Source organism: Buteo buteo, unplaced genomic scaffold (assembly GCF_964188355.1).
Source record: "Buteo buteo unplaced genomic scaffold, bButBut1.hap1.1 HAP1_SCAFFOLD_59, whole genome shotgun sequence".
Classification (NCBI taxonomy): Eukaryota; Metazoa; Chordata; class Aves; order Accipitriformes; family Accipitridae; genus Buteo; species Buteo buteo.
Window position 1 is genome coordinate 324,551 of NW_027439225.1, and position 68,867 is coordinate 393,417.

Genomic DNA, 68,867 nt, shown 5'->3' on the forward strand with positions numbered 1-68,867 from the left:
AATGAACTGGGGCGACAGCTGGGGTCGACAGGTGGCGACTATTCCTGCAACTCCATCCCGACTGCTTGCTTGATTTCTGCCTTTGGCTTCCCGAGGGCAGGCAGATGTTCGGCCACTGCCAGGGAAGCAGAGCTTCCTCACGCGTAATGGTGACCTGGGAAGAGAAGCACCACAACCCTCAATGCCCACCCTTCATCCTTGTCTCCCTGAGCGACGGACCTCCCCTCCCACGGCATTCCTGCGAGCAGTCCTGTCCCATTCCCTGCCCGCTGCAGACCACCCACCTGCAATTAGCAAGGGCGGGCACCAAATGAACTCCTCCTGGAGCCTTGCACAAGTGCTTCCACTTCAAGAAGCACAAGAAGAAGCGGGAGGGCAAGACGGGTTCCCGCCGAGCCCCCCTCGTCCAAATGCCTGCCGCTGGAGAACGCCCAGCTCAGCCGCTTGCCCTGCGCCTGGCACACTCAGCTCCCAGGACTGCCGGAGCCCTCGGCACTGCAGGTGCCTAGAGGAAACTCCTGGCCCCAGGAGAAGGCCCCACCTTCTTCTCCCATGGGTCAGCACAGCTGGGGAGGGCTGCCAGTCTCCTCCCTTCAGGCGGTGCTGCCTCGGAGGATCGCTCCCCTCGGCTGCCACTGTGCCCTGCTTTGGGGCCCGCCCTTCCCTGAGGCGATGTTTCCTCCGATTGGCTGCATGAGATCGCTCCTCCCATCCAGTGATGGGTCAGGCGGCTCATCAGTCATCTCTGCTTTGCTCTTGCCAGCTGTGATTGGTGGAGCGGGCATGCCCCGCCTCCAACCAACACCCCCCCCCCCACACACACCCGGCAGGGAGCCCGGCTTTTTCCCCTCTTGCCACCTCTCCTGCAGGCCTCGAAGCTTGACTGGTGGGTTACCTATCGATCACATGCCTTGCCCCCGCCTCCTCAAATGCGATTGGCTGTCCTGGGCCCACTGACTCCCCAGGGACTGCTGGGTGGAGGTTGCCAGGCAACGAACTCCACCTTTAGGGCTGAGAGCCTCAGCATGGAGCTGTGGGCCCTGAGGAAAGGCTGGGGGTCATCAAAGGCGGGTTTGGACCCGAAAACCGAGGATTTCGGCCCGAAACAGGAGGCTCTGGGCACTACAAAGGATAGGCGCGATGCTACAGCTGACGCTGGGGACCCTGCGAAGGAGGGGAACCTCTTGGTTCCTCTGCCCTTTGCCCCAGGGTGCCGTGTATGGGGCAGGACTCTGGACTCGGGGAGAGGGAAACTTCCCCTGGGTCACGGGCAAGGCTGTGCCAGCCCAGAGCACGCAGGAGGTTGCCACCTCTGAAGACCGGGACGAAGGAAGACTGGCCAGCTTGGCCCTTGCCGGTGCCCCCGCCACAGCAGGAGCCCCCCTCAGCCTGCTGTTCAACCCAGAAAGGGGCTCCGTTCCCGCTTACATCCTCACCTTTACCAAGGAACACCTTTAGGAAGGACTGGGCAAGGCGGAAGCACGTGCTTCCTTTGAGCGAACTTTGCAGAGCGTTCCGTTTGGGTCACGCGCGTGTGGTGGGACCCGCGGGACAGGGGGCTGAGGCTCACGTGGGCTCGCAGCCGGGCCAGCGTGCACAGCAGCCCAAGGGACAAAACCACGTCTCTGCTGGTGGCCTCCCTGTGTGGAGCTGCCCCTGCCCCCTGCAGATGTGCGGAGGCTCGCTGGGGGTGAGGAACAGCACCAGTGGGGCCTGGGTTAACGGGCAGGGGTCCGATGGGCCAGCCAGATGCTACTCTCCGTCCCTCTGCTCGGCCCCTGTGCCGCTGCTGACCCTTTAAGGTCCCCCCGCCATTCCCCACTCGTCCCCCAGTGCCCCCCTTCCGCCCCCTGCCCACACACCTGTAACCTCCTGTGACCCCCTCGGTTCCCCCCAGTGCCCCCTACTCCCCCCAGTGTGTCACTGGGCAGTGCTGTGGGGGGTCCCAGCGTGATGGGACACCGGGAGGGCGAAGCCTGCTGTGGCGATACGGTCGGGGCTCTCACCCTTCCGATTCTCCCCCACCATCCCCCTGGGGGGCAGGGAGCGAGCGGCTGTGTGGTGCTCAGCCACCGGCCAGGCTTAAACCACAACCTGTGAGCAAAAGAGTTACCTACCCACGGACGGACGGACGGGGAGAGTGCTCATCCTTCCTCCTCCCTCAGGGTGCAGGCATCCCCTGTATCACACCAGGGCGCACAAAAGCCTCAGCAGTCCGGCTGCTGTTGGAGCCCCTTCCAAAGCTTTTTGGGGCGAGCTGACGCATTCCTACCGCCCAGCACGGCGGTTGGGTTTATACCGTTGCCATGAGCGAGGGGATTCTGCAGAAACTGCCCGGCACTCGCTGTGCAAGGGTGATGGCCGCAGGGAGCAGCAAGCTGCAGGTGACGGTGGCTGCATACGGACCTTCAGCCCTTCCTGGCCACCGTGTCTGCCTACATCTTGCCCTCGCTCGGAGCTCATGGGGCTGCTCCTCCGAGGTAGCCCAAACGCACCAGGACGTGGTCCTGGGCAACCTGCTCTAAGGGAGCCTGCTTGAGCAGAGGGCTTGGACGACCTCCACAGCTCCCTTCCAACCTCCACCCTCCTGTGCAACTCTGTGCCTTGCTTTCACTCCTAAAGCACCTGAACCCAGCCCTCATGCGCGCCGGCAAGGATGCTGGGACAAGGCACAATCCCAAACTCCTCCCCGAGGGGTCATCCTCAAACAGCAGCTGCCCGCTCCAGAACAGCCGATGGCGGACACAGTCAGAAGAGAGAAAAACCGTTTTATTGAGAACATTAACTGCGGTGGGGGGCGGGCCCAGGGCTCACAGGGGTTCAGCCAGTAACAGGAAAACGGCACCTACAAGGACAGAGTCAGAGAGCGCTGCTGAATGCACAGCGCCAGGAAGAGGCAGGGTTTGGTTGCCCTCTCTCTGGGGAACACCGTTGACGAGGAATTGCTCATAGCCCAGAAGAGAGCGAGCTACGGCTGGCATTGCCGAGGGGAGGGCTCTGGCGCCTTATCCCCACGGGGAATGCCCTTAGAGAGCTGTGCGCGCGCAGAGATGCACAGGGCCCCTGTGCCACGCAGCAGGGCTCGATGGGGAGCCCCTGGGGAGCGGCCACGGGGTTCTTGCCAGACCCTGCGCAGCACCATCCCTCGCCGTGCCTTGCCAGCGGGTTGGCCTGACTTAGAGCAGTGCTGAGAGTTGGATGGGCAGCAGAGCCTGGTACACACCTGGGCTTCTTGACCTGCCGGACCTTCCTGCATCTTTTCCGTTTGCGATCCCCCAATCTGTTTTCTCTCTTCCTCCTCTTGTTTTCGGCACAGCTTTCACCCTCCTCTCCCCAGGCCTCTTTCCTCCGTCGGTTTCTTCTCTTTTCCTTGTCCTGGGGAGAGCCTGCAAACCTTTCCATCCCACAGTGTGCTTAGATAGGTAAGGCCATGATGCAGCGGACACAGTTCTGATTTTAAGCAAAAGTGACTTGTTTTACCTTCTTTCCTCTGAAAGGCTGCCCAGTTGTTGCGGACGTAGCAGGGGCTCTGCCGTGCTCTCGAGGGTGGCTGGAGGCAAAGCTGGAGGTGCCTAAACCAGAAATGTTGGAGTTAAGGGGTGGCAAGGGACGGCCTGGAGTAGTAAGGGACTGCTTGCCAGATTGCCACCTTAGCTCTCTGGGGAAGATGCTGCTTTGCATCATCCACATTTTGCACAGTCCACCCGCCCCAAAACACACTTGATGAAACTGTGATGAAGTAGGATCTGAGCAAAAGCCCTCTCAAGTTGACAGCTACTCCCCGCTGTCTTTTTGTAGGTATTTGGATGGATTAAGCACATGCCTAATGCATTTGAGAAAGGACCTTCCCAGTTTTCTGTACAATGTACGATTCCGGGGGGGAGGAGGAGGAACAACCCCAAACACACAAGCCATCGGCTGGCCGGAGGAGGCCCAGCAGCTACTTGGCCTCCTCAGAAACTACCCTCCTACCTGAGAGACGCTGTCACGGTGCTTGTGGAGCAGAGCTGACATACCTCTGTCGTTTTGGACTCTGCCACCGTGTCTCCCCCAGCTCCTTTGAGGATGTCCAGAGAGGGGGATGCATGCAGAATGGCTTCTGCCTGGTGGCCCTGGTCTCCTCTGCCTGCAGGGCCACTTTGCTCTTCCAAAGGCAGGTCTAGAAAGCAAAACCATGTGCAGCAGTGACGCCTTGGAAGTAAGGCACGCCTAAAGCAAAACCCACCCCAAGCCCTACACCGGTTTTCTTCTTGACGTTGAGGTTTCTGGTATCCCGAGCCCCAGCCTGGGACAGCCCTCAGTTCCTCATACCTGTGGCTCCGTCCATGGGGGCTGGCGACTCGCCGGCTGATGGACAGGAGCGGCCAGCCACCTCCTCCCCAAAGATGTCACTGCAATATTCAATCATAAACTCCACCAGCGTGTTCACCTGCACAAATCAAAGCCTTGGTCTCAACCCAGCTGCCTGAAGTTGTCCCAAGCAGCCTTTCCCACTCCCGACCCTTGCCTCTGCACAGACGGCTGTGGCTGCGGGGCTGCCTTTGCAGGCAGCCACCCCACCGGCATTTGCTCAAGGGAGGAGGCAGCCAGGGACCTCTGAGCAGCCAAGCTCGGATGGGCCGGCAAGGCTGCAGCCGGCTTGCCAACACAGCGCACCTTCTCGGTCACCTCCAGCATGGCCTGGAGCGGGAGCAGGTCCTCGTTGGGTGGGCTCAGCAGGTTTGGCCCAAGGCAGATGGCCAGGTTGCTGGTGGTCATCCTGCTGGTGGCTGCGCTGTGGCCGATGTGCTGGAGCAGCGAGAGTAGCCGCTTGAGGAGGAGGAGGTTGGCTGCAGGCAACTTCTTGGCCACCCTGAGGGAACGGGAACTCAACGTTAATAGAGCAGATGTTGCCCACAGCCATCCCCCAGGCTTGCCCAAGGCAGGGGGGAGCCAGCAGCTGAGTTGTGCAGCTTCCCAGGTGCTCTCAGCCAGCGGTCGGTGCTCCTGCAGCTCAGGAAGGAAGCACGGCGTTCCTTCCCAGCTCCTGATTTCCCCCAAGCCCAGGCAAGGGAAGGCTCCCTCTCCATGCCCTTTCCCCGAAACCTAAGCCCACCCCAGCAACAGCAAGCTGCCAGAAGACGCAGCTTTTTAAGGAGACCGTCCCTTTGCAGGCAAGTCCCAGGCCTCTACCCGTCCCTGCTCAAAAGGCGGGCTGCTGCCCGCACTTACGCTTTCAGCTCGGAGAGCTTCTCCTCCTTGCCGGTCCTCTCCATGGCTTGCATCCAGTCCTCGTAGAGGTTGTTGACGAGCAGCTTGTCGGGGATGCTTCGGAGGAAGTCCTACAATGCCAAGGGCTCCGGGTGAGCCTTTGAAGTTTCCAGGCCGGCCAGGAGCTCCTCCAGGCGCAGGTCAGAAGCGCTCACCTTCAAGACGGCGGCCAGCAGGAGCGCAGGCTGGCTTCCCAGGTCGACGCGTGCGCCGCGGTCCAGGGCCTCCCGCAGCTCCCGAAGTTCGGTCCCGCCGGCGGCTCTGCGGAATATCCCCTCCGTCGACGGTCCTTCCCGGCGCAGGACAGCCAGCAGCTCCTGCAGGAGAGGCAGGAGGACAGTTGCTTGGCTGAGGAGCTGCCTTCCAACAGCGGTGGCCAGAGCACTGCCCCAGAGCGAGCTCCTTGCTGGGGGTGAAGAGCCCAAGCCACCATCCCCGCAGCTCCTGGGGACGCCCTGTGGAGCAGCCGGAGGGAGGGCTCCCACCGCCTCTAGGGAGCATCTGGAGGGCTGGGGACCCCCCCGGCCAGGCTGGCTTACCTGGATGGGCCGGGGCAGGGAGCCGTCCTCCCCGCAGAGGGCTGCCAGGGGCTGGCCAAAGAGCGCCCTGCTGCAGCCAGAGCCCACCTGCCCTGGCGCCTGGGCAGCGGCCGGGGTCCTCCGATGAGCAAAGGGCCAGGGCAGCCCCCTCCTCTTCCTCCTCCTGCTGCTGCTCCCTCCTGCTGCAAAGGAAAGCCGAGCAAGAGCCTGTCAACGGAGACCGCCGGGCCAGCGCTCCCGGGGCCTGCCCTGCCCGCAGCGTGGTGCTGAGCGGTGCAGCAGGACGGGCAGGGAGCCAGCAGCTGGACCTCCGAGCTCCGGCTCAGCAGCTCCAGTTGGGAGGCTCCTGAGAGCCGGCACGCCACCAGGAGAGGAGAGCCTGGCCCAGCCCTCGCCCTGTCCTCCTCCAAGCTGTGGGCAGCAGCAGAGGCTCCGTGTCCCCGCAGAACCACGTCCAGCGGCCGCTGCCCAGCGGGTGTCCGTCCTTCCTTCCTCCTGGAGGTGACATCCTGCCTCGGGCTGCCCAACCTGCATGGCGACACTCGAGGGACAAGTGAGCACAGCTCCAGCGCTTGCAGGAGCTTACCGTTCTTCCCGAAACTCACCCGGTGCGTGGCAAAGTCCCCCTCCGCTGCTCGGCGGGACCGTCGGAGGCCCTTGCTTGGGACCAGCCTGCAAGAACCAGGCTGCGCTCAGAGAGCAGCCCCGCGGCGCAAAGGGCCGCCGGCGAGCTGCCAGCCGGCACCGGCAGCCTGAGCGTGGCAGAGCTGGGACCCTCTGCCCTCCCGGGCTCTCTGCCCCACAGGGCAGGTTTCCCCCCAGCACCGCCGGCCAGGATGTGCCGGCATTCCCGGCGGCTCCCCAACCCTCTCCGCTCCCCGAGCGGCACCACCCTTCCCTCCATCCCTCACCCCACTGGCCGCACGTGCCGGCACAGCCAGAGGCGGGCGAAAGGCAGCCCTTCTCACCTCGGCCTGGCCCTCCATCAGCCTCTCCAGGCTCCCGGCGCTGAATGTCCTCCACTGGGCAAGAGAGAAGGAGCGGAGGCAGGTGAGCAGCGATGCCTCTGCCGCTCGCTCGGCTGGAGGACCAGGGCTCGGGGGCAGAGCCCAGACCGGGCAGGCACTCACGGCGTGGCGGCGGCCCAGCTCCTTCTCCAGGAGCCTGATGGACGGGACAGGCGTCACCCGGGCTCTCTTGGCTCCTTCTGGTGTCCTGTGCACCGGGAAGGGACAGGGAGAGAGCTGGCTGAGCCCCAAGCCGCCTCTTCTCCCTCCTGCGGCAGCTCTGCCCGAGCGAGAGCTGCCGGCAGCCACGGGGGCACCTCTCCCCAGCTGAGGAGCTGCGTTCCCCCGTCCGGCTGCACTTGCAGCATCCCCGCGGCTTACCCCAGCAGCGTGCCCACCCACAGCTCCTTCAGCGCCCGGGAGCTGCAGAAAGAGAGGAGAACCAGCGTCAGGCCCCGCTGCCCCCCAGCCCGTGGGCAGAGGCGGGCGCCTGCGCAGCCCTGCCCCGTGGGGAAGGACGCCGGAGCGGGACGAAGCCCCGTGGGGCAGGACAGAGGCGCTGCCCGAGCCCTGGCTCCCCGTGTCCTGCCAGAGCAGCTGCTTTCACCCTCCCCTTCTGGGGACCCAAAGGGGATGCGGGACCTGCCCATGCCCCCAACCCTCCCTGCCGGCGTGCTGCTCGATCCCTGCCCAGGCTCTGGACGCAGGGCAGAGGCCGTTCTCACGATGGTGCGGGTGTGCTTGGGAACGTCTCCCGCCTGGCCGTGGCACTCACCCGAAAGTGGCGATGCAGGAGCCGCTGGGCCAGACGAGGAGGATGGAGGTCCTGTCCTCATCGCCGCCTTCCTCCTCTTCCTCGTCCCCCGCCGCCTCCTTTCCGCCGCTCAGCACCCACAGCTGGTCCAGGGCCAGGCGGAGCTGTGGGCGCAGGCTGGTGCCGCGTCTGCAGAGAGCAGAGAGGAGAGGCAGGCGGTGAGCTGGGGGTGTCCTCCTCGGGGTCCCCCCGGGCCGAGCCCTGTCCCCCACCTGCCCTTGGGACAGACATCGATGGGCGCATCCAGCACCAAGGGGCCGGGGCCTGGGGCTGGGGCCGGGGTGTCCCGGGGCTGGGGCCAGGGCCAGGGCTGGGGGAAAGGCAGCTGGGCTCTGAGGGTCTTACTGCAACTTGGCGATCACCAGTTCCTCCTGGAGGAGGAGAAGGCGTCTCTCGCTCCTCTTGCGGCCCCGGGTCAGCCGCACGTCCGCGCTCAGCACCGCCTCGGCGTCGGCGAGAGCCTCCCTGCAGAGCAGAGAGCGGCGGGCATGAGAAAGGCCGCTGCCACCGCGGGTCCCGGCCGTGCCCCCGAGGCACAGGGAGAGCTCACCTGGAGCCGCAGCAGCAGTTGGCCTGGCCCATCCTGCCCGGGAGAGGAGGACCCTCGCCGTGGACCGAGGACGCGGGCCAGTCGGCGACAGCGGGGATGGGAGGCGAGGTGCCGGTGCCGGTTCGGTGCCGCTCGGTCAGATCCTGCCTCCTCCCAGCGCTCCTGCGTGCCAGCACAGCTCCGTGCTGCTGTCTCTGGCGGCCGTGGGCTCCAACTGACCAACATTCCGAGCCCAGCGACCAACATTCCGAGCCCAGCGACCAACATTCTAAGCCCAACGACCAACATTCTAAGCCCAACGACCAACATTCTAAGCCCAACGACCAACATTCTAAGCCCAACGGAAAGTGGGAGGGGCACTGGGGGGAGAGTTCTTTCCAATGTGGCCGTCTCTGCCTGGCACTGGGGAGCCCAGGGCTCGACAGAGCAGAGGGGAAGGGCTTGGGACTTCTGCAGTCTTTCTTGCTAGGACCTTCATGCCCCAGAACTGTGCATTTCCCTAAGCCACTGTGTCTTAGTCACAAGTGTGTGGCTATCCCTGGATTCCCCTTGCTTGTCTATGTAGCACCCTTCCCATTCCCGCCCTTCATGCACATCTCCCTGTGCCACTGCGATGAGGATTAGAATTGTGTGGGTTTTCTCTAGCCAAAGCAGTGGTCAAATTGGGGAGGCTCTCTCTTGGCATGGGACAGTGAGAAAGAAGATGACCATGCTGATAGGGTGCAGATACAGTTTCCAACTTGGTAACGGTAACTTGGTGTTTTGTGCTTTCTGCATTGCTCTGTGTGCCTCAACACTTCACACTGCAAGAGAAAGGGAATGTCATGGTCTGGACCCAGACACCAATATGGACCTCCCTCCCCACGAGAGGGAGAGTCTGTGCAGCATCACACTTTTGCTCTGCCCTCATTAAGACGAAAACCACTTTCACCCTAGACGATTCGTCCCTGAGAAAGACAGCTCTCAGACCATGCAACACTAGCTGGGACAAACATCCTCTCCTGGATAGTGGCATTAAGATAGGCTGTGTATTTTGAACCGTCTGAAGGTCATTGAAGAATGGCCTTGTGAGAAGGTAATCTTGGTGAAGCTGTCGACGGGGCTTCTACGGACATGGGCTCACACACTAACAGACATAGCCATGTGCCACTTATTCTCTTGATCAGCTAAAATATATGATCCATTCGTGAATTGATCTCTTCCTGAATAAACCTCAAACTTCTAAAACAATGACCTAACCAGCTTGAAAAGGCCCCAGGACAGAAACTGAAGCCATAGTCTTAATGGTCACTTTCCTGAAGAGAGATACTGACTTTACAACCTCACTCTGGTTATAATCACAGGATTTATCTTTGCTGCTGCTGCTGCTTTCTCCTCTGAGGCTGGGATTTTGTTAGAGCTATTTTAGACCAGGTCCATGTGATGCAATGCTGACTCTGGTCAGGACTATTCCATGCTCCTGTCTAGAGGCTGCTGCTCACTGTTTGGAGGGAGGAAGGGAGCCTAAAACTTCCTATTTTATCACAAAACTGTCTTTTTATTGGTAGCCCAAAATATTATTGTTTTATGATCTTCTCCAAATAGAAAAATCCCTTACATAAGTCATTTCACCTGCAGCTGGTACCACTTTCACAGCCCTCTCGATCCTCTTCTGTGAGTGCATTACAGGTACAAGCACGTGGCCATCCCGTGGGGTAGCATGTGAGCAGACAACAGAGGGCTGAAGTCTTTGAAGTGGTTTGTTGGCAGGCAAAACAAGCAGGAGAGGCTTTCCAAGCGCTCATGGTGCTGCAGTCAGAAAAGCGTGTCAAGAAAATGTGTGGAGATGAGCTGCACGGTGAGCGTGGGGCTGCCTGTTCCCGTCATACCCAGAAAAGTTACTGTAATTTGTGGTTCTCCTATTCTGGGCCAGTGGGATGAAGCTGGGGTATAACCTTGAGAACTTAACTGGTCGGGAACACAGAGGAAGCAGTCAAGCACAGAATCTGAGAGAAGTGTAGTCCTGAGCATGTCCTTTATCAAGGTGCCTTGAAGACATTCTCATAGTACAGCACACAAAAAAAGAATTGGGCAGCACGTGGAAGAAGACTCAGAAGAATGCCAATACTACTGCAACTTACCATAAGAAAAGTTGCAATTTCAGCATTTCTTTCTGTTCTCTGTTCATTCTAGCACTGTTCAAGACAATCTGGAATGTCCAAGAAGTGACTGTGTCTGGTCCCGCAGTTAGATGAAATCTCCCAGCTGTAAAAACAGCTGCTGCTGCCTATTTATCACACAAAAACATGATTTCTTGATGGTAAGTCTAGTTCCATGTTGCTCTTTGCCAATGTCAGCAGATGTTGATGTTAATATATACAGCATCAGGAGCAACAGAAGGAATCACTGTGGCAGCTGTATTTTTTCCTCTGCAATGAAGGGCATTCCTGCCTTTTATTTGGACTTTGTCTTCAGAAGTAGAAGCAATGCACTACAGTGTACAGGTTAACATCACTTCAGTAGGCTTTTGTGAGTAAATAACAGTCCCATAAGCTCTAACGACATGAGAAATGTGGGATGTGAACTAAATACGATAAACTACTGAGTACAGGTTTTTTTGGTAAAGTACTTACACATCCATGAAGGAAAAAAACAAAATGAAAACACCATGTTTTGGGATACAACTGACATTTTCCAGCAGGAAAAATTCACTGTGTGCAGCAGAGTTCCTGCTAGGATAGCAACAGTGCACACTGCGGTTACTCTTTGGACAGTTCATGCTAGCTCATCCTACAGAATGGCCGTCTTGCCAGGATGATTCTGAGTAAGAAGTTTTACTGCCTGCATGCTCTGTTAAGTTAGCCCATATTTGGGGTTTTCTGTTTGTTTTGTTTTTTTTTCTTGATGTTTGCTTGCTGTTGTGTTGCATGACAAGTTACAGGAGCCTTACATTGAAGGGAAAGAAAAACAATGTTAATGTATGAAGCCCTTTTTGTTACTCTAGTGAGCACTTACTTATGCCACTAATCCCATGAAGTTGCTTGCATAATTATGCAGCCAAGTTAGAAGTTACCCACATGAGTCAATTTACTCATGAAGGTACATCATTGTTAAGGATGATGTTGTTGTTCCAAACAAGGCAATACATTTTGCTTTCTCTCTCAGCACCTGCTCCTCAATAAATAGAAGAGGGCTGATCTGGAGTGAGAATTGCAATACAAACACCCAACTACCTGGAGTTTTGTTCTGCAGAACTCATGTTAAAATCGGGACTCATTCTAATTGGGGTCTGTCAAACAAATAGAAAGATAAGCCTTGCTTTTGTAAGACAAACATGAAAGAGGTTGATTATCAGGCCCGATTTCCCTTAGATAGTTCACTGCATCCCAGGTTACATACATCTTTTCACTTAGAAGTCTGGAGGTGAAGTGAATGCTGCGTGTGCTTTTTTGTTTATTTATTTTTTGTTCTGTACAAAACAATCATCTCATGTGGAACCTTGCAGATGGCTTTGCAATAGATTGTAGTGGGTATATACCCCCTTACTCTAGTCTCACTTCTAGATTTCAAGTTAATTGTTCTTTTGTATTCAGAAGGAGAAAGCTTGTTCAAATACCAACTGCAATTGCCGGGAAACTGGCAGGCAGGCCTGTTGCTTTCTTTGGAGGAAAAAAAAGCAGCTAATTCTTGTATTCACAGGCAAAACATTCATAGCTTTTTAGTAGGTGATTTTTAAACTATAAAGACGTTAGAATTAGGTGAACACATCTTTGTTTTAATGTGCCTCACTCAACACTTTGTATTGTTATGTGTGAGGGATACATTTTTCATGGTCAAATTTCAGCTATGTTGCATGTAAATATAGCAGCATTTGTAAAAGCTGAGAAACACAGCATGTTCAAAGTTTCGTACAGATATGTGATGGTAACCTACCTTAATTGTCATTTTAATCAGTAAGTACATCCTCACGTATCATTCCTGAAGCAAGTGAAGTGAGGTGACAGTTAAATAACTCAGGCAATTAGACATGAAACACTGTGAAGTTTTCAGGTGGCTGCTTTTGTTTCATAAACCAAAATATCAGAAATCCATATACCCAGTCAACAAGATTTGATATAGCAGTTATTTATAGTTTATAAAGGGAAAATGGGGTTTATATGGAATATACACTTTAAGTGAATTCAAGGCACAAAAAGTTTAAAAAAAATTAGCAGAGGAGCTATAGGTATGTTACCGATGGATAAACAGAAAGAACATACATAGGTTTTTTCCCTTCATTTCTGAAGGAAGAAAACAGCTACAGTGCAAAGAAGGATGCACCGAACTAACTTACAACCAAGGGAATGTGGAATAAAGCAGCAGGAAAAAAACGGCTTTGTGAGACAGGGGTAGCAATCATCTTAAACGCCTAAGCATTTGTATGTGTTCCCTACTTTTTGTGGGTAATCGCTCATAGTGTAATAGTGTGTGTTCAAAATTCTATTCATCTTGTACTTGCATTTCACATTTTAAAAACTCATAAGCAAGACGTTTTTTATTGTTCTCCTGCAGTAGAGATGAAATCCAGAGGCTGACAAAAGTCAGGAATCTCAGCAGGAAAGAAGAAAAAGATCATTTGGTTGTAGTCTTTAAAACTAGAGTTATTCACTAAAGCCTTTTTATAAGACAAGCATCTAGAACACTTTTGTTTCACGGGAAAATAATAAAATCGGTAGAAGAATGGAAGTCTTTCAAGAAGGAAAGAAAAAAGGTGGTGTTGATGTTACCCAGCAAAAATTGTGATTTTTATCTTGGATCTTGTGGTGTTTGGTAGGGTGTTTTTAGTCCTGGTTTTTGTATTGCTCAAAGTCTGTGAAAAAGCTATCATCTTATCTTGAGATAGAGGCTGAAAATATATTGGCTATTGTAAAATCTCTCTTACCTCATTACATGTGGGATTGGAGGTATGGGTCTGATTTGCATTTCATGAATGTTTGGGGTTCTTTGTGTCAGGACAATATCTCACAAGGCCTTTCATGCTGAGTGCAGAAGGGAACCTGACTCACAGGTTCCTGCCCCACGGGGCTTCATCGTCCTGCCCCTTTGTCCTTCCCCTCCTCCTTGTCCTCATCCTCGCCCTCGCCCTCGTCCTCCCCCAGGCAGGCGGCCATGAGGCCTGCGGGGGCCGGGGCCGGGCCGGGGCCGGTGTCCCTGCAGGGTCAGGCAGCAGGAAGGAGCGCCCCGGGGCATGCTGGGAGCTGTAGTCCTGGGGCACGGGGCTGCCGGGGGCCCTGGTGGTTCCCGGGGCATGCTGGGAGCTGTAGTCCTGGGGCACGGGGCTGCCGGGCGGCCATGTTGGTCTCTGCAGTCTCTGCTCCAGCTGCGGCCCGGCTGAGGTGAGGGCTGGGGCTGCCCGTGAGGCGAGCGAGGCCCTTGGGCGGGCGTGGGGGTGTGGGAGCCGGGCCCGGCTGAGGGAAGGAGAGAAGGGGCAGGGTGAGGGGGGTCGCAGTCCTGGGTTTGTGGGTTTCACACAGACTCCCTCTTCAGAAAACACAGCCTCTGTGTGGGTCAGCGGTCCCTGCAGAGCTTTAGTATTTGTAGCCGTTTTTATAAATACACAGCGGGCTCACACGGTGCTGTGCTTCTTGTAAACTGCATCGCTTTTATCCCGGCTACAGCCTGGAGGGAGCAAGTGCCAGCCGGCAGATTAAGATGGAGATGAATGCAAGCGATACACTTGCGATGGTGATCCTGCCACAAGGCACGCTGCGTCTTTGTTATAAGTTACGACGAAAATTTGTATGCCAGCCCGGGGATAAACCAATCCAGGTTTATTGTAGCAAGCAACAAGCAGGCAAAACAGCGCTGGGTGGCCGGGGAGTCTCCGCTCCACCAACGGCACACACCTGATGTGGTCACGTGTTTGACAGTTAAACAGTTAAGTGTTACATATGTATGGGAGTTGCAGGTACGCCTATACATATGCATGACCTATTCCCGCTTTGCATTAAAATTAATTCCAAGAGGTATTACAATTAGTTCCGAGAGGTATTACGATTAGTTCCAAGGGGACACTCCCTCAAGTTTATCTATCCAAGCCACGGAATCGGCCTTGGCCGGTTTCTGGGACCAGTTCCTTATTTTCTCAGAAAACTGCTCTTGAGGAGCTATATGATAAGGTAATCAAGACTGGCTCATCCTGCTTACTTAGCTCAATATCTAGTTTCTGCACTTGTTACTGTGGTTATTACAGTTAAAAGCAGCTTAGTTACTAAGTTGTAGAGATCAATATATTTTAACAATCAACAGGTTTGATGAACAAATTGGTTATGCAAAGTTTATTACAATTCCCCCTTTTTGTTTTTCTTATTTTGTTCCTCAAACTGGGCAAGAGCTTCTCGAGCTAGGGAGAGAAGGGGAGTTTCTTTAACAATTTCGTCTTCTTCTAGGTGCTTATAGTGTCTTCTTATCAACATTAGGTGTACAGCTTCTAATCGATTTTTTATCAATCCAGTAATTCTATTCAATATACAAGGTGCAAAGGTTAATATTAACATTATGAGAACTAGGACAAAACTAAAAGCCTAAGTTATGTAGACATGGGTCTCTGGGTACGAGTTGACATAACGATTGATTAAAACTTGGGGCCCCGGTAGCAATTACTTGCTGTAATATCATTTGATCCTCCCACCTATAGAGCGTCCATTTATAAGGTTGGTGGGGGTTCCCTTTACCCTGGGTTATCCCTATCAGCATTAGTAACAGTCTTATCATCCAAATGCTTAATCTTAAGTTCAAGAAAAGTGGTGTACCCTTACCCTTGCGACAGGTATTCCGAGGTTGTTGATAATCATTTTGGTTTTTGTCTTTACCCCTGGTGAGAGATGGGAGACTTCGGGGAAGCTCTGAGGACGTTTTGTTTGGGAGTAATAAGTCAAGAGGCTCCGTGAGCCTTCTCTGGAGGTGGTTCATCAACTTTAATCCGAACAGCAGTACGTCTCTGCCTTCTTCTCTGCCTACTCTGTTGCTTAGAGCAGTGAGGTGTACCATCTTCTCGGCAGCAGTCGTATTCTTCAGGGGAACCTCCTTTATATTTGATTCGCTTTGACTTATATGCGTCCCAGTTTTTATCCTTCACTTTCCAAGCTCCCCACCCCACTCTGACCACTGTTCGTCTGCAAGATATTGGCAGTATTTCAGCCTTCGTTGAACACGGCTCGTTGGCGTAAAGACAACACCTCTCAGGGTTTATGCCTTTAGCAAAAATATCCCACCACTCTTTGGAGTCCTTTGTAATTTTCCCGGTTGATACTCCCACACGTAATGCTTGCTCAGTTAATTCCCGTTTGTAATAATAACATTCGTGGCAAATACCACTAGAGGGGAATACCCATAGGAGCCATGTGTCCACCACTTTTCTCTACAGAGTTTACACCTGTAACATACAAAGGGATAACATATACAGTGAGGATCTTTACAAAAGATAGTCTCACTCATCCGCTTTTCTTCGGAACTTAATTTTCAAGCTGTCAGGGTCTCTGGTCGCCTCCCAGTGAGAATTCTGCATTGGTCTTTTGATTCTGCTTGCACGAGTCCATGCTCTTTTGGCAGTCCGGACTGCAGGATCTGTAGTAAGCAGAACAAGAAACGGTCCCTCCCAACAGGGAGTTAGAGATGATTCTTTCCAAGTTTTGATCAATACCTTATCTCCAGGCATAATTTTGTGTATTGCAATATCTAATGGTGGCCTCTGCACTATCAGTCCCTTCTTTATTAGTTCTTGCCGTCTCTTCATGAGTTTAATGATATAGTCCTGTAAGAATTTTTCTTCTATCTTTGGGTGTTCAATCGGCATTTCTAGGTCATAGGGCATCCCCTATAACATTTCAAAAGGAGAGATCCCAGTGTTTGCTCTGGGTTGCGTCCTTACATTTAATAGTGCTAATGGTAAACATTTTATCCGGTTCATTTTAGTTTCAATGATTAATTTAGTCAAATGTTTCTTCTACTATAGCTTGTAGGCAAGTAGGCCATCCCCTACTAACTGGATCTAATAATTTGGAAAAATAACCTACAGGTTTCTTTCTTCCAGCCCATTCTTGGGTTAATACCCCAAAGGCTGTTCCTCCTTCTGCATTCACAAACAAATAAAACGGTCGTTTAGTATCGGGTAAACTTAATACCGGAGCATTTACAAGGTCAGCTTTGAGGCTTTCTAGACTCTGTTCATCCTTCTGAGTCCGTTTTATTAATCTTACTCCTACTAATTTCTGATACAAAAACTTCACTTTGTTGCTGTAATTTTCAATCCCTTGTCTACAGTACCCTAAAAGTCCTAACAACTGCCTTATCTGTCTCTTGCTTGTTGGTGCCTGGAGGGATAAGATACCATTCACTCGTTCAGGATCTAATTTCTTAGTTCCCTTACTCAGCCAGTGTCCTAAGTATTTTACTTCCTCTTCAGTAAACTGTAATTTAGACTTTGAAACCTTGAACCCCTTCAGGCTTAAAAAGTTCAATAATCTAATGCTCTCATTTCTAACAGTCTCTTGATCTTCCCCAGCTAACAACAGATCATCTACATACTGCACTAAAGTTACCTCTGAGGTTGATTCAAAAGTTTCTAGTACTTGTTCCAGAGCTTGCCCAAACAAATTTGGTGATTCTGTAAATCCTTGTGGAAGTACAGTCCACCTTAATTGTTGTTTCCGGTGGGTTTCTGGATCTTCCCATTCAAAGGCAAAATAATTTCTACATTCCTCCTTCAAGGGGCAAGCCCAGAAGGCATCTTTCAAGTCTATAACACTGTACCACTTCAATTCCGGGGAAAGTTGGCTCAACAACGTATACGGATTAGCTACGACTGGAAACCTGGTAACAGTTCTTTTGTTTACTTCCCTTAAATCTTGAACTAAGCGATAGGAGCCATCTGACTTCTCTATGGGCAGAATGGGGGTATTGTGTGGTGACATGCAAGGTTCTAATAATCCCTGCTGTAACAACCTTTCGATTACAGGCTGTAATCCATGTCTACCTTCTTGTGCCATGGGATATTGTTTGACTCTAATTGGAATTTCCGTGTTCTTAATAGTGACTTCAAATGGAGCAATGTTTAATCGTCCTACTGACTCTGGAGTGTACCACACTTCGGGGTTAATTTTAGCTTCATCCTCCGTTGTCAAGACACACAATTTTACTGCTATTTCTTTGGTTTTTATTTCCAAATTAATTTCCAATTCAATCATTAAATCTCTTCCCAGTAAATTAGATTCTGCTTCAGGTACCAACAAAAAGGATCCTATTCCAAGTCGAGATGGAGCTTCTATTTTTACTCCCTTTATTAGTGGTACCTGAAACGGTTCCCTTTTTGCTCCTATTACTTGTAATTTCTCCGAGGACAGTGTGCATCTTCGGGGCACTAACTGGACACTAGATCTCTCTGCCCCAGAGTCCACAAGGAACTCTACTTCTTGATGCTGGGGATGTAATTTTAATTTTATCAAGGGCTCTGTTTTCTTAGGGGTCCCCAGCAAATAGATCCCCTGACCCCCCTAATCTTCTTTAAGCATTTAGTGGGGGTCTCATCTTTCTTCTGGTGTTCACTAAATGCTTTATTAATATTCTGTCCTCGAGGAACAGATTCCTTAATGCCTTGAACAATTATAATGCGCAGATCTGCCATATGAGTTCTATGTTCTGCATTTTGGTTATCCCAGTTTGGCCGCTGTAGTGGCCATTTAATATCTGCGCCTGGACCGTGTTGGTGCTGCTGATCCCAAACTCTCATTCCTGCTCTTCGAATCATTTCCCTTTCCTCTGTTGTGAATAGTATACTTAAAATTGCCTGTAACTCTTCCCAGGTATATATATATTAGGACCCAAAAACTGGTCCAACCTTTCGGATACTCCCAAGGGGCCTTCTAAAAGGTTCCCCGTCTCCTTCTTGAATTCCCTTACATCTCCGGAATTCAAAGGTACTGACACAAATCCCATGCCAGGCTGTGGACCCCCTATAGCTATTTCTCTCAAGGGGTATAATCTTTCTTCTAACTGCTTTTCTTTCTGGTCTGACTCCTCGTTATTCCCCTGTTCTCCTCAGGGGAACTCGGAGGGTCTAAGTCTGGGGCTGGGGCTGTCGGGGAAGAGGAGGAAGGGGGGGGTTGGGTCAGGTGCGAGTGTAGGGGGAACATAATGGGGAGGAGGTGTGGGAAGTTCTTCGGGGTTTTTAGTTTTGTTTTTTTTTTTTTTATGGTTCTTTTCACTTAGAGCAAATACATGGATTTGGGTATCTAATTTTATCCATAAATAAGCATATTCACTCTCTTCTAAACTCAAGGGTTCCTTAGAATTTACATATATGTTTAAGGCTTGACATATCCAATCGTCAAACGTCCCCAAAACAGGCCGAAATACCTGATCTCCTCTAATTTGTTTACCACCCCACCCCTGTATGCATTAATATATCATTTTCTCTCTGCTTTTGCCCTGTCTGGGCAGCCAGTCATCCCAATGGGCAATCATTACCCTAAAGGACTATCTGGCGGTATCATAGGGAGACTGACCTTAGGATTCCCTATGGAGTCATCCCTCTTCCCAGGCGACCTACACCCCGGGGAACCCACCATGGAGTCAGAAGGCTTGCTTTTCTTCTGCCCCATCTTCCGAAGTGCCTCTCTCTCACACACACACACGTGCCCCTCGTTCGTGGCTCATGCCCTCGTGGGAAATGAGAACCGCACTACAAGAGGGTCCGCACTCACTTCGCTCCTCTCGGGAGCGTCTCGTTTATGCACACTTTGGGAAACCCACCCCGACTGAACGGGAAACGCTTTCAATACTCACTTAACCTGGAGTCTTCGTCCGGATCCTCGTGCACGAAAATTATGGGGTACTGCAGTGTTCTTTTGCCTGCTTGCCAAATTTAGAGTTCGGAGGTAAGGGTCTTGGAAAGGATATCGTCCACTCCGGGGCCATCCAAGGATGGGGCGCCTCCCCAGAGTTTAGATTCCAAACGAAGTTAACCTTATCCGAGTCACGGCACCAAATTGTTATAAGTTATGATGAAAATTTGTACGCCAGCCCGGGGATAATCCAATCAAGGTTTATTGTAGCAAGTAACAAGCAGGCAAAACAGCGCTGGGTGGCCGGGGAGTCTCCGCTCCACCAACGGCACACACCTGATGTGGTAACGTGTTTCACAGTTAAACGGTTAAGTGGTTTTCAGTGCCTGCTTTGGGAAAGAATATCCTCAACTAGTCTAAGGTACAGATCTATTAGAGGAAAAGGAGTATGAGGTAAGGAGCATCATGCTGCATTTATTGCTAAACGTCTGCTTTCATTTCATTCAAACTAGAAAGTAAACAAAGATTGGACCTGCCAAAGAATTTGTTTCCCAGAGTGAGCATTCAAGCACTGGGGAGCAGTTTGCAGGATCAGAACTGCAGCCTGCTCTGGGTGATAAACCCTCAGGAGAGGAAAGAGAACCCCCACTTTTTTAAATGCATCTCTACTTATCTTAATAGTTCTTCTTGTTAGATTGTGTTGGCGGTCAGACTCTAAGCACGTGACTAAACTGTCAAAAAAATCAAGATATTTAAGGATTATTTGCTGTATTAAATGCTCTTACAAGCAGTGCACTCTATTGCCCTGTGGATAGTATAACGTCATGACTGGCAATTTTCCTTTTTTAGTACAAGGACGCATGTGTGAAGGCAAATCGAGGGTACAAGTGGTGCCCCACAGCAAACCAACCTGCCAAAACCCAGGCATCCACTGTTACAAACGGGAAGAAGCTATGGGCCTTTGCTTCAGACTCTGCAAAGGCTTTACCAAGCCCGAGGAAAGTGACAAGAAGTGACGAAATGCCACAGCGTAACTTCAGGATGGCAGGTGAGATTTCCATCCATGTTCCTCACACGTAGCTGCCTTGTTTTGTTTGCGGACGCGGTGTTGGAATCGAACTGCAAGACCAGTTTCCTTTACTGCACCTGGTACTGTAGTGCAAATACCTTTCATGTCTCAAATTGAGTTGCCAAGACTCTAGTTAAACCTCTGCATAACAGCCTCAAATTTCCTAAGTGCATGATTGCTTTCGATAGTCGAGTCCAGATGTGTGACATATCATAAGCCGTACCCTGTTTGGGGTCCAGATTTGATTGATGTTTAGTTCAGGCTTATCTGCTGTTAGAGATTTTCATAGTCATAAAGGGAAATGCTGATTGTGTGCATTCTTTTTGTCTTTCATAGAGTGTTGTACTATGTTTAGTAATTTGCTGTTGACAGAAATAATTTATGGTTGTCTATGAAGTTGGAAGTGCTAACGTTCCTGTGGATGAATGTACCAGTGGAGCTAACTTCTTGTATTTAAATCAAGAGAAGCGTAATGATAGCTTGGAGGGCTGGATTCTCACCATTTTAAACATTAAAAGGTAAAATAAAATCATATCCATCAAGAAGTGGATTGCCTGAGCTGGTGAAAGGCAGATAATCTCACACTGATATCCACAAATGGCAGAACTGTAGCAATCATGAGCCTGAAGTAGAAACATTAATGTTAAATACTGGCAGCTTAAGAGCCTAACAGTCAAGGTAGAAACTGATTTTTACCCCACCACCCTTTTTTTCCTTTTTATTTTTCTTTTCTGCAGTTTGACATTTCTAATTTTATAAATACTGATGTATTTGAAACTTTGTCATATCCTACCTAGGTTATGACAAGTGTGTGGCAGATAGGACTTTCCTGCTTAGAGAGATCGTGAGCTGGAGAGTGGGAAATGGTTTTATGGAACAAGTATAAAAGGAGAAGAAGGAATAAAAAGGCTTGTATGCCTTTTTGCCAGTTTAGTGGTTTGAAAATTCCTGTAATGAAATTTCTTCTGGCTATGAAGGAACTGTGAATTGGGATCAAAAGAAAGTGTTTCCTGCTACATCGTTCTGATATATGGGAGACCAGTTCTAAAAATCTCAGGCCCCTTCATCCCATTCTGGTTTTGCTCTCAGAGGAGTCACTTTTATGCTCCTTCAGGTTTATTGACTTAACGGAGAGAACAAGGAGTAGGTGTTGGTCTGCCTGGCTGCTGTCCCCCACTGCTCCTGCCAGGATATCCAACTGTAGAGCTTCTGAGTACAGAGAGATCTTGAATCAACACCTATCAGAGCAGAGGACAGAGAACTTAAAGAGTTCCTGAGAAACTGATCTAATCCATTGTTTTATCTATGGAGCCATTAATTTCTGAAGAAGGCCCTCTTTTGTGCTACATGTGACTTTGAAAAGATGACAGAGATCGGCAGCTTCAGCAGTTCCCTGGATAATATTCTAGCTAGGATGTTCCCTGTCAACCTCAGCTTCATCAGTTCTTGTGTCTTTACATTTATAGTTTCTTGCCAGATCTGCATAAGGCTGTATGACTTAAATCTTCATATGAAAAGTAGCACTTGTCTTGACATGTGAAAATTGGGACCCCAGCTAGTGCTTATACAAAAAGAGGTGAAATTTGTGCCAAGAAATACTTTTCTAAAGACTCCTCAGTCTGACTTCGATACTGCAGCTGAGTCCTGCTGAGTCTTGTATAAGCACATGCATCATAGCAGGCATACAGAAATCATGCTGTATGTTAGAAAAGCAGTGACAGTTTTGGTACTGCTGTTTTCAGTAAGACAACTTCAGTGCATTAGTCTTGGTCACCTAGCTTGTGTATTTACAAGTGAGTGAAACAGTGAATGGCAAGGGCTCGAGCACTGCTGAGAAGTCATCCATGCGTTTTTATTGCTAGCATACTCTGGCATAGTTTTGATCTGCTCCAACCTAGTAATCTCCCAGACAGTTCTCAGGAGTGGCTTGAGTCAACAGCATATGCTAGGATCTGTTCCCAATAGGCACTTTAGATGTTACTGTACTATTTTGAGGACAAAAAAAATTCTGGCAAGTGAGTAGAAACTGCTGTGTTGCCAACCTGCGAACCAGAGATTAGTCCCTAGCCCATTTTATTTACTCTTTTCCTTCTCTAGACCAGTGTCAATCTCAAAAGCATCAGGGATTTATCTGGAAGTGATACAGTCTATCTGTGGGGCTTTTTGAGTGTGGTAGCTGTGTGATACATACAGGACATTACTCTTGTCCGTTTAGTTAGTTGAGACTATCTAGTGGCCTAGTATCTCTCACAGGTTGCTCTTTAGTCCAGATGGTGTTCTTTATCTCAGCAGTACATTCACTGACTGGAGATCCTTCCCTGAGAGCATTCTCGTATTAACATTTTCATATAGTAGAAGTTGTTTTGAAATTTAGGTCCATTTAGGTCATATGGAGATCTCGAGAGTGAACATACAATGTTAGAATCCTTACTATCCTTACAGTATCCCTTTGGGTCCTATTGGAGTTCCCAAACTATTGCAGATGAACCTTCCACATCTCCTTGGAGAGTCCATCCATTCCTGCTCCCTGAGATCCGGCTCCTGTTCAAGAGCCTGAAAGATATTACAAGATCTCATGTTTTTTTAAAACTCGAGAGTCTCAAACCATGACTGCAAACAAGCTCAAGGAAATGTGAAAATACCAGGAAATTCAAACAAAAAACATAGAGATATTTAGAAGAGAGTGGAAAGATACACACAAGTATTATGATGCACTAAAAAATGTCATCATAGTAGGAAAATGTTCTCCATCTGATAAGCTGAGTATCATTAATGCTATAAAAAGAAACAATGTACATTGCATATACCAGTACGCAGATCATCAGTATATCTGCAGATACTATATGATTGTAAAGAACCTAAGGATGGACATGTGTAATTGAGGTAATGCAAGGAATAAAGTTTCTCGTCTCCTGCAATGTGTCCTCATGAAGAATGCTACTGGGACGTATAAGCGTAGTTGAACAGGGGATTTGGCAGCAAACGTAACAAATCAGGCAGCACACAAACTGTGGCAGTCAGGCAGCCTGAAATTAGTCTAAAATCTGTAAAGATGTGGAATTTTTGAGAGTTGAAAAGCAAATTTGTGTCCCTGTATGGACACAAAGCAAAAACTGTCGTCCTTACTGTGAATTTTATAAGAAATGGCTTGCTGAAGAGCTCACAAAACAATATTGCTGAAGATAGGCAGTATGAGTTTTGTTTCAAAGACTTGGTTTCAGAGCAAAAGCTGGAATGGGAACTTTTTATAATTGCCATTTCTAAATCTTGCAAGGCAAGGAAGTAGTCATTTTCCCCATTAAATTGCACATTGCTAATCAACCCCTAGGGGGAATTCAAAGTTAAAGGAAGTGGTAAACAAGACAACAAAAACCAGAAACAATAATACCAAAGCAAAATGAATAGCTAACTCTGAAGTTAAACAGAAGAAAATTAAGATTAGACAAAATGCAATGGGGTAATCCCTTCCATTAGTGTTAAAGTGTCAGACTTAATTCAGCTTCTGATATCAATGGGTAATAGAAAGTGGGAATGCAAAACCATGCACGTGCTCATAATTTAGAGAGTGTTTCTGAAGTGATGACAAGGGAAATTCACAAAAATTGTGCTTCAAGAGTTAACAGGCTGCTTGAGTTGCTTCTAATCCAAATCTTGTTCTTCTTGTAACTGTGAAGCCCTTTTCTGCTCCTGTCTTCTGCCCTCAATGTCATGCAAAAGAACTTCATCCCTAGTATTATGTTAACATACATTTATGAATTTTAAATGCACTGTGGTTGTTCAAGTGGTCAGTCATCAAGTATGGGAAAATGAAATGATAGAACAGAAACATGCAACTGCTGTAGCTGTGATGCTTCATTAAGGTTCCTGAAATAAAAACGTTCCTGAGAACTTGACTTTGAAGTCCTTATCCATAAAGCTATTTTTCAGAAGTACTACCAGAAGTACTACTAGGATGAGCTGATCAAGTCAGACGAGGTCTTTTAAGGCATAATGAACTATATAGTATCTTCCTTGCAGCTGCGTCAGCTTCCATAGGAGTTAACAGGGGGTTATTTAAACAGGATGTAGACACAGGCTGGCAGAAATTTGGATTCCTTATCAGCTCTGTCACGTGCACTACTACTTACAGTCATCAAAAAAAACAAACAACAGTTTAGTAGAAGAAAAACATAGAAGGACAATTGGTTTGATATCAGGATATTGGCTGCAAATCAAAGTAGATGTGCTTAAGTACACAAGACCACTGTAGCTAAGAGGCACTTTTATTGTAAGCATCTCTTTACAGACACACATGACTTTCTGAAAAACTCTTTTAGCTGAAGTCTATCATTTTTTTTTCAGCAAAGAGATGATTTTTATTTTTTTTTTTCAGATTTATGAAAACTGATTTGATACATGAGTTGTGAGCTTAAAATGAATACCTCATCAGATGAGATCTTTTTCAATTTTTTAAATCCAAACTGTGGGATAAATTACTATTCTGAGAATTTATAATTTTTTTAAAAATTGCTGTTGGCTTGTCAAAAATATGTTTTTCATACAGTGAAATATTTTCATTCAGATGCACCAGCAGCATATAGTAAGAGTTAGGGCGGAGCAAGTAAGGATCTTGGTTTTTTTGTTTGTGAGACTGCATATTAGGAATCTAGAAGAAGAAAACCAACCAGCTGGATAGAGAGGATAACTGGTAACATTTGTTTGCAATGAAGTTAAGTCTAAAATCCATTGGAAAAACCCCCGCAGTGGTTTGTTTTAATCCCTTAGTAGAGAGAAAAAAATGGAAATCATGTAGAAAGGTAGGAAATCCTGCTTGAAAATTTGAAATCCAGCAGATGAATTCCTCCCCAAAGTAATAAATATGTTAAAAGTAAGTTAACTGAACAAGAAATTCTTTGAAGCTTTAAACTGAGCTTCTCCTGTCTCTCTGTTCTTCTTCAAAATTGTATTTGAAATTTTTCAGTTTACAGAGAGATTGTAATCATTGTCTCTGAAGACACAGCCTGAGGCTGGAGCTTTAGGCTAAGATTTTATTTTCTATATATTAGCATTCAGAATGTTGGGGAGAAGAAAAATACCATTTTCAAAGTGTACATTCAACGCCATGTATGCAATTCCTTTACTGTCCACTGGTTTGTATAGTGTTAATTTACTGGCAAGTGATCAATCAAAATCATAGTGCACAAAGAAGGATGGAATCTTTTTTACTCTCTTCTACCGGTGCTGGAATTAAGCACTTCAAAAACTTTGAAAACCTAGCAAAGCACTTTTACAGCTTTATTCAGTAGGGTGAACAAGTAAGTGTTACAGATATAAGCATATGTCATATCTACTGAGTAAAAACATTTTTTTTGTTTTTCCTGGTCCTGAGAGGAAAGATATTCTAAATATACTGCTCACTAGTGTTGCCTATTCCGTAAAGCTCACATACTTTGTTTTCCACTAATATTTTTAAATGACACAGAAGTTACTGCTCTTCAGTCATATCCCTGCATTCAATTACACAAGAACCTCATTCATTAGGTGGTTGAGAAAAGCTTTGTATTTTAGACTGTGAAATGATGGTAATTAAATGACAAGGATACAGGAGAAAGTTTATGTTTGTATCTCTACTCTCTACCTTCTTTGTAGAGCAAATAATTAAAATTTAGAGCCTAATTACATACAAATGAAAAAATCCGAAGCTTTCTGCACTCCAAATAGGAATGCACTGAAATATCAATAGCTCATTTTATATAGCTGAAGTATTAGCCACTACTTATAGAGCATTAAAATAAAACACTTCAAGCAGTTTGTGCTCTATTTGGCAGTCAAAAGATAGCTTTCTACATTGTTGATTAATAGGCTGGGATTCAACTATACAACTTGAAATATATTTCATTAGCAAAATATACAATGGTTTGTCTGTAACAAGAAAAGAAAATCAACAACAAATGCTGAACGGAAAAGCAAAATAAATATATTCTCTTTAATAAGATGTGGCAGGAAGAGGTAGGTCTACCACAAGTGTATAAAGCCCAAGAAGCTGGTTCTCTGCAACTTACTTGGTTCCAGACCCCTTTGCTTGTGTACTTTTCTCCTTCTCTTATCCTGTTTTATTCGCAAATAGTACTTTTTTTCTGTGAGCACTACTCCATCTGCGTGCTCTACAAACATTTCTCCTTCTTCTTGATGGTCCTAAGACTCATTTCTTTACTCTTAGTAAACTTAATTGCTTTAATGTTCTGCCTTTCACCTGACTTGATCCCCATCCACTGCTGCTTGTTCTTCTCCAGACTCCTGCCTTCAGGCACAAGGGCCTGGGACACCCCACCCGTATCAGTCCCCTGCCGAAGGAAAAGTCTTCTCTTCTGAGAGAGAAAAGAAGTCCCAGTCTTCCCAGGGACAGAGCTGGGAAGGGCTGTCTGGAGCAAGTCTTTGCTAAAACTGTTTGAGGACCATGAGCAAATTCAAGGGATGGAAAATCCTGCATTTCTGGGCCTGGGGGGTCCCCAGGGTGCTGCTGCGTCCCCAGCACATGTCCCCATGTCACCGGAGCCCTCTGTGAGGTCACAGTGGTTGGGCTCTACATCTTCCTCCTGGGGCTGGTGCTGCCCCAGTTGCTCATGGCTTTTGCCTGGAGGAGCAGCGTGTCGATCCGTGGGATCCTGCTGCCCATGCGGAGGATGAGAGCGCTCAGAGGTGAGGGGCTGGTGGGAGGCTGGGGTCTGATACGTGCTGGAGGCAGTGTCTGTCCCAGCCGGGTGCTGGGGGCTGCGTCCCATCACCTCTCATCCTGCTGCCAGGCACGTCCCAGAGGGTCCTGGATCCATCCTCTCCCTGCCCTCCGTGAGGCAGCTGGGGACCGCTCAGAGGTGACTTGGGCTGGCCGGCTCTTGTCAGGGCTGCCCAGCCCCAGCCCTGCCGGCCTCTCCTTGCGGAGCCCGTGTCCGTCCCCTGGCCAGCTCAGGGCCCCTGTGCTGGACTCACTCCAGCGCATCGCTGCCGTTCTGTCACTGAGGAGCCCAGGATGGGCCCAGTCCCCCAGGGTGGTCTTCCCACTGCCGCGGTGAGGGGAAGACTCCCTCCCCTCATCCCACTGACTTCCCTCTTGCCAGTACAGCCCAGCACAGGCTGGTAGTGCTGGGGCAGTCTGGGAAGATCCTCACCCCTCCCTGGCGCGAAGCCCTGCAGCCAGCAAAGCCATTTCTTTCTTTTCTTGCAGCTCTCTGCTCATGCGTGCGTTCCCAGTCCAGACCTGCGCGTTCTGAGGACAGAGGCGGTGTGACGGGGACTGTCCCTGCGGCCGTCACTACCTTTGTGGCCGTCGGGACTTCTCTGCTAAAGCGACTGCAAGACCATGAGGTGAGGTGGGGGTTGAGGGCTCCCCTCCATGCCCCTGGCTTCCCCGGGTGCCGTGGCAGAGGGGCGTCTCACCTGACAGCACCTCTGCCCTCCTGCAGGCGCTTTGTCCCCAGGCGCCGATCCTGCTGCTCAAGCTGGACTAATGCCATTGCTCCCCACTCCTTTCCCCGGGAGCTCCCAGTGCTGGGGCTCCTGCCCGTGCGAGGAGCAACACTGGGCCCCAAGGCGCAGGGTGCTCACGGCTTCCCCTCCTCGGGGCATGGTCTCGTTCCCATGCCTTCCCCTTTGCCACGGTCCATTTGGATCTCTCAAATGTACAGGACAACATACGCTGTGATTTCAACTTTATTTCATGAGCTCAGTAAGAAATACAATGAAAAAACATGACAGGGGCTCAATTCCCTTCTCCCAGACTCGTCTATCACGTGAATTCACTCCTTCACCAGTCAAGTCATAAGGTTTCATAACTTGTAATCTGTAACTCTTAATATCGTGCACCTATGAGCAAAAAAAAGAATTTTTTTGCTATGAACCTATGAGCCAACCGAGAGAGCGCTCACCCTTCCTCCTCCATCACGGTGTGGGCGTCCCCTGTGTCGCACCGGGAAGCATGAAAGCCTCAGCAGTTCAGCTGCTGTTGGATCTGCTTCAAAAGCTTTTTGAGTAAGCTGATGTTTTATACCCTCCAGCTTGGAGGCTGGGTCTATACCATTTCCTTATGTTAGTGGATTCTGAGGAAACTGCCAGACAAAAGGTAATGGCTGCCGGAGACAGCCATCCGCAGCTGGTAATGGCTGCATCATGGCCCTTTAGCTCTCTCTGGCCACGCGTCCTGCCTACGCGGTGCTCTCGCTTTGACCTAATGGTGCTGCTCCCAGCATACACCAGGCCTTAGCAGGAGCTGGGTTAGCCAAAATCTAGGCAGGAGTTGAGTGAACAGTCACACCCTTCCTTGTCCGGCACTTTCCCCCTGACCTCCGCCATCCCCCGTTTTCAGGAGTGACCGCCCAGGCTCCCATGTGGCCTTTTGCCCCGGTGGAGTCGATCTCCCTGTCTGACTCTCTGCTCGTGTCAGAGGCACCGCGGAAGATCCTGCTGTTCCCCGTGGCTGTCCTGACCGATGCCTGCAACTCGTCCCTCGTGCCCGTGTCACGCAGATGATTTGGGGGGCAGCAGGTCTCTGTCGTGGCTCCCTGGGAACAAGGGCAAAGCAAGTCCCATCACTCCCCTTTGTGGTCCGTCCCCAGGGTGACCGAGTGGAGACATACCGGGAGCTGGAGAGCATCTTGTGGGGAGACGACGGCTGTTTGACGAGTGGCGTTGTGAACCGCCTGATAGCAGAGGCGTTGAGTGACATGCGAGCAGCCCAGGTGAGCTTGTTCTCTTTCAAGGCCACCCAAGCAGCCTGCCTCTGCCCCTGGTTTTGGGGGAAATACAGAGTGGCGCAGAGATGTTCCTCGGTTGTTCAGACCCAGCAGAGGTCCTAAGGGAGAGGCTCTGGGGACTCGTCGTGACAGGGAATTTGGAGAGGGGAGTGTTGTGTTAAAGGGTAAAGACTTTGGGCAGAAAATAACCCCCCTTGCGTTCCAGCTTGTCTTTAGATGTCCGAGGGGCTGGGGGCGGCTAGGCTTAGATTCTGGGTGATGCCCAATTCAGCACTGTAAGTCCGGTCGCGTTCAATATGTTGAACTAACACGATTACGGACGCACAAATAGCGCACTGTACTTTCAGTTTAGTGGCGTTCAATGAACTATCACAGCCAGACTTAAGGAGCTTGGTTGCATTCAATGAACTATCACGGCTAGATTTTAATGAATAGTACAGTTTATTAAAGCAACAGGAGTACAGGTTCTTTTGGATTGCCGATGATAAATACACTGTCTGCAAGGCACGTGCAAATAATAATACAGTCGACTACAAGCGCATTAAATTATGGAAGGAAAAGAGCTCTAAAGAATTCTAAGTTTCCCGGGAAAGCACTCGGTACAGCCGAGTGTTCGAATCTCACCCAAGAGGTGTCCCTCTGGGGGGAAGAGAGGTTCAGCCTGTCGACTGACCCCAGAAGGCAGTGATGTCCTCCCAACTTGTCCACGACGGTATCTTCCCTAATAGTCACCCTTTCTTTGGGCCTTTTTACACTATTTTCCTATTTAGGTGGAGCTCGAGTGACTCCAGTCATGCATGCCTTTACTTTGATTGGTATTAAGTTCTCTCGCTTTGCTTTTAAAAGGACATGCTAGAAAAAAATTCAGAGCGCAGGCTCAGTGAGGGGTGGTTGCACTTTGGAGGCGGGTAGCTTTTGGGATGGAGGTGTGTTTTGGTATTCTAATGAGCAAAGTTCACCCAGAGGACGTGATGTTGCGTGTCAGTACCCCAGGACAGGGCACTTAGGAGATAAATCAGAAGTAGGGCAGTAGATCGACAGAACCCCCATGATTTTACCTCCTTGCTTCCGTGGATTCAATGCAGGGACCTACCCTTCCTATCGTTCCAGTTCCCTATCCCTGCGATAACATCACAGAGACTGGCCGTGGCGTCTCCGCTCCACTCCACCCTCCGTGTTACTTCTCTTAGGGTCAGCACACCAAACTGCCTTGGTGTTGCTAACATCTAAGGTTGCAGGTTACATTGCACAGAGAATTATTAGGGAACCAATTCCTTGCGTGTCCACTGCATTCCACCCTGGAGGTTTTGCCTTCCCTCAAGGGGGTGCGGGGAACATACTGATAAGTCGCTTCTAGCAGTCACTCCACAGGGAGGCAGGGAACTGTGCAGAGAAGCGGACTCGGGGCTGTTTCTAACTGAGCGACAGCTGGGTTCAAGCTCAACACTGTTTGTCCTGCTTTGAGGAAGGGCCGTGGCAACCCACCAGCCCCACGGAGAGGTCCCAGGGGGGTCTTGAGTCTGTGGCAGTTTGATCCTGGCATCTGCATGGAGAGGGAGAGGGGGCAGCAGCACGGGGCTGTTCTGGGGCAAAGCCTCCCTCATCTCGCCAGGGAACTGCTCGCCTATCCCAGGGTACAAGAGGCAGCAGCCGCTCGGCCCCGAGCACAGCTGTCCCGAGGGGTCTTGCAGAGGAGATGGGGTCATTCAGCCTGCCCTAGTGCCTCAGCCTTTTTCTCCGGAGTGTTTAACCTGTGACGCTTTTGCAGGGTGTGACAGGTGACGTGAAGATGGCCGCTAGTGACGTCCTGGTAGCTCTGGCCCGCTCCCACTTCCACTTTGTCATGTCCGAGCTCCAGAGCCACCTGAAGGCCATGAGGAAGGTCCCTGATGAGATTGTGCTCCTCACCTTGGGCAAAATGGCCCGCAGCTATGGTATGGCACCCTGGGCCTTGGGTAGAGATCTGTGATAACAAGGAGAAGGGATCCTCCCCCTCCCTAAACGCCCTGTGTTGAACTGGGGGGCTACGGAGTTGCCGTGCCTCCTTGCTCCGCGCCAGGGCCAGTTGGCAGCTCTGCCTTATCAGCCCGATCCCAGTTCCCAAAGGGTGGGAACCTGTTGGAGACAAACCCGCGGGGTCTTGGCCCCCCACCGTCCTCCCCGTTTCCCCAAAGGGCTTCCCCCCGGGGAAGGCAGCCCGTCCCACACCCTCCGGCACGTCCTGCGTGGCCCAGCAGCCCCAGCCCTGGCAGGGATGGACCCCAGTCTCCCGTGTCTCTCACCGACCCTCTCGGTCCCTCTGTCCCTGCCTCCTCTGCAGCCCTGCGGTGCATCCCCTTTGTGGGAATGACGCTGCTCGCCCTGCGCACCGTGCTGACCCAGGTGGGGAGCGGCGAGGTCCTGCATGCCATCTGCAGTGGTGAGTGTCGGCTCCTTGGCTGGGGTCTTAGGGGCAGGGGCGGCCTTCGATGCCTCCATGTGATCTCAGAGGGAACGTGGTGGGTGTGAGCCCGGGGCAATCCCAAACTGCAGCGAGTGTGTAGGAGGAGCGGGGGAAGGCCAGGAGGTTTCTGTGGGCGGGACGCGGCAGCGCTGCACGGAGAAACTCCTGGGTCCCTTCCCACGGTTTCTGTTCCCCCGCTTCCCTCTGGGATTAAACTCCCTACTCTGAAAGGGTGAGTATGAGGGAAGGGAAGGGAAAAGGGAAGGGAAAAGGGAAGGGAAGGGAAAAGGGAAGGGAAGGGTGTGCAGTTGGAAATGCTGGAGGGGAAGGGGCCGTTGAGGAGGAGAAGGTGCGATGGGTGTGAGGAGGAGAGAAACGGTGGGGTGTTTGAACCCAGGCACCTCAAGAGCACAGATTGCCCTTGGATCCAGATCCAGATCCAGGGAAGCCCTGCTGAGCCTGGGACCGTCCTTAAAGCAGGCTTGGGCGTGAACGCAAGGTACCGTCCCTGCTGCAGACTCTCACATGCTCCCTTTTCCTTTGTCCTGGTGCAGTCCTGGAGCAATGGTCGAAAGGAGTCAGTACATACCTCTGCAGCTGGGAGCAATGCCCCTTCCCTCGCAAGGGGGTAGCACAGTTCTGTGAAGCCATTTACCCGGTCTTCCGCTATGTGGTGGCAAATTGGCTGGACTGCAAGGAGGAAGAGGTGAGAAGTGCTGCTTTCCACGCCCGGGGCTGCAGCAGGGATGTCCATGGCGCTGGGTCCGTCTGTGCCCAGTGGGGTGCGAGCAGAGGGCCGAGGGGAAGGGGGCTTCCCGACGGGAAGCAGCCGAGCCTTGGGGCCTTTCTGCAGGGAGGGCTGGGGTAGCAGGGTGGGGAAGTGCTCTCTCTCCTCTGGAGCGAGCCCTTCTTCTGCAGGGCAGAAGGGAAAGGGAAACCCCTCCCAGTGGGAAGGGCAGACCGGTGTTCAGGGGATGCTGAGCACTAGGCAGACCTTCAGCCCTCCAAGCGGAGCCTCTCCCTTCCCTCTTCAGGACAAGCAGGCTGTCCTCGGGGCAGTGGCTGCCATGCTGGGGGTCCTTCTGCATGAGGAGCAGCACCGAGAGCAGACCTGGGAGCAGCTCCTCTGGCTCCTGCAGCAATACCAGGAGGTCCGAGACAACTCCCGGCTCACCGAGGTGAGATGTTGCGCAGGGCCTGGCGTGGCTGCTGGGGTGGGTCTGCGCGAGTGCTAAGAGGCACTGGGGAGCTGTGGGGTGCCAGGAGGAGCTGGGAAGCCCTTAGAGAAGGAACAGGAAGAGCAGAGGAGGCCTGAGGTTTCCTGGGCTCTTTGGGCAGAAAAGGAGAAACCCGGGGCAGGGCGGGAGGGAGGCAAGAGTCCCTGGGGCTCATCTGCTCAGGAAGGGAGGCACTGCCAGCTCCCTGGGGCTCTGTGTGCAGGAAGAGCTTTGCCCGAATGCCCAGGGCCACGTCCAGTCCCATGCGGCGACTGGCGAGGTCTGATGAGTGGGAAACTGAGTTGTCAAGCCCGGGCTCCGTTCCGAGGAAGGAGACCCTCTTGATGCTGCTCTGCTCGTCAGGCTTTTCCCTGGGAGCTGATGTTAGGGGCTCCCCTTATCCCAGACGTGCTGGGTTTCTCCATTCCCAAGTGCCTTTAGGTGGCTTGAGCCTCCTCTTCCCCCCCGTTCTCTTGTAGAGCCTCAGCTATGTCCTGGAGATCCTGGAGGGAGTTCAGACCCCAATGCCGCAGGGCACGGCTCTTGCCATCAGCACCGCTGTGCGCCGCCAGGTAAGGGGAGCCCTGCGCCCTGCCGCAAGCCTGGGGCCTGCACCCATGATTGCCACGGAAGGGAAGGACCTGCCGGCTGGCAGGGCAGAGCAGGGCGTTCCTCCACTGGGACCTTCCTGCAGGCCTGGAGCATGCCAGGACTTCGATCCAGGTGCCATCTTAAGGCTGCAGGAGGCCTGATCCTGGCCGTTTGGAACGGGCCTGAGCGGCAGCCCGGTTCCCACAGCCATTTCCCTCTCGGCCAAGTCGCAGGAGGACTCTGGAGCGCCAGCACCCTGAAGGCAGCCTTTCAGCGCTGCTCAGCCTCAGCTCCTGGGCAGCCTGGGCTGCCGCAAACCTCTGTGTGTGCCCGGGGCCACCGTGGGGTGGGCTGGGTTTCGGCTGTGGGTCCCATGCCCAGAGTGCCCAGGGAGAGGAGAACGGAGAGCGCCATTACTTTTCGGTCCCTCTCAGCACTGATGCCGCTTTCTCTAAAATGGATCTTGCTCCCACAGCTCCCTGATGTGACCGAGGAGGCTGGCCCGGCCCAGAAGGCAGTGCTGTCCCGCTGCATCATGCTGCAGGGTAAGGAGAGGAGACTGGGCGATGGCCCGCCGTGCCGTGGCAGCTCTCTCCCTGTCCTTGGCTGTTGGGGACAGCTGCCTGCTGATGCAGAATGCGATTTCTTCCCCGCAGCACGAATGCGCCCCGAGGAGACAGGCATGTTTCTGCACTCCCAGCTGAGCGGTGGGAGTGAGGCCGGTCGCGTGGCAGCCCTGGGCCTGCTGGGAGCGCTGGCCCGCGCTGACGGTCAGTGCCACAGACCAGGGACGCAAGGCAGGGGTTGGGGCTGCTGGGCTGACAGCAGGAACGGGCCGAAAGTGGTGCACCTGCACCCAAAGGGAGCTGCGAAGAGCGGGTCCCCCAGCCGAGCTGACGCCCCGCAGCAGGGCTCTCCCCCGGCAGTTAGAAATGCCGGCACACCAGGGACGGCGCTCCACGGGCGTGTAACACAGGCAGGCTGGTGGGCGGGCAGGTGGGCTGCTTTGCACAGGAGCTGCTCGTACCCGTGCTGTTTCTCTTGTTCTCTCTGTTGCCATAGCCTTCGGTCCCTGTAAAATAGCCTCTGGAAGTGGGGTTGCTCCGACTACGCCGCTGCTTCCCGTGAAGCCAGTCAGGCCCCGCTCTTCTGTCCCATTGGAAGCTTCAGGGGATCCCTTCTGCCACTGGGGCTCTGCCTCAATGCACACCTCTCCGTATCTCTTCCAGCACCTGCGGTGAGAGAGAAGCTGCCCCAGCTGGTGGAGGCCATGCGCTCCTTGTGCAGTGACCCCAGTGCCCAGGTGAACTGGTTTGGGAAGAGAGGGTGCCACCAGGGGAGGCAGAGAAACCCTTTCCCTTGGGACAGAGCCAGAGGGCCTGGGGAAGTGCTGGCGCGTTGCCCAGGTGGTGGCTGATGGCTCCTCCCTGGGGAGAGCTGGCAGGGCAGAGCGGGGAGGTCTCTGGGCTCTGCGGGGCAAATGCCCGTCCAGCCTGGTGCTGAAGCCCAGCCCTGACGCCAGGAGCGAAAGCTTCTGCCGTGGCCTTGCCACCTCTCTGCGAGCCACAAAGGCGCAAACTCTTTGGGTTTTGAACAGGAGGGTCATAACCACACTCTCCCCTGGCAGGTGCGGAGGGCAGTTCTGGAGTTCAGCAGGGAGCTGCTCAGCTCCGGATCCCAGAGCTGCTGGCCATGGGATGTGGTGGGGCACATCTTCAGCGAGTTCAGCCGGACCTCGGGCACACTGGTAAGGGCAGAGCAGGACACCCAGGGCTGGTTGTTTTGACCAGTGCCTGGACCGTGCTGAGGGCTCCTGCCGGCGGCCTTGGCCTTGGAGAGCTCCATGCTGCAGAGCCATCGGCGCTGGCACTGCCGTCAGAGCCGCTTCCGAATGGCCGTTCCTCGTGGGTGTCTGTGCCGATGTTGGTGGAGATGTCAGTGGATGATGTGGGTTTACACCTCGGCATGCCACCCAGCACTGTGGTGCCGAGCTGTGCCCACGGGCGCCTTCGGCAAAGCCGCCTTGCAAAGGGAGCGTCTTGTAGGGGCAGGACATCTTCCGTCCTTAAATGCTGATGGACGGTGAGCAAAACACAGCCAGTGCGGACAGGTGGGCCTGGCTAGAGGAGCTTTCTGTGGTGTTCTCGTGCTCTGGCCCTCCAAAGCACACCCTGCCCACCCAGTAACAGTCTGGGGGCCCACATCCCTTCTGGCAAGGGGACGGGCCGTTTGGCAGTCCCTGTGGTGAGCGTTTCCCAGCATTCAGCTGGGTGCCCAGGAGGTGAAAGCTGGGGATGGCCGAGCCTCCCGCTGACTCGCCGAGGACATTCCCTCTGGCCGCACCTTCCCTCTAGCTGGGAGATCCATGTGCGTCACTCTGAGGCTCGGGGAGGCTCTGCTTTGGGAGCAGGGCAAAGGAAAGGGCTTCTGGGTGCTCCTCCACATCTGTCGGGCTGGGTGTGCTGCCTCCAGGGCTGGCACTGAGCACAGCCTTGCTGAAGGGCACGTTCCTCACCTCTGCTTTGGTGGCACGACAGCAGCATTTGGGCCCCAGGGGACCGAGTCGGCAAGCAGCGGCACTGTCTGCTCCCAGGCTTCCCAGTCCTTCCCAGGGTCTGGGACCCGGTCCTCGAGCTGGGTCCGTCTGGCCATCGGGAGGGGGGCAGGCACAGGAGCAAGAAGAGCACTGGTGAGGGGTGCCTGAGCCTCATCAGTTGGGAGCTGAAGGTAATTGGGGGTTTGCCAACTCTGTCTTACAGGTGGCAGGAGGCCTTTTTGCCTGGGAAAACCCAGAGGATGGAGCAATTCGAGCCCTGTGCCTGGACATCGTGGGCTCACTGGACGTCACTCTGAGAGGGATGACCAAAGTAAGTTGCCCTCTGTCCTGCTGCTGTGGCCGCTTCTTGCCTTCAGGACATTTTTCCGTGTGCTCCCCCATGCCCTGAACCTGTCCCCTCCTGCGCTGAAGCGCACCAGGCTCAGTGAAATGCAGACCGTCCTTTTCGTCTTCGCGCTGAGCGGAAATGCCAGTGTGGCGAATTGCCCGGTTCTTCTCTGCAGCTCCTGTGGCCGAGGCTGCTGCAGTACGTGGTGCCAGCCCAGTACAGCGGCATGCTGATCCCGCTCTCCCGCTGCCTCCGAGCCCTGGTTGAGAGACGGGAGAGAGCGGGGTGCGAGGAGGAGGAGGAGGAGCCGGATGCCATGGACTCCCAGGAGCAAGGTAGGAGCCCCAGCGAGTGCTGCTGCTGGGTTTGGCCAGGGGTCAGGCCAGCCCGCGTCTCCCTGCGCCCCACCAGCCCTGAGCAGGAGCCCAGGAAAAGCAAAGGGCAGAGACAGGCTCTGCTGCTGGGCACGAGGGGCTCTGCCCTGCGTGGCCCCTTGCCCGGCGCAGAGGCCTGGCTCTCCTGCTCGCAGCGCTCTCCTGGTGAGCCGGGGCTCGCTCCTGGCCGTGCTGGAGCTGCCTTCATCTCCTGCTGGGCAGCCCTGGGGAGCCCCCCAGCCAGCGCTATTGCAGCGCAGCTGCTCTCAGCCCTCAGCCCTGTGTGGGGCTATCGGAGGCGTGAGGCTCGTCGGCTCACCCAGCCTTTCTGCCTCCCCACAGCCCGGCTGCCGGCTCCCCAGGCCCTGCTGGCTCGACTGCTGGTGAGTAGCGGGGCCCTGGGGAAAGAGCTTTTCTGGCCAGGGGTGGTGGGAGATCCCGGGGTAGAGATGCTGTTGAGGCCAGCGCCGGGAGCCCCCAAGGAGGAGGCAGCATGCCCGAGCCCATCAGGGATCCCACTCCGTTCTCAGGGCTGGCAGCACCCTGGGTGAAGCCGTCGGCTGCCTGCTGCCAGCCAAGCGGCACCGAGCTCCCTCCCGAGCTCCCTCCTGGGAGAAGCTGTGGCTCTGGCGGCAGGAGCGACCCTTCTCTCCTGCCCTCCTCTAGGTGGTGGCGGCAGCTCCTTACCCGAGCCGCGAACGCGCAGTCGCTGCCTTGCAGCTGCTGCAGGCCCTCCACGGCAGGATCCACAGAGGCTTGGGGGCGGCGTGGGCGACCGAGATCCCCCTCCTGCTGCAGTACCTGGAAGGTAAAGTGCGGGTGGGGAGGGAGAGGCTGGAGGGGATGGAGGGGGGCAGGAAAACGCAGCTGCCTGGCGCGACGGAGGGCAATTGTCCCCAGTTCCCCAGCACTTGCTCTGCTGCCTTTCCCCTTCCAGGGAGCCGGTGCTGAGGCTGGGGGCAGCTGTCCCCTGGCATCAGTTCGGCCCAGGGGATGGAGGGGGCCGTTGATGTCCCCTCGGAGGGCAGGTGTTGGCATCACCCAAGGATGGTGTCTGGGAGAGGGACGTGACTGGTGCTCCTGGAGGGGGTGCAGCCCTCGGCTTTGGAGGACCAAGTCCCCAGGCCAGGCGAGGTTTGCAGCAGCTGTCCTCGGCAGTAGCCTGGGAGAAGGGCTGGAAATGGGCAAAAGGCAATGGGTGGTTCGGGAGAAAATGTGTGTTGGGACTGGGTGGTTGGAGTTGTTGTGGGAGCTGCAGTCGCTCAGTGGGAATCTGCTGCGGCCAGTGCGTCCTTCCCCAGATTGAGTCAATGCCTCTGACGACCGCCCCTGGGATCCCTCCTGTGTCTTTGGCCTCGCAAGGGCTTTCGCGTAGGCCCTCTCTAGCCTGATGGCCTGGGACTTTTGGGAGGTCGGACTGCAGAGGAGAGCGCCAGACTCGTCTTTGGTGTGAGCTTAAATAGCTGCGAGAGCTTTTGCTTCCTCTTGCTTCCTAGGCAGAACTGAGAGCTCCCTGGCCTCTGCAGAGTGGGAGCGCCGTGTGCTTAAGGTATAGCATCCTTGCGGGGGGTGTCACAAATCGAGGGGGGAGAAGAGGCAGCAAAGTTGTGGGAGGAAGCTCGGGGCTGCTTGTGTAGGCACCAGGAGGTGGGGGCACCTCCTGAGCACCCTGCGCCTCCCCCGGCAGTAGGTGCCTGCCCACTCAAGAGGAGCTGCTGCCTGCACACGTGCCACGGCTGATGGCTAATGCCCTCTAACGCTGTGGCACGCGCCTTAGCGCTGCCTCCTCCTCTAAGTCCGGCCTGCCGGGGGGTCTCACATGAGGCGTTAGGAGAAGAGGGAAGCTGGTGAAAAGAGGCTTGGGTGGGGTGAGGGAGGAGACTGCCGTTCCCGGCAGCTCTCCCCCGCAGCATCCCGGGACACGTGAGCGTGGAAAGGGCCCTGGCCAAGGTCTGGGGAACACTCGCTTCCTTTCCCGTTCACACCAGTTTCTGCGAGCGTCGCTGGAGCCCGTGGAGGACAAGGCCTGGACCGTAGGCCTGAGCCAGGAGCTGAGCCAGCGGCTGGGCAGCTCTGCTGCCGGCTCCTGGGAGGAGGTGTGTGTCCTGCCCGGCACTGGGGCTGGAGCTGGCGCTGGTGCTCTGCCCACGCAGGCAGATTTCACTGCTTTCCTTTCCCTCGTCCCCAAAAGGCGTTTCCCCTGGGCTGCCCCAGCGGCTGGCCACAGCCTGGCATCGTGGCCGGCTCTGCCTGCTCCCGGAGGTGGTGGGGTCCATCTGGGGCCAGCCCTCTCCTGACGGGTCGGGCCATGACTGCATCTCGGGCTCGGCTTCTTCTCTTTCAGCTTTTCCTGTACAAGGCTCTTGGGACGGTGCTGGCAGCTTGTCAGGACCTCAGACACGTCCAAGGGCAGGTGCTGAGGTTCCTCCAGGAGACAAACCCTGTGGAGCTGTCTGAGGCCAAGGTGAGGTGATGCTCCTGTCCTGAGCAGCCCCTGGATTTTCCTGGGGGAGAGGGAGGGCTGCTCCTGGCCCAGCTCCAGACCTCCTTCCTTTCCCCGTTGCTGCTGTTTCCGGCTTGCTGCAACGTCCTGCCCGGCCACGGTCGCTGGCCACGGCTGAATGCCTGGACTGGAACCAACTCCCCGTTTCTCCGTGGTTGCAGGGAATGATTTCTGTTGTGTCCCACGCTGCCGAGAGCCACTTCCACCTGGTCTTGGGCACGGTGACTATGTTCTCTGCCGCTTTCACCAGAGACTGGTCCCGCCAGGCTTCCACGGGCTGGGAGGTAAAGGAACGAGGGGCTTGCTGGTTGGCTTTCCTTTTTTGGCCTTCTTTCCACTTCTACACCTGCAGCAGCCACCCTGTGGCAGCTGCCTTGAGATTAACCTTCTTGGAAGAGCTACCCGAGACCTGTGTTTCAGAGGGGACATCCTGGCCTTGGGGCCCCTGAGGGGTCTCTGGAGAGGATGGGGTTTGGCACCTGGTGGATCAGAGCCACCCAGCTGGGGCAGCTGCAGCAGTTGCTTGCTTGCTTGCTTGCTCGCAGGCACATTGCCCTGACTTAACTTCAGCAGGAGCTGGTGACAAGGGGGTGGGCACAGTGTGACACTCTGCCCCTTCCTCAAAGCTGAGGGCTGGGAGCAGGAGCCTGGTGAGGTCTCGTTGGCTCTGCTCCCCACCTGGGGGCTGTGGGGAAGCCTTTCTGGGCAGGGCAGGGCCCTGCAGAGAGAGCAGTGCAGCCTGGCCTGGGGAGGTGAGCAGACCGGGCTCATCTGCGCCACTGACCCGCACAGGCTGCACGGCTCTGAGCAGGACCGTGACAGGCTATGTCAGGTACCTGTCCGCAGAAAGGTTCCAGACAGCTCCCCGGCCTCTCGAGTCAGTGGTATAACAGCCAGCAGCGTGTGTGATGCTGGCTGCACCTCCTCCCTCTCCGAGAGAGAGAACTCAAGCTGCGGGGTGGGAACAACTCCCAGCCCCAGCACTCGCAGCTCGGGGAGCTGCTGGGAGGTGCTGGGGGAAACAAAGAGCTGGCGAGGGTGCGGGGCAGGGCCTGCCGCAGGAGCCCGCCGCAGGAGTCCCGGGGCTGATGTCTCAGGGCATCTCTGTCGACACAGGTACAGCGGCGGCAGAAGATGGAGCGAACCCGGACCATTCGTGCTGCTCTCATGCGCACCTACAGCGGCATTGCGCTGCATGCCCCCAAGGAGCAGCTGCTCACCTGTGTGGATAAAGAAATCATGGGCAACATCCTGAGGCTCTCCAGAGATAAAGAGAGGGTAGGAGCACAGGGCGCATAGGGTGGGGATGCCCGGGTGCCCCAGCTCCGGCCCCTCGGGGCTGGGGTGTACCGAGATGGGCGGTCTCTTCCTAAAGACCTCCCAAGGAGGGGTTTGTCCTCAGTGTCCAGATGCAAGCCCTCTGTGGCTTCTCCCTGCCCGTGCTCCTCTTCCACCTCTCAGCCCTTCAAAGAGTTCAAGGGGTGCTTTGCTCTCTTTGGCCTCAGGACTTGCAGCTCAAGCTCGCCCTGGTGCAGAGCATCACCGAGGTCAGTTGTGCCATCCAGGCTGTGGGCGACTGCGGCAGCTTTGAGCTCTCCTTAAAGCAGGAGGCGATGCGGACCCTGCTGGTGAGTGTCCGTAGCTGGAGCCGTCACACGGGGGAGTTTTGGGCTGTGCCGTCAGCCTGGTTTCCCCAGAGGCATGATGGCCTCTCGGCTTCACGCGAGCTCCTGGAGCTGTGTCCGCAGCTGGTGGGGCCCTCGGGTGCTGGTACTGGGTGGCTGTGGCTGAGGAGCAGGGTCCCTCCTGCAGTGCCTTTGTGCCTTTGGGGTTCCGTGGGGGAGATGGGGCAGCGTCTGCCCAAGCCTGGCAGCAGAGCCTGTCCCCGGGGCGGCGGGAGGGCTGTCCCGTGTCCCTGCCCGCTGCCAACTCTGCACTTGTCTCTGGGACTTGCAGGACTGGATAAAGAGGGAGCCCTGGGACTCCCTGGTGTATGGAGTGTTTCAGGCCCTGGAGGAGTTGAGGTGAGGTCTGTTCCCCAGGCTCTGGGCACTCCCAGTGTGCCCCAGCCCAGCTTGAGCATGGGGCCAGGAGCTGCTGGGGCTGTGGAGTGGGAGGGTGTTCCCCATTCCAGGTGTCTCCCAGAAGAAGGGAGCCCCAGGGGTTCCTTAACCTGGGGGGGGTGGGGGGGTTGCCTGCTGCCTGGGAGGAGGTAGGAATTGCTGGAGCTGAAGGCAGTGCTCGCTGGCATGGGCTGGGGGGGTTGGATTCGGGGCCCTCGATTAGGAGGGACTCAGTTGTGGTTTAAACCACCCTGGAGAGGGCTAGTAAATCCCCTTTCTGTTTTGTCTCCCTTCTTCCTCTGGCCAGCAAGCTGAGGCCGCCTCTGAGCAGGAAGGAAAATGGCAACCTGCTGGCAGTGTGCTGCCAGAGTGTTTTGTCCCATCCTTCCGAGGAGCAGATGAAAAAGGGAAGGAGGAGTGTGAGGGCAGCTGTGAACATGGAGGTACCCACCGGCCAGTGCCTGCCCACCTCTGGGTCAGGATCCCACCTCAGCACGCCCTGGCAGCCCCCATGATGCATAGCCTCAGCTCTCCTTTGCTGCTTTTAGCTTCTGCACAGGAGAGGCATGGAAGATCTGGGCCACCTCATAGAAACCCTTCTGGAGGCTGAGGCGGCCTCTGCCTGCTTTTGCAAAGTGTTCCACGTGAGTAGCCACGGGGCAACAGGGAAAGCGTTGCCAGGGCAGAGAATCGAGACCTTAGTGGGTGATAGGAGGTGGATACCTTTCCTCCAGACAAATGGGGCTTTGGCTCCTTGCTCTGGGGCTGTGCATCTGGCCGGGGCTGGGGGTCAGGAGTGCCTGGCCACTGCAGCCTCAGGACAGGCAGCGAAGTGGGCCCTGGTGGAGGGAAAGCCAAGAGCCAGCCCTGAGCTGGGCGAGAGCAGCCCTGGGGGGAAGGCCGGAGCAGGGAGACGCCAGCAGGGAAGCAAGACCTGACACAGGGCAGAGGCGGCTGCATAGCGCGAGGCGGTGAAGGCTGCAGGGCCGGTGCTTGGTGGGGCGGGGGATGCGCCAGGAAGGGGCCAGAGAAGAAGGGAGAGGGAGAGGGATCTCGGGGAGAGAAAGATTCCTGTTGCGAGAGAGATGCCCCCTGCCCCAGGTCCTGAAGGGCTGGCTCACCTCAGCCAAAGAATGGGAGCGGGAGAGAGCCCTGCGGGTTTGCACCCACGTGCTGGGCGCTTGCAAGGAGCGATGTGAGCTCACGGTGAGTAGGGACCCTCCGCGTGCCCTGGTGCCCCATTCCCACCATTCGTGGCCCTGGAAAGGAGCCCTGCCCAGCTGGGTGCTGGCTTTCGGGGGCCCTGGGATTATGGGGCAGCCCTTCTGCCTGGTCGCTGCCCAGGGAGCAGGCTGGGCAGTAGAGGCGAGCGGGCGCTGGGACTGCCTGCAACCTTTTTCCTGCTGCTGTCCCCTGCAGAGAGGATGTCCCTACAAGCAGTTCGGCTCCCTGGTGGGACTGCTGGGGTCTCTGACCAGCGACTGCCTGGACACGTGCCACCAGAGGGCATGGGTCTGCCTTGGCTACCTTCTCCAAATGCAAGGTGAGGAGAGCAGGCGCTTCCCAGCCTTGCTCAGCCCGATCCTCCCTCCCTCCCTTCCTGGCCTGGCGCCACCGGGGTCCCGTGGAGGGAAGGGGGAGGCAACGTGCTGGGCTGGTTTTGTGCCCCCACCCTGTTAGCCCTCTGCCCCCCTGCCCATCTCAGGAAGGATCCCTGAGAGAGTGTTGCCGAGTCCCACCTCCCCGGGGCGTGCGTGAGGTTGGGTGGTCAGGGCCATCCCTCACTGCTGTCTGAGAGCAGGACGTCGTCACCAATGCTGGGGACTGTCCCCCTCCACGTCTGTCCCTCTCCACGGTCCAGGCAGGAGAGACAGAGGGTGGTCAGACAACTCGCTCGGATGAGGTCCCCGACGTTTCAGAGGGTGCCTTCCCCCTCGCTCCCTGCCTTCAGCCTGGAGAGACAGGCAGCTACCCAGGCAGTCTCCAAAGTCATCCCTGGCAGGGAAGAAATCTCCTGGGGAGCACAAGAGAGGAAGCCAATTTGCTGCCCAGAGCAAACTGGGCAGGGAGGAGGGATCTGAGCTGCAGGCCCAGAGCGTGCTGCAAAGGGTTGAGTTTGCAGCCTTTCCTCTTCAGGCAGCAGGGTCTGCCTGTGCTGAGGAAGTCACAGGGAGGTTTCCTGCCTCCCAGAGACGATGGCGGCCTGTGTGGGAATAGGGGACGCAGCTGCTAGGAGCAGAGGCTGCTGAAACCCTGAAGCCCCAGCAAAAGGTTTAAGGAGGAAGAGGGCTCTTTCCAGCCCGGGGTTTGTCAGCCATTTATCAGGCTCAGGAAATCCCGCTGCCCCAAGTTCAGGAGGGCCCTGGCTTTCCCTGTGGCCTTCCCTGCCACCACGGGGGTTCTCCTTTATTGGTATCTGGGGGCAGAGGTTGGCTTTCTGTAGACGTGACTCCTCTTCTCTCCTGCTGTTTGTTCCAGCCAAGAGCATGAAGGTGCCGCAGGCAGATGAGATCCGGTGCCTTTGTGAGGAGCTGAACAGCCCGGACACCGAGACTTTTGCGGAGACCTGTACCCAAATAACAAAGGTAACTGGCCCCGAAACAGTGGGGTGGGGGCCCAGCTCCTGGGCTCCTGCACGTCTCCCTGCTCCCCTCCAGAGTCTCTGTCTCCAGAGCGGGCTGTCCAGGACAGCTGTTGTTAGCAAGTAGCAGGAGGCTCTGAGGCAAGACCGTCCTTTAAGGCACGCTGGAGCAGACACCGTGATGTGTGCGTTTGCACACACGTGTGAGTGCTCTTGTCAGAATACCAATTTGGTATATAAGCAAACAACAAGGGGGTAGACACTTCCAAATCGGTTAGCTGCACCAGATGTAAACAGCACTGTAGGCACAGCAGGAGGGCCAAGAGACTGGCCCCTCCATGACTGCTGAACTAACAGTCCCGTCAAGTTGCCTTTCCTTTCCGAATCACTGGGGCAGAGCTGTGATGCGGGCTCTCCTGTTCCTGACTTCTCTCCAGGCTGTTTGCAGGTGCATCCCTGCAGCACAGGCTGTGGACTTTCTGACTGCCATCCTGGACAGCTTGCTGCATGTCATGCCCCCACGTGCAAGAGCAGTGAGAAAGTGGGTGTTCATCTTCCTGGTGGAATGCAGAGAGGAGATAGTCCAGGAGGTAAAGGAGAGCTTTTTTTCCATTAGACTTCGTCTTTTCTCCTGTTGGCTGTTGCACTGCACCCTGTGCAGTTGGCATGGGCTCAAGAAATGCCGCCTGTGTGCCGAGCCAAGGGGCTCCTGATGGTCCGAGTCGTGCATTAGCACCCGCTGCTGGCGCCTGCTCCGGCTGGTGACAAGGCTATGGGCACTTCTTGTCCAAAGGCTGCCATTGGTCCGGGTCCTTCCCATGAGTGAGGCACTGGGAGGCACCAGCCTTGCCATTCCTCCCCTTCCTCTGGGGTCACTGTCAGTCCTCCCTGCCCTGGGACCCACCTCACCCTTCTCTTTCTTCACTGGTCCCCAATTCCATCTACTCTGAGCTTTGCTGGGCACGCTAGGTTTTCCACAGGTTGCATAGTTGTTCATTGCTCTCACTGCTTTCCCCGACTGTGGTGTTACCCAGCCTGTGAGGTGCCCTTCCTTTAGCCACTAGTTGCTGCCCATCTGTAGCCTGGGAGCCTCTGGCCTCGTGCTGTGCCTGCCCTTTCAAGGCTCCTGTTCTCCTCCGCTCACGCTCTGCTGCGCTCCGCTTGGGCTCTAGGGCCACCAGTGGCTCAAGCAGTGCAGACTAACTCAGTCTCAGGAGGGTAGAGGCAAGGAAAAGCGTCCCTGGAGAACGGGGTTCCTCTGGAAGGAGACACGTGCGCTTGCAGAGGCCCTGCAAGGCATCTGCGGGGTCTCAAAGAGCGTGTTTGGTCGTGGTCTTGCATCGCTACGGACACATGGGGAGAGTTAGCCAAGCGCTGAGCGTGAAATGGGTCCGTGTCCTCTGTGTGCACACAGGGCACGCAGCCGCTCATGGGGTTGGGCCTGGGCACATGCAGCGACCGAGGCTGTGCATGTGAGCGTGTGCATGCGTGTGCGTGTGTGCATGCAGGTGCACGATTGCCAAGAGCACACTGGGCTCCAGATGTGAGCCAGGGTCAGGCAGGGTGGAAGGCGTGAGGTTTCGAGCTGGATCTGGACTCTGTGTCGAGGCAGCAGGCATCGCTCATGTGCCGAATGACTCTGCCTGGGCCCCACAGGAGGGGGTAAAGGAGCCCTTCTTTCTCCTCTTCTTCCATTCAGGTGCCAAAAATCCTGAACACCCTTTACAGCTACATGCAGCAGAGCACCCACAGGCCCTTCCTGCTCCATGCAGTGTTTCTCCTCACCCGCTTTCACCAGGAGCCTGTAATCAGCAGTCTCCTCCAGAAGAGTCTGCTCATGGACAGGTACGGGCACTACCCACCTCCCCACTGTAGTCAAACAGGGACCCTGCAGCTTCCTTGCCCTGGGGGGGTCCGGTTGAGAAGCAGGTCTTTTTTTTCTGCCCAAGCAGTCTGGAGTGTTGCAAGACTGCGTGCTTGTGTCTCTGCTGTGAGTGGGGCATTGTAAGCCCCACTGCAGGTGAGGAGGTTTGAGGGCACCGCAGGACCGCAAGGATACGGGCTCAGGGGTGAACGTCTCTTCCCTTGCAGTGACACGGTGGAGCTGTGGAGGAGCCTGGGGAGAAGCATCCTTGGGATTCAGATCCTGAGGTGCTTAGTGGAGAAATTAAACAGAGCAGGAAACGACCGCCTGGGGACGGACTCCTCCCCTTGTGAGCAGCACAGCTGTCAGACTGCTCTGGAGACTCTGACGGTACGTTCAACGGCAGACACCTTTCTGCAGCTCGGCATCTGCTTGCTAACTCACGCTTGGGCGCAAGGGAGTCAGGTGCCCTTTGCGGGTGCCCGTGGAGATTCGCAGGGCGCTGTGCTGGGCCGGCCTCAAGGAGTGTGGGGAGCCAGGGCAGTTTGGTACTCCTGAGCCACAAGGCTGTCGCAGAAGTGACAAGTGCGGACAGTGACCCCCCACCCTGGGCAGGCGGGGGAACCAGGCTGGTGGGAAAAGGCCTTCCCTGAACAGGTGGTTCTTGGTCATGTTTCTCTGCAGATCACCCGTGCCATCTCCGAGGTGGTGTTTGCCCTGAGGAGCACGGAGGAGCTCAGGCGACTGCTTCCCCACCTCCTTCCCAGCCTGCTCAGGTGGGCCAGTGAAATGCTGGGTGGGGAGAGGCAGCTTTTGCTCATGACCAGCTGGAAACAACTGCATGTGGAGAAGCCGTGCAGGTAAAGAGCCGAAGGGGCAGATGGAGGGGCTGGCTTCAGTTCCCCGTGCCAAGGCATGTGCCTTTGTGGGGCTGAGGGAGGGCTTCGCCTGCCCCACTTCCTAGATGTGGAAAGCGGTCGTCGCGGTTGGTTTTACTTCTGTTCCTTCGTGGAGCAACTCCAGCTCCCAGGCAGGAAGGTCTTACGCAGCTCATACTGCGGATGGCCGTCCTCTTGCCTCCTGCATACCCTTGTGTGCACAATAGCATTGCACTCCCTCAACGGACCCCCGCTGGAGCAGTGACTCTTGCGGGCACTGGTGTCATTCTTGGCCAAAGGCTGGTGGGAAGAGGTATGAGGTGTTGGCCTTGGTTGACACCTAGCGTGGAGTCAGTCTAGAGGCGTGGGTTTTCTTCTGCTTCGGTGGGTCTGGGGCATGAAGAAAATGCCAGTGTCGTTAGCTGCAGTCTGGAAGGCTGTGAAGCATCATTCCAGGGGTATTTAGCTCTGCTGCAGATCAGTCTTCCCCGAACCTGCTGCGATTTGAGAGTTCTTGGGGTTTCTGGCGGTGGTGCTCTTTGGACTTGTTTTGTTTGATTGGGTTTGTTTATTTTGCACTTTGTTTCTTTTGCCAGGATTTTCCTTTCAGCTATAAAGTTGGTGCTGGGCAAATGCATGGCGCAGAAATGGACGCAGCTGCTCGAGATTTGGGGAGTGTGGGCTCGCCTGGAAGTCCCCGTGGCTCACCCTGAGGGGGTGCGTCTCCTGACCAGGTAAGAGCCCCAGGGATGCATCTGGCCAACTCCTGCAGGGCTGTGCCCAGGGAAATGGCCGCTGGGACCCTCCCGGCGTGCCCGGGAAGCCGTCGGGAGCTGAAGAGTAGTGTCTGCATCAGCGCAAGTGAATTTTGGAGGCCCGGCCTGTGGCCTTCCTGGGTAACTGTGTCCCTCGCTTGTGACCCCTGCGCAGTGTCCTGCTCAACGCTGGAGTCGTCTCCCCCTGTCTGGTGAAGAACCTCTTGCCGTGGCTGAATTCCTGCTCAGTTCAGCTGCGGATGACAGCTACAGCTTTCTTTGCTGAGGTAAGGCAGGAGATGGGGAAGGAAGGGGTCAGAGGACTTTTACCGAGATACTGCTGCTTGGGATGTCTTTTTTTGTGGGAAGATCCCTGGCGAACGGGTCCCTGGAGCGGGGTGGCCAGGGGAGCACCTGGCCGGGACCAGGTCCCCACGGCGCTGCCTGTGGTGTTGTTCCAGATCTCTCGGGACCGCAGGACGACAGGGACCTCCGAGCGAAGCAGGCACTAGAGCAATCCCTCCGCAATACCTGGCCCCAGCCAGCACCACGGAGTTAATTAAAGCTCATCAAAAGACACCGAAAGGGGAGTGTATCTGTTCTTTCCCTAATAGCACCCTGGCAGCTGGTGAGACAACGTGTGGGTGACACCGAGGCTGGGGGCTGCCAGCTGTGGGGCCCCTCTCAGATCTTCCCGGGCTGGGGACAATGGAGTCATGCCAGGACAGAGCCCAGAGCAGGGGTCTCCCCGTGGGGTCCTGGGGCCTTGGCGTGCCCTCCCACTGCCCATGGGGATCCCCTCGCCACCCCTCCCACCGCGGCACGACCACCTCCAGCACCAGCCCGCGCTGGTGCAGGGAACAGCCCGCGAGAGCCCCGACCGTATCGCCACAGCAGGCTTCGCCCTCCCGGTGTCCCATCACGCTGGGACCCCCCACAGCACTGCCCAGTGACACACTGGGGGGAGTAGGGGGCACTGGGGGGAACCGAGGGGGTCACAGGAGGTTACAGGTGTGTGGGCAGGGGGCGGAAGGGGGGCACTGGGGGACGAGTGGGGAATGGCGGGGGGACCTTAAAGGGTCAGCAGCGGCACAGGGGCCGAGCAGAGGGACGGAGAGTAGCATCTGGCTGGCCCATCGGACCCCTGCCCGTTAACCCAGGCCCCACTGGTGCTGTTCCTCACCCCCAGCGAGCCTCCGCACATCTGCAGGGGGCAGGGGCAGCTCCACACAGGGAGGCCACCAGCAGAGACGTGGTTTTGTCCCTTGGGCTGCTGTGCACGCTGGCCCGGCTGCGAGCCCACGTGAGCCTCAGCCCCCTGTCCCGCGGGTCCCACCACACGCGCGTGACCCAAACGGAACGCTCTGCAAAGTTCGCTCAAAGGAAGCACGTGCTTCCGCCTTGCCCAGTCCTTCCTAAAGGTGTTCCTTGGTAAAGGTGAGGATGTAAGCGGGAACGGAGCCCCTTTCTGGGTTGAACAGCAGGCTGAGGGGGGCTCCTGCTGTGGCGGGGGCACCGGCAAGGGCCAAGCTGGCCAGTCTTCCTTCGTCCCGGTCTTCAGAGGTGGCAACCTCCTGCGTGCTCTGGGCTGGCACAGCCTTGCCCGTGAGCCAGGGGAAGTTTCCCTCTCCCCGAGTCCAGAGTCCTGCCCCATACACGGCACCCTGGGGCAAAGGGCAGAGGAACCAAGAGGTTCCCCTCCTTCGCAGGGTCCCCAGCGTCAGCTGTAGCATCGCGCCTATCCTTTGTAGTGCCCAGAGCCTCCTGTTTCGGGCCGAAATCCTCGGTTTTCGGGTCCAAACCCGCCTTTGATGACCCCCAGCCTTTCCTCAGGGCCCACAGCTCCATGCTGAGGCTCTCAGCCCTAAAGGTGGAGTTCGTTGCCTGGCAACCTCCACCCAGCAGTCCCTGGGGAGTCAGTGGGCCCAGGACAGCCAATCGCATTTGAGGAGGCGGGGGCAAGGCATGTGATCGATAGGTAACCCACCAGTCAAGCTTCGAGGCCTGCAGGAGAGGTGGCAAGAGGGGAAAAAGCCGGGCTCCCTGCCGGGTGTGTGTGGGGGGGGGGGTGTTGGTTGGAGGCGGGGCATGCCCGCTCCACCAATCACAGCTGGCAAGAGCAAAGCAGAGATGACTGATGAGCCGCCTGACCCATCACTGGATGGGAGGAGCGATCTCATGCAGCCAATCGGAGGAAACATCGCCTCAGGGAAGGGCGGGCCCCAAAGCAGGGCACAGTGGCAGCCGAGGGGAGCGATCCTCCGAGGCAGCACCGCCTGAAGGGAGGAGACTGGCAGCCCTCCCCAGCTGTGCTGACCCATGGGAGAAGAAGGTGGGGCCTTCTCCTGGGGCCAGGAGTTTCCTCTAGGCACCTGCAGTGCCGAGGGCTCCGGCAGTCCTGGGAGCTGAGTGTGCCAGGCGCAGGGCAAGCGGCTGAGCTGGGCGTTCTCCAGCGGCAGGCATTTGGACGAGGGGGGCTCGGCGGGAACCCGTCTTGCCCTCCCGCTTCTTCTTGTGCTTCTTGAAGTGGAAGCACTTGTGCAAGGCTCCAGGAGGAGTTCATTTGGTGCCCGCCCTTGCTAATTGCAGGTGGGTGGTCTGCAGCGGGCAGGGAATGGGACAGGACTGCTCGCAGGAATGCCGTGGGAGGGGAGGTCCGTCGCTCAGGGAGACAAGGATGAAGGGTGGGCATTGAGGGTTGTGGTGCTTCTCTTCCCAGGTCACCATTACGCGTGAGGAAGCTCTGCTTCCCTGGCAGTGGCCGAACATCTGCCTGCCCTCGGGAAGCCAAAGGCAGAAATCAAGCAAGCAGTCGGGATGGAGTTGCAGGAATAGTCGCCACCTGTCGACCCCAGCTGTCGCCCCAGTTCATTCTCTGTGTGGAGAGGCAGTTCAGGGTGCCAGGAAAAGGTAATTTAAGGGATCTCCACTGCTTATCGGTTCTGCTGACTCTCATGACTTTACTGGCATTGTGGCATTTGGTGCTAATGCCAAAGCTCTTGGGGAAATCTGTGTCAGGGTATTGGCATCTCTTAGGGTTGTGATCCTGTGGTAGGGGGGAAAGCTAAAAAAATGAGACACAACTGTAAGTAAAGAAGCAACATTGGGGGGGGGGGGGGAAATACATTTTCCCAAAACACTTTTGAGGTTTAGGGATTTGGTTTGAGAACTCTTGTTTTGGTGACACACTTGCTAATAAGTCCAAAAAGAGATTTATCTTTGCTTTCATTGAGATTTTGACTTGAGTGCAGTTAGTGATCTGCTGAAACCTTAAATCACTCCTGTCATCTGACCAATTCTCTGTTTTGTCTCTACTACTGAGCTGATTTTCTTTTCTCAAATGTGGCATAAAATTTGCATGTACTTCCTGGAAATTGAAAGATTTAACAGTGCTTTGTGGAGTGCTATTCAGTCGATGGGCGCATGGCACACAAGAATTTAGGGGTAAAAGTTCTTTTAGAGGTTCTGAGGGTTATGGTCCTGCTGAAAGATTAGTGAGAAATTCAGCTACACAGTTGTCAGGACTCATAAAACTTGCCAAGACTGCAAATATGTGATGTCTGGGCTTTGGTGTTGACTAAGCACAGTGCAAACACAGGTGGATACAAAAGCTGGAAACAAGAGCTTAGGTATAAAAGAACCAAACCAAACCAAAACCCAAGATGATGGAAGAGAGAAAAATGTCCTGCCAAAAATACTCCTTTAATTATTCACCGACAGAAAAGACAACTTCCAGAAGAGATTGTCTTCCTGGATGCAACTGTGAGAAGAAACCTAATTACTGAACCAAAATAGTACACATCTTGTAGGATGATAATAATGCATTAAGTATAAAATAAATAAAAAGGCAGAAGAAGCCATGCTGCATTTCCTTCAGATTGTGGATTGCCTCTCTTCCAAAGATACTAGATGTTTATCTGCCCAGTACTAACAGCACTTAAATATTATTTGCTGTTTGTAAATGAAGTATTTGAATTGGAAGTAAAGGCTTAAGATTATGAAGCTTTTCACTGCCAACAAAATGTCTAGGTGCTGAAGGAGCTGGCTGCTTGCTGGTCCCAGGGTGCAGGTAAAGCTACTTTCTGATTATCAGAGATGAATCAGAATCTCGGACATTGCCTGACTCTTCATCATCTCGGTATCGTGCTGAATATCAGTAGCAGGCAGGGAAGGGGGTTCTTGTGTCCCTGTCTGAGATGCCAAATTGTGATTTCTGCTCTCTGTCCCAGGTACGTGCCTGTGCAGGCAGCTAGATGGGAGCTTTCCCTCTGCAGAGCACGGCTCTCTGCGGTTTGCAGAGAATAATGTTTTCTACAGCCTTGTTTTCAGCTTTAGGCAGGTCTGGCTTCATTTTTCGGGGGAGGCAAGAAGGCTTGCCTTCTGGGAGTGTGTTTCACCACTGTCCCATTTTTGCTGAGGTCCATGAGTGTCCCTAGTTGTGAGTAAAGGAGCCCTGGTGGGACTGTGGGCTGGAGATGTGCTGCTTTTTGCCCCTTCTGCCCCTCCTCTGAAGATCTGATAGCAGAAGTGTCTTTGAGACAGGTTTTTTGACCTGCTTCAATGCAGTAATGGATTACTGAGAAGCAGCAGTACCAGGGAGTATGAATGCAATTTTCTCTTGCATGATTTGGCTGAAGATCAGAAATGTGCTTCACTGAATAGGAACATTGTTGATTAAAATGGCATGACTGTTGATGCCATATTACAGCGGTATCTTGCAGTGTTGGAAGCTCAAATCTATCTTTTCGTGTTAACTTAAAGCTTAAACTCTGAGAAGACTGTAGGAATTTAAAAATCACCCTCTGCAACCTATGCAGACCTTGAGGTATGAGCCAGACTGAGAGGAGTGAAGAAAATGTGTTCATGCTTTTTTATCCAGCTGAAAGAGCTCTGTATAGCTTTAAATGCTGTTGCATCTCATTTTTAGTTGAATATAAGCAGATGGTAATAGATTAGGTGTCAGATATCTTGTGAGGGCAACTACCTGGCAATGACATATTATTAACAGTAGTTTAAATGATTGCACTTGTTTCAGAACAAAGAGTGGAGTTCTGTCTATTTTTAATCTGAGTTTCTGAACTATCTGATTGGAACTTAGTACTGGGGAGGCCTTCAATACAATTTTTTTTATGATGATCACTAGGGTGTGATGGTTGTCGGTTATTTTTAGGTGGTGTGGTCAAATCAGAGGTGTTGAAAGCTTACCCCTCATCTAATTGGGGTGGGTTTTGTTTGTTTTCGGTGCTTATTTCTTTTGGAAAAGCTGAAGATTAAAATCTCTCTGTATATACCCATGCACCCCTTCTCCATGGTGTTTACATAAATGTTTAGGCTGTTTTCCAGGCTGTTTCCTTCGTGCAAGACTGGTTGGAATCACCTTAAAACACCCTTTTACCCAGCACCTGCGAGGGAGGACCACAGTGTTTGGGGACCTCGGTGGTCCCAGTGCCTGAGGATGGTGTGTGCACACACACACACATTTATCTGGGGTGTTCCTGCAGCTCCCTGGGACTGGGCTGTAGCCAGGGCCAGGGTTTGTGAAACCCCTTGTCTGAAGATTTCTTGGGACCACAGCACCCACAAGGGCAGGAGCAGAGGGACAGGGAAGAGAAGCATTTAGCAATATTTAGCAGGGGCTCTCACCAAACCAGGCTGATCCACTCTCCAGCTTCTCCCTTAACTTGGGGGGAATCTGCTACCACAGATGTTTCTGGCGTTTGCCGCATCGGGAGGATTGTCAGTGGGCTGCACTGGGAGCAGGTTATGGGAAATAAGAGCCTGTAATGGTCAGACTACAATGCTGGGAGATTTTTACAGTAATGCCCGTGCTGCAAGAATCCAAAGGTCAGAGAGGAAAATTGCAATACCAACTTCAATTAGTGACTAAGAAAGGGAATGACTTTCATGATGTGTCAGACTGTGCCTCTAAGCCCTATGAGAAGCTGCCACCCTTCTCCGATGACAGGTAGCGTCGTGGCAGTGGCTACTGCTGGGCCAGGAGCAGCAGGCAGATGCTGCGCAATAAAATGAGAGCAGAGAGCAGGCAGGCTTGGTCTGTGAAGGATCTGCTATCCCATAATTCATTCCCTGCCCTTATTCACTGGAGGCTGAATGTGAGGATCTTTGTTCACTGGGGTTTTTTTGTTTTGGTTTTGTGGTTTGTGGTTTTTTTTTTTCTCTTTCTTTTGGTTTGGTTTGTGGTTTGTGTTTTTTTTTTTTAGGGGAGTTTAGGAGAACTGACTATGGGCAGCAGAGAAGATCTGGTGATTCAAAGGATCTTTTTTCAGTTGTTCATGCTAGAAAGTTCTTGGGTTTTTTTGTTTTGTTTTTTTGTTTGCTTCTTCCTGCTGCCACTGAACACCTCTGGGATCCATTACATTTTACGGGGATTGTTGCTTTGGAAGATGGCAGGAGGTCCTGTGGGCCTTTCTGCCAGCCAGCCCTGCAGGAGCAGGGAAGCTCTGCTGGGAGGAGGCCAAGGAAGGGTGTCAACAGCTGCTGTAGAAATCCAGACGAGCAGTTCAGGTACATAGGAGGGATCAGGGGTACAGTCCAAAGGATCCACGCAGGGATGTGCTTGAATGATGACTGTTCCCTCCCACCCCAGTGCTATGAAGGACATTTGTGCCCAGGTCTTGTACCAAGGGACTGTCATACCCTCGTGTACGGGGACCCCTCGTACACGCACCCTGGCACGATTAACTTTGCACAATCTTGGCCCCCTTCCCTGTCTTCAGGGGAACCCGAACTAGTAAAACGTTTTTGGCTTGTTTTTCTTCCTTGCATGGTGAGGATGGACCATGGCAGCATGATGTCCTTACAGTGTCACTTGGTGGGGAGACTTGGACTTGTCCTCTACAGGCTGGACACTAACTGTCCAAATGACTTCCTAGAGCTGGCTGCAACAAAGAAATGCAGTGTCATGCTAAGGAGGAAATGACAGCTGGATATCTCCCTCCCAGAAGCTATAGCAAAAGAAGAGAATGAGAAAAATGAGGGATAATTGTTCCTGACAATGGTGTCTTTTAAAATCAAAATAGAGATTTTTTTTTTCCTTCAAAATAGAGATTTTTTTTTTCCTTCAAAATGGAGATTTTTTTTTTTCCTTCAAAATAGAGATTTTTTTTTTCCTTCGAAATAGAGATTTTTTTTTTTCCTTCGAAATAGAGATTTTTTTTTTCCTTCGAAATAGAGATTTTTTTTTTCCTTCGAAATAGAGATTTTTTTTCCTTCGAAATAGAGATTTTTTTTTTCCTTCAAAATAGAGATTTTTTTTTTTTCCTTCAAAATAGAGATTTTTTTTTTTTCCTTCAAAATAGAGATTTTTTTTTTTTTCCTTCAAAATAGAGATTTTTTTTTTTTCCTTCAAAATTTCTCAGGAAGTTTTTGGTGATGTTGGACTCTCCAGTGCAGAATGATCTGAACACCGCTGCAGTGTCCTGATGACAGGACTTTTCCAAGCACTCAGCTTTAGAAATAGTCTATGGAAAGATGTCCATGTCCTGGGCATGAGATTTAAAAAAAAAACAAAACAACCAACCAAATTAAGAAAATAAAATTTGAGCGGAAAGTCCTCCTTTCTCCCCAGTGCAATAATTCTTCATGGCACTTGGAATCATGCTCAAAAATGTTGAATCTCTTCCCCTTAAGTTTGAAAGACGGAAGAAAGATTTGAAAATAAACATGGAAGAACACCTGGTCTGCAGGAAAGTTTTTGTGGGGAAAAAAGTTATCAAAAGCAGCTTGGTGATGTGATTTTTTTTTATTTATTTATTTATTTTCCTATTGCCATTTAGGTCAGAGGGACTAATTTGTATGATTTTCTTAAGAATGCTTTCATGTGTAAAATTTAGATCTCATAAATCAAGACTCAAACAGGACAATAGTAAGGATGGAAATGTTTTCTTTACTGGCATACTGGGGACAGACTTTATAGTAGAGAGTGTTGCAATAGGACAAGGGGTAATGGTTTTACACTAAAAAAGGGTAGATTCAGACTAGATATAAGGAAGAAATTTTTTACAGTGAGAGTAGTGAAACACTGGCACAGGTTGCCCAGAGAGGTGGTAGATGCCCCATCCCTGGAAACTTCAAGGTCAGGTTGGACAGGGCTCTGAGCAACCTGACCTAGTTGAAGATGCCTGTGCTCATTGCGGGGGGGGGGCGGGTTGGACTAGATGACATTTGAAGGCCCCTTCTAAGCCAAACTGTTCTATGATTCTACGCTAACAAGTTTGGAACAATGTCATCCAGTTCTGGGCTCAGCAGAGAGGAGTGAAACATCACTGGAGTCAGGGTGCCACTTGTTTCTATTAAACATTTTGTTAGAATCTTTCTTTTCTTACTGTAGTTTTGTACAGGCATTCATCTGCCTTTTCCAGTGTTTAATATTCACATGCTGGAAGAGTAATTTAAATGGGTAATAGATACAGAGTGTAACCATTAAATCTAGTTCATAACAATGCAAACTATTGGATGGCAACAATTGCAAATATATGCCTGGCTTTGCAGGATGCCAACTCGTTGGCTTGGGACACAGAGCTCACCTTAAGTGACAATAAACATTTTATATTTAGATGTTCATTGCTGAGCCAGATGAACACAAAGAGCTGCAGCATTTCATTTTTTTTTTTTCTTTTTGTTTTATGTAGGGGCCTTATGCGGACTGACGGCAGTCCCGGAGAGAGATCCAGCCTCGCTCGAGTGGAGTACACCTGCAGCTTTTAATCAGAAACGACAGCTATAAAGCAGCACTATGTGCAATACCTCTGAGACCTGTACCCTTGCTGGTGCTCACACTTGCATGGAGGAGGAGGTGAGCAGGATGCCTAGCAATAAGAGAATGATAGCATTTGAAATTTCTGGAAGAAAAAGAGTTATTTCTGTCTGTTTTCTTCATTCCTGTCTTTTCTGCTCCTTCTGATAAGCAGTGTGGCTATGTTGTCGGAAGGATAAGCTGAGAAGTGGGTTAAATGAGAAGGTTTTCCTCTGAGGGGAAAAATCTGGAAGTGGCTTGGACCCATATTTTGTAGCTAAATGGATTGTAGCTGTAAAAACGTGCTGTAGCTAGACGATGAGTAAGGCTGTGTCACAAACTGGAAAAGTTGTGGCTGACTGAGGAAATCTGGAGGGGTTTTTGTGCTTGTGGAGTGTCTGTTTTTTAAGAGCTTCTGGAGAGCTGGATAGCTTCAAGAGTAATGTCAAGTCGTTTTGGGGTCCAAAAAAATGCTGAATTGCTGCAGGAGGAGTGTATGGGGTTTGCTGAATCTGAAATAGCTTGTGAGCACCACTGGAGGCACAGTGTTGTGGGGACACCCCCAGAGGTGCAGTGCCCTGGGCAGTGGGGTAAGGGTGTACTTGTGTGGCTGTCACCTTAGCCTGTTTGTAATTCTGTGCTTGTGTGGGAGCTGCCTGTGTCTAGGTGAACAGTACCTCAGTCACACCTTCCTTCTCATACTGTTTTAATGCTACCGTATTTTAATTTGTCTCCCATTATTAATTAATGGATTGACTCCCCTTCAAAGCAGGTTACTGCTTTTTTCCAAGTGCTGAACTGAAAATGGTGACCAAGTCCTGCATACAATGATACTTTCTGCTAGAAAGTCATTGGAATGATTCAGGCACCCACTTTGGTGCTCATCCATTAGGGGAGGACTTCACGTGTGCTGTACTTTGGGAAATGAGTGTGCATTTATTTCTCCATTTAACTGGATTTTTGTGTGAGTGAGATTTGTTAATATTGTTGTATCACTGATTTTGCTGGCTTGCCGTGGAAATCTTCCCCAAAAGAGTTAACAGCTATTTCTAAACAAGATCCTCCAGACCAGATACATCCTGAACAGCTGAGTTGACCTGGGAAGTGGTTGTAGCCTCAGGTGGAGTTGCCATTACAATCACAATAACTGAGCTATCATATTATCAAATTCTCCAGCTCCCTGAATTGCTGATCTCACTTCTAAGCTTTCTGTAAGTGGAACTTCTGAGTCCTTGATGTAAGAAAAGCCTCGGCAGCTTTTAGTTATCTTTTTGGCATTTTCCATCAAAATTTCTGACTAAACTTCACAGCTTCCAGCTGCCTACTTGGCAGTAGGTTTAGGGAGCTGAGCCAGCACTAATGCCAACCCCATGGGGGTCTGCGCTTGCCCTCAGGCTGTGATGGCTGGTGTGATGCTGGTGGTGCATCTGGTGCAGAAAAGGAGCCTTCCCACAGACACAGGAATAAGGCACGAGTCAGCTGGCACGCTCAGCTCATGCTGCTGTAAATAAGCTGAAGTTTTTTGAAGGCTGGCCTCAAAGTGACAGCCTTTCCATTGTCACAGGAACTTGAAAGTCAATAGTAAAGATTGTAAAGTAACAAAAGTCCATGATAAAGATTTCATCTTTGAAGACCGCAAACAGCAACCCGCGTGAGGAGTACCTGCTCTAGCCTGAAGTTATTGAAGAGAAAAGAGAAAATGTGTTAGTTAGCATTCAGAGGGTAACAATTTTCTGATTTATATTGATTGCATGAGCTAAAACCAAGAAGTACTGAATGCTTATCTGGGAAGTACAGCAGAAAATTGAACTTAAAGGGGATTTGGAGAATGTCTGTTGGAAGAAAAAAATTCTCTTTTATCTATGCAATTTCCTGAAAATAAAAGCACCCACACTCCATATTCCTTAATCTTTTATTCCTCTTTTCATTTCTACTAGTTGTGAAAACTAGAAGACAAACTAATTTGTTATCCTTGTTTAGCCAAAATGATTTCCTAGAGGAAAGAAAGATTAAGAAATGTCTAATGTGCAAAACCAGCAGGATTTCTTGCAAACTAGGACAGGGTTTATCAGGCATAGCATACACATGGCCATTTCACCCTCCCAGGGTTTAACAGAGGGCTGAGATTTACCTGAACTCAAAGTTGAATCAGGAGAAATGGATTTGCCCCAAACCAGGAAACAAGGTTTGTAGTTGTCTCAATAGATACAGTGTGATATAGCCCAGGGGAGGTGGAAAACACTGCAATGGTTTCTGCTGATGTTATATGGAAGGAAAAAGAAAAGCAAGCTGAGAGAAAACCTATCAGATAAGGGAAATATCCAGTCATGATCCTACTGTTTGCAGTAGGGTAAACTGCAGCTACTCAGAACAAACATAAATGTCAGAAACCTATGGAAGAGATGAGATCATCCAAAGGTTAGGTACAAAACCAAAGCAGCTTCAGTGTATTGACATAAGCAGTCCTCATATTGAATGTTAAAACATTTCTCTTCTATCAGCTCAGTGCTAAACAGAAGCTGTAAAATGAAATGATAAAGTGAATCAGATAGAGCAATATATGTTTGGCTGCTTATTGCTGACAACTGGCCCTGGCAAAAGCTGAAATGGTTTTGTGGGTATCAGCAGGCTGCTGCATTCCTACAGTATTTGCAGTTAATGAGATTATTGGGTTGTTGTGTGATGTAGACAGAATATTAGCTTTTTTTATACAATGCCAAGATGTCTGGGCAAGTCAGAGACATGGAAAGATAAGAGTGAAGTTATGGGACTCATATATTGGGATGTATATTTCAGATATTTTATCCATTTTCTCTACTGCTTGCAGAGAATAGAGATGATTTATTATGAGGTCCAAAAATGCCATTAGTATGCTACATTTGAAATGCATGCCCTAATCTTATTTACCATTGTCCTGTGTGAGGAATTTTAATTATTCTCTAAGGTTTAAAGGAAAAATACCTCCTGGAAGAAAAAAGGAATAATGCTGCAGTAAACTGGCTTTCTCCAGTGTAAGCTTTCAGCCGTAACAGAAGAGAAAATGTGGAAGTGTGTTAGCAACATTCATTTTTCACTACATTACCTTGTGGAAGCAGTATACAAGAGCTATTAATATTTTATTACAGATATCTGTAACTGTGTTTGCAGTTGACTGATCTGACTGTATGATAAGAATTAAGTTGGCAAACAGGTATTTCTCAAGTACAGTCCTGTCTTTTTGTTTGTTTGTTTTCATGGCCAATTGTTAAGCTGTATCAACCAAGCCACTATGTTGTTATGCAGGGTTTTCCATTTCACACCACGCCTTTTCATGCCCACGTTGCATGTGGTGAGGTGCTCAGAACAGAGAGAAACCTGCAGCCCAACACGGATGATGATCTCCTCTGCCTGCACTCCTCTCAGAAGCGATGGCATATACATGTAGTACTCTTACTGAATACATAGTGGCTGGGTTGGTGTGGTGTTTGGGGTTTTTTTGTTGTTATTTTTTTTTGTTGGGTTGTCATGTCGTCCCCCCCCCAGCCCCCCCCCTCCGGTTGCTTGGCTTTTTTGCAGTACTATGTTATAGGCCTGATCCAGCTGAAAATTCCCCCCAACAAAAAGTCTGCTTTTTGTCATCATTTTATAGATGAGCTGAAACCAAAAGATACTGAATACTCAGGTCCTGTTCAATACTTGCTCAAGGCTGGCATGCTGCCACAGAGCACAGCAGGGCTGGGAAGCGGAGCTGGCTCTGGGGCAGCCAGGGGGAGCATGGGGGCAGAGATGCTCTGTTGTGTGGGGCACCCTTTGGCTCTCTGATCTGACCTTGCAGATGGAGGGTGGGTTTCTGTGTGTGTGTGTGTTGGGTTCCCTTTTTTTTTTTCCAAAATTATACAAACTTAGGATAGATAACTAGATAAATTCATGTGTGTAGCTATGTTCGAGTCAGTGGGAGAAGGAAGAGCTCTTTTGTTGAGTCTAGAGCTGGTATTTGCTAAGAGTAACTATGGTGGTGCAATTATGAAATTCTATTGTTAACTGACTGTACCATATGCACGTTTTTGTTTTTATTATGCTAATAATTTTCACTGTTTTGAGCTATCTTCTACGCAATTTTCTGGTTCAAAAAATTTCCCCAAACAAGCATTTAATAATTTTTTTTCCACTACCTTCTTGAATCTCTATATAGGAAGAACCACGTAATTTTTTTTTTTTTTTTTTTTTAGCGTTCAATCTCAAGCCCCTGGGATACAGTTAATTTCTCTGGCTCTGTATCACTGCTTTTCCAAGGATGTGAGTACTAGATGGCTTGTTTGAAAAACAGCAGCTGACAACTGCACTTAGTTTCAGACAGCCTTAAACTTTTGTTCCTCATTTACTTGAGTCTGTCGAAGATGCATTTGATACGGAATACCTAATTCTGGTACAATCCTGTTCTTGTAAGGTTTAGAATGTACTGACACAGAGACTTTGTCACGTACGTAATGAGTTATTCTGATAATAATAGAAGAAAATTACTTGGAAAGAAATGCCACATGCACGTGCTTAGAAATTCTTGTATTAAATTGAGTCCAATTTGTTATAAGTTTCAAATGTCAAAGAAAATAAAATCAGCAAAACCAGATATATGCGTATTTTCCACAGGGCTGAACAAAACCATCATAGAAACTTTGGAACAGAGTTTTGTGTTTGGACACCTTTCTATTGTACTGTCTCTTCTCTGTCAATGTTGGGCCATTCTTCTCTCATAGCTGAAGTTCACTGAGATGAGAAGGTTGAGAGCACTCTGCTCTTGTATAGCCACTTTTTTTCTCAGTATGTGTAATGGTCCCCAGAATGAATCCTAATAGCGTGATAATCTTGCTCTGAGCTCAGAGGTGAATTTTGGTCTTAAGTCGGATTTACCTAGCTTTCTTTGAATACTCAGGATGTGGAGAAAAATGCTGTCCTGGTTTCAGCTGGGATAGAGTTAATTGTCTTCCTAGTAGCTGGTACAGTGCTATGTTTTGAGTTCAGTATGCAAAGAATGTTGATAACACACTGATGTTTTCAGTTGTTGCCAAGGAGTGTTTAGACTAAAGTCAAGGATTTTTCAGCTTCTCATGCCCAGCCAGCAAGAAAGCTGGAGGGACACAAGAAGTTGGGAGGGGACACAGGCAGGGCAGCTGACCCAAACTGGCCAAAGGAATATTCCATAGCATGGGACGTCACATCTAGTATAGGAACTGGGGGGAGTGGGGGTGGGGGGATCGCCGCTTGGGGACTAACTGGGCATCGGTCGGCAGGTGGTGAGCAATTGCACTGTGCATCATTTGTATATTCCAATCCTTTTACTACTGTTGTCATTTTATTAGTGTTATCATTATTAGTTTCTTCTTTTCTGTTCTATTAAACCGTTCTTATCTCAACCCATGAGTTTTACTTCTTTTCCCAATTTTCTCCCCCATCCCACTGGGGGGGGGCGGGGAGTGAGTGAGCAGCCACGTGGTGCCTAGTTGCTGGCTAGGGTTAAACCATGACAAATGCCTATCACAAGGTAAGAAATAACATATTAAGGGACCTTGAACCTGCACTTAGTAGCCGGATAAATTCCTTCTAACTGGTCCAGCTGAGGGGAGAGGGGGTCCCTTGCATGAATGAGGGTGGCAGAAGGTCTCTGATTTGCCTTAAAACCTGCTTCCTTGCCTATAGGCTCACAGAGGAAAGAGGAGTTAAGTTCTGAGAAAAGACAGCAGCAACCCATCATGCCTGGTGGGACCTTGTAAAGCAATTTACAGCCTTTGGCTGTCCGCTTTTTCACCATTAGAGAAATGCTGTTTTCTTTTATTTCACCTTTACGTTTTGCAATGCGTGTTCCACTGTTCACTGCAGAAAATTATCAAACGTGTGTACAAGAGAGTCTGTATTAATACCTGGGCGGGAGATGGGGTTTTGTGGGCTTTTGGACCTCTCTAGGAGTAACTTGGAGCATCCAGGGCAGGCAGGGAGATGGGTTTATATTTTCAGTGAGTGCATCTGTTTGTGTAGGGAGCAAGTTCCCTGGGTGCAATTTTGGTGCTGGCTGTGGGAGCCAAGGGCCTGTCCTGGGAGCTGGACTTCTCCTAGGGCCAGCCCTGGGCCACTGCCAGCTGTGATTTGGGCATTGGAGAGATGCGGAGCAAGCACCTGAGCTAGGCTGTGGGTGTACAGAGCCTCAGCGGTGTCCCCCATGGTTTGGTGCTGGCGAGGAAGGGTGGCAACTCCCTGTGCTGCTACAATTGGGGTTGCATGTGGAGAAGCCTGGGGGTGTGCTGCCTGCCGTCCCATGGCGGGGGGGTCAGCCTGCTGCTGGCAGCAGGATGGGGCACCCCGGCTCACTTGTTGCATCTTCCATCCAGATGAACACCGTGTGGCCAAGGTGTGTGACTCGGTTTACAGGAGGTTAAAACTGTGGTGTGTGCAGCACGCTGGCATTGTTTCTTTTTTGCACATTGCAGCAGTATATTGTGCAAGTGAGTTACCAAAATATCCTGGAGCCCACCCACAACTTCAGCTGAGAATGGATTGTGTTCATCAGCTTTTTTTTTTTTTTTTTTCTTTCTTCATTCCACTGAGTCTACTCCCCCACAATTTAGTGAAGCAGGGATGTGCCTTCCTCCCCTGGCATAATGCAGCGTGGCTCAGGAATATAGAACCAATTTGTCTGCGTGACAATATGAAAACTCAATAGAATTACAAAAATAGAGTTGTTATTTTTTTAATCCCCCCACCCCCACCCCGCAATGCGAGTGTGTATTATACTTTTCTCCTCATCTGGATAAATACGCACAACTCACATAAATGACCCTCAACATGAAGTGAGAGTTGTTTCCTTTAGGCATGGAATTATTCATTTTTAACTTGATACTGGTGCATCAAATTGCATGCAATTTAAGGGTTGATAAGGTATTTATGTTTTTCCTTTAGACTGTAAATGAAACAGAGTTTTCAGACACATTAACTTCTTTAAAAAACAATTCTCTGTGAATTTTGCGTTTTTGAAGTATGCCAGAAAATTTCTTCTCAAAACAGACACTATGTAATACTTGCTTCTAGAAATCAAATTACATATGGGGAAGGTATAATAACAATTGCAACACACAAAGGCAGCACTTAATATTTTCCTAATCTCACCTACCATTGATGATGACAACCTTTGTTTTTCCCCTTGGGAGTACAATTCATGGTGACCTTGTGACACCATTTTTTTTCTGGGCTGTCATAGAGGAAGAAATTGTGTCATCTGACGGAGGTGCTTCAGAACTTCTCCAAATCCAAATACTGTCCAGGCAAAGGTTTTGTTCTGTTATCTCCCTTTCTCCTCAGCCACCCTCAATCCATGTTGTACTTGTGCATGAATTACGTCCAGTTTGCAAAAATATTGACTGCTACAGAATAGCCCTAGTTAGTAAGCAGAACCACTAGGCCAGAGAGAACTGGGATTTTCCCCCCCCTTCTCCGTAGTGTTGATAAGTTATCGATTCCAATTCCAGCTGTATAAGGTGATTTTCTGCAGGTTTTTTTCATGCATCAGTCTGAGCTCAGGTCCCAAGGCCAATAATTTCCTGCTTTGCCATCTGTCAGTGTCAGTAGCCATAAAGATACAGTTTTTGGGGGTAGCTATTCACAGGGGCCATGGTGGCAGATGTGGAGGGCTGTGCTGCGTTCCCCAGGGTGGTTCCTGCCCTCTGCTTGAACGGTTACAGCTGCAGAGGCTGTTCCTCCCTGCTGCCTTGCAAATGCCATCTGACCTTGCCTGCAGGATGTCTGCCAATAGTTTGGGTTTGAGTATTTTAAATGGTCCTCTGGTTTGCCCAGTATGTCATTTCCTTTATTGGCGGGCTGCCGCATTCCCCTGTACCGCTCCTAGTATGGTGACTTCTCAGGATTTGACCCAGAGCATGCGTATTTATTCTTCTGTCAGCACCTCCTGTTCGACTCTGTTCGAATTTGACAAAGCAGAGCTTGCTGCTCATTATCAGGACAGCAGAGGGAAAGACTTGCCACAGAAAGCCCTTGTGGTGCAAAGCTAGTGGAGTTGAGAATCCTCTCCTGCCTTCTCTCAGTTTGCCACTCCTTCTGGCATTGCAAAAGGGCAAATCCCCTTTGTGGTCCCACATGTATGTAAGACCTATGACCTGTGCCATAGAGAACCGCACAAAGAAATAACCTGGGTGCTAAGCTGCTTCCCAAGAGTCAGATCCTCTCCAGAGGGGTTTCCACAGCCTTCCACTTGCCTCACTGCTGCGAGCAGTACACTTGTTCCCGGGTAAAAACCCTTTTGCCATTTTGCATTTGTGGAGTCCACCAGATTCAGATTCAGGAGGACTCTACGCATGGCAGTATTGGCATGTGAAGGCAGGACAGTCCTCCCTATGGCCTCCTGAAGATGCAACAACAAAATATCCCAAGCAGCAGAGTTGCACTTTTGCATCACCTGTTGGGAAAGCTGTTACCTGTAAAGGTTGTAACTATAATGCACATTAGGGCTGTGAGTTTTTCTATGCTGTACAGATAACGTCTGGGAGCTATCACTGCAATGAATATGAAAGTGCAGCATAGTGCTTGGCCTCTCAGCTGAGCTGTTGAATCTGTAGTCCCACAGCAGGCAGCAACAGTAAAAATGGGGGGTTTGTGCCATTGACAGTGGCAGTGATTTCTCATCCCTTGGACTCAATAAAAACCTGACACTTCCTTCACTGACATAGTTAATATTTTCTCAATAGCATGTCAGCGTGCATGTGATCAGAATCTGGCTCCTCTGACTTAGAAACTGGACCGTTTCAGCAGCAAATTTTGCTAGGCAGCCATCCAGTTGACCTAAACCATTTTTAACATGGTAATTTAGAGGCAAAAGGCAGTTCTATATACTTTGCTACATCCTGAATCATCTGTGCTTGTTCTCCCTGTAGTTGCACTATGTCATTTTAGTAGACATATTATAGCTGAAGCATTTACACTCAGCTCCAAAAGCTCTTTGAATATTCTTCTAAGAAAAGGCTGCTTTATAGGAAAATAGAGCACAAATTATTACCAGTCTGGAGCTGACATGGAGATTTGGCACTCCAGCTGGAGTGCTTTCTTTCAAGAGGTATTTCTATAAATTCTGCCCTGTTCCTGATGAACAGGCAGTCTCTGTTGTCAGTGTCAAACTGTACACTTGTCAGACGTGATAAAGACAAAGGAATATATACAGTGTGCGCTGGCTGATTGCACATTGTCTGGAGCTGTAGAATTTTCCTACACTGTTACTGCTTTCAGGTGATTTATTTGTGCAATTTCTTGGGGAAAGTCATCTGCAGGTTTCAAAATGCATAGTGTTATGATCTTAGGGATTTATTCTCACTGTGTAAATGGGGACTATCAGTGTCATCTGTGAAACTACACTAAGATAGTATGGAAAAATAATCAAGACCACTTTTAGAACAGGGACCTCAGCAGAATGACTGCAGGTTTATATTAACACGCCTGGCATATAATGATGTAACTGGAGAGCAGTTGATAGTCTATCTAAGAAGTAGTACTACTTTTGGATAAAAATTATTGAACATTAGGGGCAATGAACAGAAGGTTTTAGAGGTGTAGTGTGTAGAATTTCCCATATCTCTTGAAAATAAATGTCTTATTTTCATGCTAAGTACTGTCTTTTTCATCTTCTACAGGAAATACTTCAACTCTGATGGAAATAAGTAGGGAAGATAATTGTAGTTTCTTACTCATTTTTGCCCTCAGAGGAAGGAGACCAACTTTTCTTTTAAGACTCTTCTTACTGTAATTGAACCAGGGTAATTACTATGCAAACAATACCTACTTTTCTCATAGCTTCAGGAAATTTGTGATCTCATTATTTGTTTGCTTGTTTGTTTTCCACTGCCTGCAAATCACTACCTAGATAAAGTAAAGATTAGCCTGGTGAGCCCTGCCATAGTTTGGACAATACGTTCCATCTGCAGAGTGGTGAGGTCTTGGCTGCAGGAAAGGCTGGGCAGTTTAAGATGCCAGCTTGTTGCTCTCTGATAATTTGTTAGTCCTTGGCTGTGAGGAATAAGCACCTTTCTGGCTGATGTGGTGGAACAGACCATGGCTCAAGCTCTCTTCTGTTGGCTGGAAGAAACCATAAGGTATTTGCTATATTAATGTGTTTTTTCTTTATGCTGAAATTGCGTGCACTGGTGTTGAAATTTTTCCTTAAACAAAACTGATAGTGACTTGTTGTCCAGCTTTTGTATAATGGTGAAACTCTCCAAAATCAATAGACTTTTCTCTGGGCTGTGTGATGGAAAGCATTTCTAGACATAAAACAGCAGTGCTTAGTGTGGACAAAAAAATCCTTCCATTTGCAGGGCATGCGTAGAGGTAAAGACAGTGAAATAAATCACCAGTGTAACATGGACACATTGGAATAAGTTAATTCTTTTCTCTGTCAGTCTGTAGCCTAGAAATACGATGCCGTGATATGAGGAAGCAACTTCTTGTAGTTTTCCAAAACAGTGGTTTGAGTTTTGTGTTTCTCAGAAGTCCAGCTGCAAGCTCTGCCCTTGAGCTGCCAGCAAGGCTATTGTGGGGAGCAGCTCCTGTGGCTCGCTGGACCCTGGCTGTCTTGGTACCAGCTCCTTCAGAGGAACCAACTCCACATTAAACATGCTGCAGCTGTGGCAGATGACCTTCCCTTGCTGCTACCTTTCTTTCAAGGTGGACAGCATTGCTGGAGTGCTTTTTTTCCAGCTGACACGGCATGTTTTATTTACTGTAGGAAGCAGAAATATCTATGTCACTTTTGGTCTGACTACACATTCCCCCCCCTCTTTTGTTTTATTGCCTTGTTGGTCATGGAAGTGCAACCTCCTATTGTTTTGTCTTTGTTGCTCTATAAATTACTGAATATTGCCATGTTTCATCAGTTCAGAGCCAGGCAGTTGTTGCGGTTGTAGCAAGCAGATGTTCTGCACTTTTATATCCTTTACTTTCAATGTACAGATCATATTTTCTGCTGATCATAAAAAAAAATGACAGGGGCACATGGGATTCTTTGGATGCTGAATATACATGACTGTTTTGATCCAGGTAGTGAATTCAAACAGAAATATTCTATTTATGAAGGAATCAACTGCTAAAGTACTAGCACTGGTGCCCAGTTTGGGGTCATGGTAAAACTGCAGAAGCAGAGCCCCCAGGAGAGCTCTGTCACTTACTGTCAAGTTCCTGAAACTAAATGAAGTCCAAATAACTAGCATTTAGTATTACTTAATATTTCTTTTCATCAGATCTGGCAGTATCTCTTCCAGTGCTACAGGTTTCTGAAATGCTGTAAAGAAATTAACTGAGCCGAAGAAATAGCTTTACTTTATAAAAACTGAAGGTGTGAATATCCTTTAGTTTTGCACTACTATACGCACAAGATCTTTCTGCTCCTTAGTGCCTCCACAGATAATTTCTCAGCTGAGGCCCTCTCATTAACCCCCTAGGAAAGGATGAGGCCTTGAACTCCTACTTGCTGACCAGAGCAACCAGAAGTCTTACAAATAATGGGCAAAATGCGTTGTGTCCTTCGTAAGTACCTGCTAGTGTTGAGCATATGCTGGTGAGTTCAGCTTGGATAGGAGATATCCTTTAGCTATATACCGCTGTGTCTTCTCTGTCACTCTATGTTTTCTGCACCTAACATCCCCCTCTGTTTCCCCAAGGTGAGAAATTATTTTTCTTTACACATTCCCAAGTGTGCTGATCCCCAGCTCAGCTTGTCTGTAGTGAATCGATATTTGTGAGAGACAAAGCAAATGCCATCTTATATTACATGTGTACTAAAGAGAGAGAGAACAAGAAAGAAGCAGTATCTCCATATCTGTATTACTCTCACTCAAACCACAGACTTCTCGACCAGTTCAAGTCCCATCTCAAATGAGGAATGGACAGCTTATAAACTGTCTGCATCAAACTTATTTGCTGTGACTTGGTCCTTCCACAGGGAGCTAGTTTGGTCCTTCCTAACAACAGACAGAGTTGCAGAGAACTCGGCGTTTCCCTTGACTGAGTTGCTAAGTTTCAGTCTACCTGTACCATCAGAAATGTCCATCCTCTTTACTTTAGCAACTCTAAGCTTACTTTTTGAGTGACTAAAAAGCCCACTTTAGCACATTTTATATGCTCTCCAGTCCCTCAGGCTTCTCAGTTAGCAATTCCTTCCATACCCTTTTTCTTAACCAGTATAATTTTGCAGACTCCTCCACAGAAAATATGATCTCACTGTAATCTCCTATACCTTAAAATAAACCATAACCCTTCAGTCCATTTCCCTCTCTCCATCCTCTCTTCTTTTGCCCTAAAGCTTAATGAACTGCTTTCTGGTGTCTTATTATAGATACTTCCCAGTTTATCCTTATTTCTGCACTGAAATGCCTTCAGTAGTGACAGACCTTTGCTGGAGGTCTAACGGCATTTTCTTTTTTTCTGGTGATGTGCTATCTCTGGAAATCTCATATATGGACTCAGATTCAGGGATCTGTGCGCACTCAGCAAATGCAAGCTAAGCTTGTAGCATTTTGGACAACTCTTTGGAAATTCAGTTAACAAAATTCAGTCTCTTGCCCTTTCCTTGCTAAAGGTCACTTTCTCTCTTTTTTTTTTTTTTTCTTCTCCAGGCACTGAAGACAAGACCACCCAGTGTCTTTGTCACGGCTCAGCCTGCAATGTGAGTGTTGTTTCAGTGTGTCGTCCTCACACCCTACTTCCAGGGCATCTGTGTTTTGCTGTTCTGTTCTGTGCAGCAGCATCTCTGTGTCCGCACAACTAAAATTCTGACTCAGGTTTCATCACCTCATGTTTGGAGTTACTTAGAACACTCACACTACATTTATATTTGTTTAAAATGCTGCACCTGAGATTCACTTCTTGCCTTTGTTAATTTAAGTACTTCATCACTCTTCTTGCCTCTCTCCACTGGCTTGCTTTCCTCCCCGTATACACTGTAGCTCTTCACTTTTTAAGACCCTTCCAGGCCTGCCCCATGAGGCTATGAAGCTGTTAACTCTTGTTTCTGCCCGGAAGATGATGCCAGTCTTTTTCACCCTCCTGCTTCACCTTTCCTTATGTTTCTTGCCAGGAGTGGGCAAAGTTCCTTGTAACCCCAGGAGGACAACTCGGTTGGGTGCCTCCTAGGCTAGCCTTGAAATTCCCTTTAGCAGTGATGCCTGTGTGACAGCAGACG

General features: G+C 51.3%; 2 protein-coding genes across 2 annotated transcripts; one reads left to right on the forward strand and one right to left on the reverse strand.

Moving 5' to 3' along the window:
- Window positions 1-2,810: 2,810 nt before the first annotated feature.
- Window positions 2,811-7,632, reverse strand: LOC142027822 (T-cell activation Rho GTPase-activating protein-like). The gene is made up of 7 exons (XM_075022023.1): window positions 7,522-7,632; window positions 5,790-5,888; window positions 5,406-5,567; window positions 5,212-5,321; window positions 4,657-4,852; window positions 4,312-4,429; window positions 2,811-2,845 (listed from the first exon to the last, which is right to left on the reverse strand). Exons 1-7 carry the CDS (start codon window positions 7,630-7,632, stop codon window positions 2,811-2,813), a joined length of 831 nt encoding a protein of 276 aa, XP_074878124.1.
- A 5,830-nt stretch (window positions 7,633-13,462) lies between these two features.
- On the forward strand, window positions 13,463-49,644 carry LOC142027823 (maestro heat-like repeat-containing protein family member 2B). The gene is made up of 38 exons (XM_075022025.1): window positions 13,463-13,514; window positions 19,809-20,007; window positions 26,301-26,706; window positions 27,230-27,369; window positions 28,617-28,739; window positions 30,523-30,688; window positions 31,075-31,173; window positions 31,752-31,903; window positions 32,232-32,375; window positions 32,894-32,986; window positions 33,481-33,550; window positions 33,662-33,775; window positions 34,235-34,308; window positions 34,633-34,752; window positions 35,765-35,872; window positions 36,066-36,752; window positions 36,931-37,072; window positions 37,761-37,813; window positions 38,253-38,360; window positions 38,609-38,728; window positions 38,929-39,051; window positions 39,884-40,045; window positions 40,273-40,518; window positions 40,724-40,791; window positions 41,138-41,273; window positions 41,379-41,474; window positions 41,932-42,036; window positions 42,250-42,373; window positions 43,309-43,415; window positions 43,849-44,001; window positions 45,111-45,256; window positions 45,503-45,665; window positions 45,960-46,135; window positions 46,750-46,887; window positions 47,084-47,195; window positions 48,098-48,211; window positions 48,318-48,513; window positions 49,628-49,644. The coding sequence occupies exons 3-38, from the start codon at window positions 26,631-26,633 to the stop codon at window positions 49,642-49,644; spliced, it is 4,971 nt and encodes a 1,656-aa protein (XP_074878126.1). The 5' UTR covers window positions 13,463-13,514; window positions 19,809-20,007; window positions 26,301-26,630.
- Window positions 49,645-68,867: the final 19,223 nt, after the last annotated feature.

Bases quoted from the DNA above. Each gene is read 5' to 3' on its own strand.
- LOC142027823 (XM_075022025.1), top strand. From the start codon at position 26,631: ATGGCTTTTGCCTGGAGGAGCAGCGTGTCGATCCGTGGGATCCTGCTG. The intron at 26,707-27,229 runs GTGAGGGGCTGG...CTTTTCTTGCAG, and splicing joins GAGGATGAGAGCGCTCAGAG to CTCTCTGCTCATGCGTGCGT. The intron at 33,551-33,661 runs GTAAGGAGAGGA...TCTTCCCCGCAG, and splicing joins CCGCTGCATCATGCTGCAGG to CACGAATGCGCCCCGAGGAG.
- LOC142027822 (XM_075022023.1), bottom strand. From the start codon at position 7,632: ATGAGGACAGGACCTCCATCCTCCTCGTCTGGCCCAGCGGCTCCTGCA. The intron at 5,322-5,405 runs GTGAGCGCTTCT...TTGGCATTGTAG, and splicing joins TGCTGGCCGCCGTCTTGAAG to GACTTCCTCCGAAGCATCCC. The intron at 4,430-4,656 runs GTGCGCTGTGTT...TGATTTGTGCAG, and splicing joins TGCTGGAGGTGACCGAGAAG to GTGAACACGCTGGTGGAGTT.